Below are 72089 nucleotides of genomic sequence, written 5' to 3'. Positions count from 1 at the left end.
GCACTGGGAGTTGAGACAATTTTGGTTCTTTACAGAAGCAGGAATGTGAATGCTTGACTCTTCCTCTAGGGTGTTTTTTTGACCATTTTTCTGAGTACATCTGGGAGAAATCCAGACCTCACTGAAATCAGTGAAACTTTGCTTGTTGCCTTTAACAGGGCCAGGATTTTATCTGTGAATGTTCAAGCTTTCAGTCACTGACCAGCTCCAGTGGAGCTACATTTAAGCTTTTCTGGTTTACTACTGCAAGTTGCCTCATCCTGGACCTAGACTGCAAAATGACTCCCAAGAAATTTTCATTCTGGAAAGTACATCATTGATGATCTTAGCATGGACTCTTGTTAGCTGAAGTACACCAATATTTTGATGAAAGACTGGGGGACCAGTAATAATGTCCGAATGTTTGCTAGGTGGTGGATTATACAAGACTGAGTTGGGTCAAAGTGCTGTCTTGTAAATCCTGGCCAACCAGTGGGAAGCTTATGCTGGGATCCTAATGTTAAACAGAGGGCCTTAGTCCATATTGAAATCTCTGACAATGCTATAACTAAACTAGCAGTGATAGTGGATCTTGCAGGAAAGGAGATCTGAAATCTGTGGGTCTCTGCCAGAATGAGGGTTTGCTTTATACTACCTCTGCAGAGAGAGATACATACAGAAGTGATGCAAATTCATTCATCTTGGTCCTCTGACATGTACTTGTCTCCAAAAGAAGAAGGAAAAAATTTACAGAAGTCAACCCATAGATGTAGGAACTTAAAACATGTTTTTCAAAGTCTTGGTGGAGTTTAGACCTAACCTTATTGCAGACCAGTGGATCTTGAGGTCCTTGGTCCCTAATTTGTGTCTGAAAAAACAGAAGTGGACACCAAAGTCATCTATCTACTGATAAGCAAAGATAAAGAGGTGATTCAGTGTTCTTGTACATTATCTAAGCCTGACTTCTGGGCTCCACTTTTTGGAAGAGAAATTTTCAAATACAAGGTAGGTGCCAGAAGCTACCCCAATGAATAACGGTGCCAAAGAATTTGCAGAAGGTGGCTAATAGATTAGTTTGTCCATTTGCCTACCAGGCTGTCATTTTGTCCCTGCCTGAGACTTGGATGTGGGATTCCTAGTTTGGAGGTTTCTGATGAGGTTATGCATATGAAGCTGCTGCTGGAGATACTCAGGACACCAAGGTGACCTGAGAGCAGGTGAGTCAGGTAGCTCCCTGCCCATGTAGAATGCTCACAACACTCATGCCAGTATGTTGTCCCTGTTTAGTTTGCATTCCCTGTACTTACCATTAGGCTACCATTCAGGTCTGGTCTGGAGTTTGTGGATTACCTTCTCTGGATTGCTTTAAGGAAAACTGGGGTTGAATGAAAAATGAATTCCACAAATCCCTCCCCTGTGATGTATCTTCAGCAGAAGAGGAAGTTGTCTTCTGAGAACTCAAATATCATCATTCATCACAATGGTTATATTCAGATTTCAAGTTACCCTCCTAATACAGTTTAAATCTGTTGCGCAGTCATCTGGAGGTTGCATATTAGAGTAACGTTTCCCAGAAGTTTCTACTAGTCACAGTATGTTCCATAATTTTGGGGGGTGATGTAAAATTCTGAGATTGGTTGTGGTCTCATTTTGTTATCTTGCATAGTTACTAGAGACATAAAGAAATAGGGGGTGATATGCAGTCTTTCTGATAATATGGGAGAGTTGAAGAGGTAATTTTATGTTGTGCTGAGTGCAGAAGGAGGTAAAATACATTGGAAAGTCTTTTGTATTTTATTTTTCTTATTTTAAAGAGCCGAGCTCTAGAGTGGACACTATCTCACCTATGCTTTTCAGCCACTTTAAGGTAAGCACAGATTTAGAGTTCTGAATATTCTGTGTGTATGAAATTGTAAATTTAAAATGTAAATCTTCGAGAAGACACCTAATTTGTCCCTACTGGTTTCCTCTCAAAACTGGTCATGTGTTTTGGATTAAATATAATTAAGCAATTTATATGTATGCAGAAACTACTCCAGTCTTCACTATATGTTATCGGTTTGCCACTCTGCCCTTCAAGTCTGATGCAGTAAATAGAAATGTTATTTTTACTTTCCTTATCCTTTGTGCAGCTTACTAGCCTGCTGTGTGCTAGCCACACAAGTAACTCTGTGGCAGGTCGAAAGGAAAGTTGGCAACCTTACAGCTAGGACACCTCTCTGCAAACAACATAGGCTATTCCCATCTCTTTCCTGGATGGCACTGGAGTTTCCAGGTCCTTGTTCCTTGTGATTCCTGTGGCTTTTTTCCTCCTCTGCTGAGTCTCTGCCTGTGCCATGGGCTTCTTGATTCTTCTGTTCCTTTACCTACAAGCAGCATCTAGGGACATGTCTGCGAGAGAGGGCAAATCACTGCTTGTGAGTGGACAGTGTGTTTCAGATAAAGGACTGAAGGGCGTGAGGTGTCTTAATATATTACTCCAGAAGGGGATTGCTGGAGCCAGGAAAATCCAGCTCGTCCAGACTGGCTCTGCTTTCCTTTCACCCCCTCCTGTGACTAATGTGAGTTGTTTATTTCTTCATCCCTGCCCTTGCAGAGAACAACTAGGCGTTCATTGCTCTTCCCACCTCCTCCTCTCCTAGGCCTCTCTTTGTTACTTGAAGAAGGAGGAATGGACAGGGGAAGGGAAAAATGGCAAGGAAAAAGCACTTTCACTCCTTTTCCTTGATGAATCACAAGCCAGGGGGCAGAACCAGGTGAACTGCCTGATCAGGGAAAAGAGCAGGGCACTGTGACATGTAGAGTAAACGTCTCCTTGGCTGGGGAATTTGGCCCACCCCAGGACCTCTTCTTCCAGGCCCTGAGCAGTGACAGCCCCTTTGCTGTTGGGTTAGATTCCTTTGCTGCTGCCTGTGTATTTCCATAAAATTCCCTACTGGAGGTTTCAGCTAGGACCGATTTTAAAATTAATTAGAACCTTACCTTCCTTTTTCTTTAATAGTTCTCTCTAGTAATTTCATCCTTCTGTTTTTAAATTTCTAAGTAATTGCTGAATAGATGTTTATTTGATAATTTACAGTTTAAAGAGGAGTTTGAAAAGAAATTAATCTCATTAAATGGGAAGACACTATGTAATCTTCTCAGACATTCCAAGTTTCCTCTTAATATTTTACAGTCTTTTTACTATTTACTTTGTATCTCTTTTCTTGAAAGTGTTTATTTTGGGAAGGTCAAAACAAAATTCTCCCTATGTCTCTCATCAGCTGTAAGATGAATGCATACAGTTGGAGCAAGTTCCATTGAAGCTCTCATGCAGAATAAACAAAGTCCTGACCGAAGGCTTGACTCATGATAGGTCTTTAATGACTATTGTCATGAAAAAGTAGTTAACATATTTTCCACCAAAAAAAGGGTGTAGCTTTGCTGCAGAGTCAGCAACACATCAAAATAGGGGTAACCGAGGGAGAGATTCAAAGAGCAAGGCTGATACGGAGCTGATGGGCATTGGAAAGAACACTAGCAGCTGTGTGTTCCTTAAAGAGGGTGATGCAAGTGTGCTGGGGAGGTCAAGTATGTCACCGGGAATTTCTGCTGTTATGGGGTCAGGCTCTTCAGATGGAATCAGCCTGTAGAAATGGGTATTACAGTAGGGTGTTGTAAGTGTGTAGTCACCACTTAAAGTTTGTAGGCTGTATCATACTACCCTGTGGTAAAGCAATTTTGCCTCAAATGTTCCTGTGCTCTGTGGGTAATTTTTGAGATTATTTTGGGAAGGAAGGTTTGGTATTTCTACAGATGGAGCTAGAGAGCAGGGAGATGCCTATGAAATTACTGCACATCCTTAAACAAAGCAGATCTGTTTCCACTGCCTTTTCTACTTGTGTGACAGCATAACACTTGGCAGTCAACAAACTCTGCGTGCTGCTCTTGTCATCATGTGGTGGGGCAGGAAAACTGCTGACATGGAAAAGTGCAGACAAAATCAAGCAAAATGATTCATGGCTTGGAAGGCTCTGTGTCCTGGGGAAAGATTAATCAAAAGTGACCCAGAGAGCTCAGGGATAGTAATATACATGTATATTATAGTTACTGGGTGATAGAAAAATATCTTTGAATGAGTTGGGCCGGATTCACAGATGCTATTTTAGGAGGTGCATTTATTATTTTTTGCTGTTAAGAAAGGTCTCTCTTGTAAAAGTCTAATCTCTCTGTGAGTGAGGGGCTAGGAAACCTGCATTGTATAGCTTACAGACCTATGACATTCACAAACAGTCCTAAGGAGGACTGAGTGGAAAGTCCAAGAAAATTACACTTTCAGACCAGTGCTTAGAGAAGGAAAGATGCTATGAGAGCTGTGGGACAAGCTTATCAAAAGGAAATAAAACACTTTGGTCCTTGAAGATTTCAAGTATCTGAGAGTGGTTCAGACTGTGATCTCATTCCCTGTAGCACTGAAAAATTAAAATTCTTATTTTAATTTTAGTGATATATGATAATCGGTGCATTTTGGAAGGTGTGCACTTATCTTCCTGTAGTCCTAATTACCTCTGAGATGAAGAAGACAGTAATTGGAATGTCTCAAATATTTGGTACTAGTTAGAAGAATGAGAAAATATGCTTTTAACTAATGGGAAAATAGATGATCTAAGAGGAGAGTATGTTTTAGACTGAATTTCTAGTGGAATGTATCTAATAAAATAATTCACTGATTTTTTTTTTTTTTTTTTTTCCTAAAGAAACTTCTGAACTCGTTGGCCAATTTTAACTGAATTTAAGTGTCACCGTTTTCTCAAAATTATGAAGTTCCTGTTTATTGTGAGAAAACTAGAGCGAGGAAAGACATTAGTACACCTATGGAAGGAAAATTTCATCACGCATGTCCTGGTCAAACAACCAACACATACAGTGTTCGGAAACACCACAGTGTGTGCTGCCTCTTGCCTGACCTGAAGATGATGAATATGGGGGGCAGTGTGGGTTGCAGGGAGGGGAATTTATCAAAGGAAAATGGAAGAGGGTCTTGGATTGTTGCAGTATGGAGAGGGGAATGATGCAAACCACAAATCTGTAGGAAACCACGCTTTATTAGTTCCACTGCTTTTGGAACAACTTGTTTAAACTTCCCTTGTAGGTAATTAACTTTCTAATGGCACTGTGAGATAGGCCACCTGCAGAACCCTTGGGCAGGGGGATTCACAAGCACGTATGGTTCAAAATAAGGCCTCATGGAAAACTAGGCAAAAGTGTGTTAGAATAATATTTACATTCAGTAGCATTAAGTACATCTGTTTGTTATTAGTAGGAGGCTGAACTGGCTAAAAATCTTCCACAAGAGTGACCCAGCAGCAGAAGGCCAGGTACCTCTGACAGCTTTTCTACAGCTACCAATAGAGCTATTTTCAAAAGCATGACAAGATTTCCCTCTCAATGTCAATTTGAATACAAAGGAGATTGAGTTTTGATTACTGGAATATATAGATGTTTCAGTTCTGTTCCTTTAGGTCTCTGGTTTTGTACTTATTTTCTCTGTTACTCCTGTGTTTACATGAATGTGAGGCTTTCATACAAACGAAGGGATTGAAGCACTGGTTGAAATCATTACAAGCCAAAGATGGTCAGGCTGTTTGAAAAATCAAGGGTGATAGATGACAGTTTAAACCTAAAAAATTTAAATTTCTCATTAGTATTATTTGATGGAAAAATATTATTGCATCTTATTTAGTCAGAGAAAGACACAGAACATGAGATTTTTATTTTCTAACAAGGACTACTGATTTCAATATAGTCATGATGATTTAAGCTACTTAGAAATAATGTTTAACTTCAAGTCGAAAAGCTTTGGCATAACTAAGAACAGAGTATAGATCTTCCAGTGCTATGTCTTAGCCATATGTATGTGTGTATTAGGTAGATGACTATTATTCTTGCTTAGGGTTTAGGAATTTCACTGGCCTGGAATTCAGGCTTTTGGGTTCAATTTCCTGTTCCACTATGGATTTGTTAAATTTAAAATTTAGTAACCATCCCCCTAACTTGTAACTGTTATCTGTCTGATGTCTATATCTCTTTCTCTTTTCTGTTTAGATTTGTAAGAACCTGAAGGAAAAGGAAGAAAGTACTTTCTGTATATTTGTGTTTATATATAGCACACAGCACACAAAACCACAGAGACCCTCCACTTTTGCTAATCAACTCTTTCAAATCTTAAGTATCTACAAGTTGCAGAGAGATTTCTAACTCTGAAAGCTGTTATTGCAAGCTCTTCTTTAAACACAGGTTGTTGCCTGTCCCCTAAATTATTAAAGATCTCTCCATCCAGCCCCTCTGCAGGTTTTCCTTACCTTTACCTTTAGATTCACACTCACTATCAAGAACTGCCTTGCTCTCTGGTCTAGTGTCTGCTGTCTCAAATCACTGAATGTTTGTGTCAACTGGTATTTCCTGGCCAATCTCTACATCTTAAGTGGTCTTCAAGGTATAAATATGCTTAGACATTGTGTTACACCTTTGTCTCGCATCTATGAATTCTTGTGCTGTATACTCTTCGGAATGAAGTATACTCAGGTTATTTTGTTTGCACGGCATGTTGAAAGCATGATATAAATGAAAGACCTCAGCTCTGCTGCTCAGCCACAGGCACACACCACTAGGGTGTGTGAGACTCTGTGCAACTGGCAGGCATCATACAGGAGCTTTGTGCCCCTGGAAAGGTGTGTCCCTCCTGTTGGAGACCAGGGAATGCTCAAAGTTATCTCTGGTAGCACTCAGCACTGTTACTCGCTTACCTCAATCATACAAGCAGTCATTTATTAATTATGTAGCTTCCTTCAGTTAAAACCTGCCTCATGGAAATAATTCCTGAAGAGAGGAAAAAGCAAAAAGTCATTTTGATTTGACCAGGTCTGGAAGAAATCTATTTCAGTTACGCTCAAAGAGAAATGAGCATTGGGAAGTAAAATTTCTCTAAAGAGAGTTAACACAATAGCAACAGATGTAAAGAGCTGTGTGTCTGGAGTTTAGCAGCAGAATTAACCACCTTATCATGAGACTCAGAGTGGTGTTTTGTGGTTTAGGAAAAGCAAGTAGGTATGACCAAAACGACTATCCTTTGGGAAGATGGAGTCAAAGGGCACATGCTTGAGAGCCACAAATATGAGCTATTCAGAAAACAAACAAAGATCTCTAAACTAAAATGTACAGGTGACTGAAAAGGTCACCCTGTGAAAAGCACAAAGAATGAAGCAAATGAAGGTGATGAGGTGTGTTTGAAACAGTGGCCTCATCTCCTGTGTAAGTGCACCAGATGAGGAGTGTGGGTTAGTAGATCCTGCACTGGGGTTGGGATTGTCCAAACTCCTCCAGTCTGCACGAAGCTTTGGGACACAGCTGCTCATTTAATGACTAGTATGTGAGTGGATAATGTGTTCAAATATGTTGGTATCTAGAGCTGTACTATTTAAAGAGTGCAGAATGGCAAGACTTTGAAACAAATCTTAACATTTTACAAGCTGTGTACCTGACTGAAAAAAGGAAGCAAATATTCATTCAAAAATGGGAGACCACCTACTTAAAATGTAACCCTGCAAGTAAGACAGGCATTTCTTAAATAAACTTAAATGCAAGAGGGAGTCACCCTTTTGCTTCTATATATTTTTGTGTGGTGTGTTTGAAAGTCATTTGGTTTCAGAAACGTATGGACCTGATTCTCTGCTTTCTTGTACTAACTGCTATTAGTACAAAGTAGGTAGGTTACTCATTCAGGGATTTACTCCCCTCTGCTTCCCTGCCAGCTGAAAGTTTTCTACTCTACTCTGATATTGTGCTCTCTGATACCAGCTCTAGGCAGTGCTGCCACTTGTTTCTTATAAACCCTTTTCATGTTCATGAGAAAGCAGATGCTTTGCTGAAATCAGACATCCTTTTTCAAGCCGAGTTTTATATAAATAAGGTAAACTGGGTTCCACTGAGATCTGTCAGGCCCACTCTAGTATGCTTGTCTTTCAGTGTGCTGATTTGGCTAATTTCTTTTCTTTAATCCAACTTTTTTGTTTTGTTTTGGTTTGGTTTTTTCCCCCTCCTCAGTCCATTACAACCATTTTGATGAATCTCATTTTGTTATGTGTGGTCACTTATCTGTTGCAACCCACTTACTGGCTTCCACATGTTGCTAAAATGTGTTTGGAAGAGGGGATTAAGTTACTGTTTCTAGCTGTGAGTTTGTTTGGTCACTTGGACACGTTCACTGGGATGTGAGATCCTAGAGTCCATACAGAGCCTTCCAACTGGAGATTTTCTATTTTCTTTCTTCACTGTGGGGGACCTCACACAGGCTTCCCCTGTGAGCCCTGCTGCAAGCAAATGCACGTAGCATCACAGCCTTACTAGAGCAAAGTGAAATCTCTTCAACCCAGCTCCTTGTATTCACTGCCTTTGGGATATTGCCTCCCTCCAAAGGTAAAAGTGAGACACAGGGATCATGAAAGGTCTCTCAAAACCCTTAATGTCCATTGCAGAAAACATTTATTGAATAATTCCTGACAAAATTCGTTCAGTGAGTGAAGATCATCCTTGCTTTTGTTTGACTTAAAATTGAGAAATTGTGAATTCAGATAAGATGTTTAGCGATGAGGGACCCAAAGAACTCCCATTTCCAGAAGGTTTTTTAAATGAATGTTCCCTAGTAGAATGATTTCCTACTAATTACTGTTCTACTCTGTGAGTGTAAGTGTTGTAAGCATTGACTAGGTCATGTCTTAGTCAAATCTGTTTACTTGTGAATGTTGTGACAGATTTAGATACTACTCTTTATCAGCTTTTTGCTGATGCCTTCATATGACCATTTTCTGTACTTAGGCACATTTGGGGAAGACGACTTTTCTTGTGATTCTTAGCAGTTCCTAAAAATAAACATACAGTTAGTTTGTTTTTGTACAAACAAGAATATTTACATTATATGGTTCTGTATAATTGGCTTTGGGCATAGTTTTGGGAGTGAAGAGTTAAGGCAGAGGCAGAGATGAAGAATCTGTTTAATCTGCTTGATTATTTAAAGACAAGTAAATACACCTAAGAAGCACAGAAAAGAGTAGGCAACTCTTTGGTCCCACCTTCCAGTGGTGTTCTGCATGGATGACTCTAGTATCAGCAGTATGGCCACATGCTACAGTAGGAGAACCACCTTCATGGAAAAATGTAGCATTATGCACAACATGAAGTCATGTAGGTTGATCCTTTCTAGCCTGTTTCAAATAGACTGCTCTTCTGAGTTTTCTACAGTACTGTTCTTCCAATGTCCTTGGAAGATTTCTCTTGCATGGTATTGCATGAGATTGAACTCAGCAGTTTCCCAAGACATCTAGTAATGGAATCATGAAATTAAAAAAACCCCAAGGGAAGCTACTGTTTTCTTTACAGATGTTGTATATGATATAGCAATAGATGGATGCTAATGAAATGGAAACCAGTGAATTCAGTCTCTGCTCTTGAGCAGTAAAGAATCTGAATATTTATAGTAGTATTTTATCTGAAGAGCTGGGTATGATTTGATGGAATATGCAGTGGCTTCCTGAAACCATTGGGCACCTAAATAACTGAACAAGCATGTAATGGATTTGAAGGTAACTTTCAATCTAGGAATGTGTACATACAGGCAATTACTTGTGTGAATGCGGAGGAAAACAGAATGTAATGTCTGCTAGGCAGCCAATAAACTTGAATTATATCTTTCTGTTTCCCTCAGCCAGGAAGTCACCCGGCTATTTTTAAATCTGTATCCATGACCATAGTCAGACATAAGGCTCTTTCTTGGGGGAAAAAAGGACAGGAAAAGATTTTAAATATCTTGAAATTTCCTACCTCTGTTTATCTCTTGCTACCTCTCCCTTTCTGTCAGAAGGTTTACAAGTTTTTCCAGCCTAAAGGCAAGAGTCCAGGAGTTCTTTCCAGAAGTCCTGCATTTTAAAGGGGTCCCTATATAGCAAGAAGGCAATCAGTGAGTCTTTCACTTAAGTGTTTTTACTGCTGACATGTGGTCCATCTCTTCGAAAGTTCCTAGGAAATTTGCTAATATTTAGATACTAGAGGATGGTGATGAGTCAGATGACAGCAGTTTGTCACTAGGGTTGTCACTACTCTCTGGAGTATTAGACCATGAGGAAGCATGGGCCTATGAACTCTTCTCTGTCAGTTGCACTTTACAAACGGAAAAATGAAAATGTAAAGATTTGAGCTCTTAAAGGTTTCACATGGAATCCACTTCTGGGTTTTCCTTCTGTTATCACTGTAAAAGAAAGCTGAGCAGATTAGTTGAATCACTTGGCTTTAATTTGAGCAATAATCTAGGTTCGTTTTCTAGGTCTAGTACAGATATAAGATTGGATTTTGAAATAGTTACTCAGAACTTGATAGTAGTAACTGTGTTTAACGTGTATATTTTAAGGTAATGTCTTTAACTTGTACAGCCCATAGCATAAATGAAAGTCTATCTTCAAGAATCACCTGAAATTATAGAAAATACAATCATAAAAGGAAAATAATTGCTTATGGTATCTGATATCCTGTTACTGTATGTATGCAGTATCTTTATAGCAAATGAATAAACAGCCACGTGCTAATGAAGGGGAACTGCAAAAAGATATTGAAGGGTCATGTGAAAGCAGAAGAGGAAAATGGTAGAAAAGAAGAGACAGAAAAAAAGACAGTGGATGATAGCAAACTGGGCTAGTCACTAAGTCTTTAATGTTCCTTGTCTCTAATACTGGAGTTAAAGTTTCTTTACATTCATGTGATGGATGCCCAGGGTGGAAGGCAACTCATCCTTTGCTCTGGGTGATCAGAATGTGCCTGCTCTGTTCTGAGCATTGATTTACATTCCTATCACTGTGAAAACATTGTTTAATTTCTGCGAACAAGTAGGAAGTAATCCTTATTGGGTTCATGAGAGATTCCAATTTTCATTAAGCCACCTTATATCTAGTGATTGGTGGACACTGGGTGTAAAGACCAGAATCATGTATATGAGACTGTTAATTTCTTTTACTGTTAACTTTTTTTTTTTTTTTTTATTTAAAAAAACCAACCTCAACCCACCAGAACATAACCAAATACCAAAAGCAAAACTGAAGGACCTTCCCATGACCTGTGTAGAGGTTTACCTGTGTCTTTGTCACAGTACTACCATTCACTGGGAAGAGCTTAAACTGTACAAAGTCTTTTTAACACTCTAGAGACTCTATTTTTAGTGATAGCTTGAATCCTTTGTGCCCTTTCTCATCAGTTACTGAATGGATAGTGGCGAACAAGGATCTGGGAGTGCTAGCCAACATCAAAATATCTTGCCTGAAACTAAGAGCCCTACTCAATAGATGTTTCTGCTGTACCACATTGTCATTGCTCTCCTGTACCAGGATTTCCCCCTCTATGGTCTGGCATGGGAAACCATCCCATTAACAGCTTACTTGGGAGAGAGTTATGAAACCACTCTCTACTCAGTCTCCATATTCCAATGATTTGTTGCAAATATGTAAATCTGAATTATGCCATACAGTATTACACTATCAGGCATGACAAGGGAATATACTGGCTTCTAGAAGAATGGTCTTTTAGCATAGCAATAATCCCAGAACATCAAGAAAAAAAAAGAATAAAATCATTAATTCTTTTTAAGTGTCTTCATTAGAAATTGTTAGATAGTCTGAAACACACTAAAGTTAGAATGAGGAAGACTTAGGATTCTGGTGAAACACATTACATCAGAAAATTCCAGCTTGTGGAAACAGAAGCTGTCTGTGAGAAAAATACAGTTTATCTAAGTCTCCTAATATGAATTTTTTTAAAGAAGAGTTATGGAATTGTTGACATATCTTTCTGAACTTTCTAGAAGGAAATGAATCTCTTTTCCAGCAAGCTTTTTATTATGAAATTTTAATATATACTCTTTCTTAAAAATTCTCTTGATATGAATTTTTGTTCTGATTTGGGATGGAAAAAAATTCAAAATATTGAAAATCTTTTATGGAGTAACAAAACAGATTCATCATAACTGTTTTGAACATCCAAGCTCAGAGATCATCTGATGAGTAAAAAAAATAAGCTTTCCTTTCAAGCAGGCTGAGTTATCATGTCAGATTTCTTTATGCTTATTTTATAATTTTATTAAATATTGTAAATGAAAAATAATAGCTTCTAATAAATCTGTTCATTTAAATATTGTTAGTTTCCTACCAGAGGCATAGAGAAGTTACTTACTTCTAATTACCGTTTATTAATACTTGTGGAAGGATGAGTCTTATGTTCAGTTTACAGTTTTCTTAAGGATTAATATCTAGGCATATGCTCATCTAAAAATCTGTACTAAATGAGTGATCATAATTTAATAACAATGCATGTTTGTGCTAGAAGTAAAACTCCTTAAAATCCAACAAAGAACTTGGGCTAGTCATGGAATATGTGCTGTCACACATCTCTGCATATCATCGAGATTCTGTTTCAGTCTGGGTTTGGAATCTATCATTTATGAGTAGCTCAGTAACTGAATAAATCCAGGACATCTGAGGTGTTCTCAGTATCATGATCCCTGGCCAGATGTAACTGAAAAATATTATTTGTTAATGAAACCAAGTATTAGTTATTTTTATGAAATACACATTAATCATGTAGTTACTTAATATGCGTATTACCACTAAAGAGGAACTTTCATATATTTAATTTCTTAGTGTAGCATATATAAAAAAAAAAAAAAAAAAAGATTTCTTTTGCCTTCCCACATGATGAGGGCCGTCAAGACCAGTCCAGCATTGGAAAACTGGTTGATATTTCTGTTTAAGAAGCAAAGTAAATAAAACACAATCCCTGGAGTGTATACCTCTGCCATGTTCACTTGGAAGGTTCCTAATTGGACAGAGGTGCACTCTGTCCATGCACAGAGCCTGGCGATCAAACACACGTGGGGAATTAATTCCAGCGGACTTTATAGCCACCTCTGCACAATAACAATAAATAATGAAATAAATGCAGGGCACTTTTGCTGGTTGGTTCTCAAAGCAGTCTACAGACCACTTAAACAGTAGTGCATTGATTTTTCTCACCCTTGGAATACAGCGATCCTGTGTCAAAACATGGCTGTCGTTTAAAAGCACATAGCAAAATTACACAGAGTTTAGGACAGGAATTAATACTCAGTAAGTAAAAATTACAGGATATTTTTAAGGATGCAAGACATAAGCATTATTGAATATGGACTATGTCTTTTTTGATGTCTGTCATTGCTGTTGTACTTCAGAGCCAGGAAAGAAGTTTGCAGAAAATGGCTATGTTGTCAATCCTTAGTCATTTAGCCAAGGAACTTTTCTTGCTCTTTTGTGGTTACCTTCCTTTTTAAAATTTATTTTTAGTATTGAACTACTTACGTGGTGCATACCTACAGTGTAATCAATACCAATAGTTGAACCTGACCAAAGCTGAAGAAGTTCTTGTAATATTGTTGGCCAAATCTGTTAATTTTATCAATCTAGTTGGTCACCAGTAGCAAAGATACAGAGAATGGGAGCTCCAAATACCATAGGAAAGAGCCTGATCCCCAGCTGTGCTTGAACAGCCTGCACCGAAGTCTGTGCTTTCAGTTTAGCTGCTCTTAGTACCTAAGCTAGACTGACAGAAGTCATCTGGACATGCTTCTCTCTGCTGTGACCACGTTTGCGAGCACACCTATCCCTCCTAGGTCATTGTGAATATCTGTCACAGATAACGTTGCACTCCTTTACAGATGTTACCCCAAGCTGTCAGCCCTTCTTCAGGAGCCTGGAGCTACCACTTAAAAGATCTTATTCACTATGTCTTCTTTGATCCAAATTTATTTGTTTGCATTTGCTCAGATTAAATATAGGTGTTTTTTCCTTGATTATCTTCTGGTTTTTTACATCTCTCTTAATATTTCTTTTCAGTGAGGCCAGAGGTGCAATGATAATTTCCTTAGTTTCTATTTCTCTTTTTCATGTGTGTATGTGTGCATTTCTATCCCAATTATTCAGTTTATAGGAAGATGTCCCAGTTTGTTTTTAAAAACTCACTTGCCAATAGTAACTTACAACTTTTCCTAAGCTCTGAAATCATGCATTAGAAATCTGAATTTGAGTACTTTATGGTTTCTAGTACTGAGCTGCCTCACACCAAGTTTTCCATTGGCTTCTCCTTTATTTATAAGAAATCAATGCAAAAACATTAACAAAGTTGACCATGTTTTTATTTTTTTAAAAATTAAGGGGGTAAGCTGTCAAAGGTTGAGTAGACTTTTTTTTTTTTGTTTTGTTTCCTGCTCATATTTTCCCTGAGCCCTGGAAGAATATCCTTGATAATGAATGCTCTGTCATTGAATGTTCAGAAGTAATACATTTTAGACTCTTACCTCAGATAAAATTTTAAGATATTATTGGTTTCTATTCCCAGCAGTTTAAAGATACAGCCTTTGAGTGGTTTTTTTTTTCATGGTAAGTTCTAATGACACAGTGTTAGAGGAACTACTGTGTGTTCAGTAGTGAGGAATGAAGCTCTAAAGGTCTGGAAGTTTGGAAAAGTTCAGATGCCTCAAAATGCTTGGATTCCTCTCAAAATTTTTTCTTAGCTGTATAAATCTACCACCCAGCTGTTATCCTCTGAGGAATTAGCAAAAAAGTGTATTTATAAGACAAATCGTTTGGCTGATGGAGAGAAATATGTTAGCAATATTTTTTTGATTCACATTTGAAAGTAGAATATTTCTTCCATTGCAGTCAGAAGTCAGGGCTGCAAGTAGGTTCTTTCCAGCAAACTTACAAAAGCCTTTTTCTTTCTGCAGGCATTCAGCCACACCACCGTGGGCTGTGATCTTGTCAGTTCTCATAAGCTAGTAACACCAATGGTAACAAAATACTTTCCCTAGTTATAGGATGTACATTTCCATGAATTGGTTTGGTTCATCTCATATATGAAGTGTCAAATCTTTTTTTTTTTTAGTTTTGAAAGCATGAAGAACACTGGAAGAATTTTGAGCAGTTTTCTCACTATTAAAAGCTAGTTATGCGAGAAGAAGCCATTTCTTTAACTGATTCAGTAATGGCAAAAACTTGTTGGGCACAGATATAGCCTGAAGGGCTAGTAGCACCTTTCTCTGTGGCTGTCCTGGTGAGGCAAGCTGACCAAATGAGGCAGGATCAGGCCCAAAGCATGTAAATGAGCTGGTAATTCATGGTACAAGATTTTGCATCTTCTGCAATGAAACCCGTCATGTGGGCTGGTAACACCAGAAAAGACAAACTAAATGTGAACTCTCTCTCTGCTATATAAGCAATTATCATTCAGGTGGATTTAAAAGGGCTTTACAGCCTAGCTCGTTTATACAATGTGTTAATGTGTATTACTTCTCCCACCACTGAAAGCCAGCCACTTACGAACTGAAATGTGGCATCAGTTCAACAGCATGTAGCAGCAAACTGCAGCATGGCAGGCGCTGAGCACAGCAAACATCTCCAGCCGAAACAGCCCAAAGAGCGGCAGGAGGGAGAATTCAAATTGCACAGCGTGTATTTAGATAGGACTTGCAACTTGAGGTGACTTCTGGAAAAAATTACCTGGGTTTGTTAGTGATCAGTGATCGGGGCGAGCTTGATCCTAAGCCTCGCTTAGAAGATGGCACTGCTAATGCTGCAGCACTCCCTGGAACTGTAGTGTGGTGGTGTACCATTGTTGACTCAAAAGGAAAAGAAACTTTTGAATATGTCACCAGCACTACTGGCAAGAGCAGCTGAGTTTTTTCTCCTCTTAAATAGACCCTGCAGACATAAGTTGATCTCAATATCTGAGTTCCTCTGACAACTCTGTTTTCATTTTGTAATATTTCAATTGGTAATACTTCTTTGAATAGGTAGGTTATTAAAGAGAGATATGCATTCGCTGCTCTGCAGCAATAGGTCTCTCTTCCTGTGAAAGCAAAGCATTATGAATGCAAAAGACTTTTCTTGCTAACACCGTTGAGAGGATGGAAGTTCTGGTGGGAAAACTTCCAAGTGAAACTTTGGCTTCACTCAGCTGGAGTGGCACAGTCTCCATACTAACAGCACCTTTCCCCCCCGCCTTTTTTTAAAAAAACCACAAACTTCCCCGTGTCACAGCTCTGTGCAAATATTTCCCATATGTCAGCTGGCTGATCCAGTAATCACTTAGGGCTGGAGTGTAAATTACACAAGTGGCAGCACGCACACAAATGTCTGACTTGTATGATTCTGTAATTTGGGAGATCTAACTATGGTGAATTGAACTGATTTTAAATTAAAACCTTTCTTTTAAAGCTCTATAGATTCAGTGCTAGAAGGGCTATTATTCCGTCTCCCACTTTACTCCTAGCCAATGTAAAATGTCTCGCTTGTATTTTAATGGTGCCTCTCTTGCTGTTTGTTTTCTTCATTTGTTTTCATTTCTATCCAGTGTGCTGTCATTATGCCATGAACTAGATTCTTTGGGTAGGAACTATCTCTTTTTGAACATCTAGAATGTGTATGGCATTTTCTAAACAGATTAATTAATAGCGTATGCTATTGTTTATTTTATATCTGTAATACTTTTCTTGAGCAGTTGACTGTAATGTTTCAGACAGGTTAATAGCCAGAGAGTATTTTGATTCTAGGGAATTCTGGGAGGCTTTAAATTAATTTTTTCCTTCAAGGTGGTAGGAGTGTACTCCTCAGCACAACACTGGCAGAGTATGTGCTGGCATTCATGGGAAGCAGAAGAAATATAATGGTGTGGGGAACCTGGATTTCTGAGCCTTATTAAAAAGAAAAGCTTTTCAGAAAGAAAGCTTTGAACAGCCTTGGCTGCAGGTTTCACTCTCTGCTCATGTGTGTGTCTGTGTGCACAGGGTTCCTCTGGCCCCCAGCAGCCACTGGGCTGTCTGGGGCTGGTGAGCTGGCAGTGAGCTGGGGGGAGACAGTAGCTGACTCTGGGGGTGGTGAAGGGGGTGGAGGAGCCCCTGCTCCGAACTGCACAATTGTTTGGAGCAAGAGGTCTTGCTGATGGAGTCGCCTTCTACCAGCTGATCAGCACTTTAGTGTTACTTTCTCTGCATCTGCAAAGATTTAAATTATCCTTACAGACACTTTTACTGATCAGTCTTAACACTGGCTGTAACAGTTCCCATTAAGCACCTTTCCCTCTTGCTTTCCTTTTCTTGGTTTCCTATTTTTCTTGGGTTTCTGTACTTCAATTTCTTTTATTGTGTCTTACTTTGCCTCCTTGTTTTAGTTTCTTTTTCTCCTGTCTCCCTCTTTCATTCCCCAACATTTTTTCTTTGTAGTACAGTTGCAGTCATGGACATCGAGTGCTATGGAAAGATAGAATAAAAAATATTTCTACATTGGAGATTTATTAGACTTATTTGTCCTTTCTCCCTAATTCAAATTAATCCTCTTTTTCACAGTTGTATTTTTCATAAAAGCATATATTTTGCACTGAACAATACTGTGAATGAATGTAGCCTACAGTATGTTATGAGAAGATTCAGTCACAAGGATTGAAGCACTTGTTGGGTTACAGCTAACAATAAAAAGGTTGCAAATGTGACATTTGACTTTTATTGCTTAACTGCCATTTTTATGAGTCTTTGTTTTCTTCTTTCCTTCTTTGTTTCTGGAAGTAAAAAAGATACAAGCTCTCTTCCATGGTTTTTGACAATATTTTTACCTGATTGTGGAAAAGAATCATTGAAGGTAGGCTCTACCCTCATCCTCAAGATTTAGGAGGAAAAAAGCCCAAGCCTGAGAGGCATCTTGATAGAATTTCCACATTATAAGTCACATTTGATATGAATTGGCTGAGCACACCCCCAACAAGAACAACCACCAACACGGACCTCTACATGACATGAATTTCTGAGTAAGTATGGAGGTGCCTTCAGCCTTTCCTCCTTTGGGTGGCTGTCACAATCCAAAGAGTTAGTGGAATTGGCTTAGAAAAGGATCACCTAAGCCAACCTGTCTAGTACCAGTAGACAGGCGTGTTCTGTGCATCCTCCAGGAAGATTTCTGACTGGTCCTAGAGCTTCTCTGGGGTTGACTCTGAGTTCAGGGGAGCTTTAAAGTGTGGGAAGTGGAAAGTGCTGTGTGATTTTCCTTGGGTAGAGAGAGGAGCCCTTGCAAAGAACAGTAGTTCTTGGTCATGCATGAAGGTGCAAACTGCATCTCCCTGCACCTGCTGGAATGAAACTGGCCTTAGATGTTCTTTTTAAAAGTTTCTTTTAATGTCTCTGTAGCAAGTCTGTAGAAATCACAAAGGAAAATTAAACTCTTGTTGCCTTCAGTTGCAGGGGGAAGAAGCAGAGCAATTCTTTACCATACTTTCTATAACTGAGGATTATTTACTATAGCAATTATTTCTGGGAGTTCAGAGTAATTTTAGGATTTTTTTTTTTTTTTTTTCTGGCAAAAACCCACAGAGATAAAAATGGCCCTTGCCACACTGATACAGTGGCAACCACTGCAAAGCAAAGTGTTCCCCTGAGATGTGAAACTCAGCAGTTTCCCACTGAGTGCTGGACCAGCTGTGGAAGGAGGAGGAATAAAAGGTGATATGAGTTAGATTTATGCTGATGTATGAGGTGAGTGTAGATTTTTTGCTTAGAAGTTGCTAGAAGGTCATGGTATTTTACCAACTGAGATTTATACATTTGAAAATGAGCCTCCAAATGGGAATGGTTCCAAAGTCTAATAAAGCAGAGCTATGCTCATACACTGACCTTGGCAAGCCTGCAGGTAAGTTCCACAACTTCTACCACCTTATAAACACTAAGATGGGTTATATAGAAAAAACTATAGAGGCTCTATTTAGAGACTTATAGTAGCAAGTAGGCAGAAAAACTTCAAAACCACCAGTTTAATTTATTGAAGGTCTCAACAGGAATATATAGGAAAAAATTCTGTCTTCCACTGCAAGTATTCCCCCAGCAACCCAAGCTACCCGCCAAGAGTACCCTGAATTTAAGGCAAGGGGTGGGGGAACCATGTTAAACCTATTCAGCAATACCACTAAACAAAACTTGACGTATGAACATTCAACCTGAATCTGTATTTTACCTGATTAGCTCAGGAAGCATATGGCTGAGAGGTTTTTCAAGCTGTACTTTACCATTTTATATAATTGTATATCATGGTTGTAGACAACACAAGAGAACACCCACTGGGACTTATGCACATTTTTAAAAGTTTTCCAGCCTGTCTCTGGATTTCATAAAAGTTCTTAAAAGTTCCTTTTGTGGATCCAAGCTGGGAAAACACAGGTGAGATCAAGAATTTGTTCCTAGTTCCAGCTAAAATGCAGGTAATACCGTTTTAGGATTCAGGATCTCTGCTTCCCAGGAGGCAGAGTGTTCCAGAAAAAAACACAGGCCAGAAGTGGAGTCTGGACCACTCCAGGGCACAAATTAGAGTACTTTCAGGAAATGGACACTCCCACCAGCATCCTCCCAGCTAGCTGGTGCAGCAGGGCACCACGGCTCTGCCTGTGCTGGCTCTCTGCCACTCCTGAACTCGAGGAATTTCTAGAGGCCAGTTTATGCTGCCTTTGCTGTATTGGAGCAACATAAAGAGGCCACAGTGAGTGATGGAATTACTTGCCTGTATCATTTCAGAAAGTGACAGGAATCACAGTCCTCACACCCATTTGTAATAATTTTGTATTAAAACATCATCAGATTCTTCATTAAACCGTTTTTAGATGTGTATTTGTTCTTGCATTGCCTTTCCAGAATCAGAAGAAAGCCAAATAATATTTTATAGCAGTCAGACAAAAAGGGTGTTTTAAATTTTTGTATATCTTGTAGATATGTTGTGATTTTAGACTTTGTGAACCCACGATGTACCTATACCTATATTTCAATGTGAAAAGTACTAAAAGGGGTTCTTCTAATTAGCTAGGTACTGGTAATTGGTCTATTGTGTTGGCATGCAGCCTTCTGCTATAATAAACCTGAAGAGCTCCCTCCTTCATGGACTTTCAAGTTCTATTTGCCTGAGAGATGTATATTTTAGCATGAATAAGAGGTAGAGTGCACAATAATGATATGAATAAGCATGTGTGCTCTTTGGAGCTGCCAGCATGTTCTGCCTTAGCAGAGCTGCTGACGGAATGGGATTATGAACATTGTCCAAACTGCAGGAATTTTTTTTACATTATATAACTACTATAATTTTTTCCCAATTTTTCTAAATTTTTTTTTTGGTTATATTTTTAACTCAGTAAAGTATCCCTGAGATTGCTGTTCATCTTAGAAGGCTATCTTGTGTAGCTCTGAAAAACTGGTTCATACTTTAAGGCTGGGTTAGTTTCTAGGAGTATATTTCACTATGCAAAATTGATTTGAGTTGTGGAGTCTTGCCAGTACTACTCATAAAGTGGACTCTCACCTAACATAAACTTTTTAGGGCTTATCCTACATCTGCAGTTTGCCATTTGTGGAACACACAGCCCATGTGCTGAGGGATGTATGGAACTCCCAGCTGGTTTCATTAATGTAGGTTTCCAGTTGTGTGTTGGAGATCTACTTTTGTCCATGTTGAGCAATGTTTTTGCAATGATTTTGGCTCTTCTAGCAGCAAGTCTTTGAAATGGTAGAATTTATGCTTGATTATATTAATAGAAAAAAAAGTGCATAATTTTTTTTCCAAGAGTCATATTATTACTCTTGTAAAGGAAGCATCATTCACCAGATATTGATCCCTCTCCTCTGGTTAGAAGGACTGGTCTTCCAGTTTTATGAAACAGTTTCTGGCACAGCAAATAGGAACCTTTTACATTTCAATGTAATTGGTCTCTTATGAAAACAGAGAATAGTACCAAAGAGTTGTGCCTGGACTCCATGCCTTTTAACAGAAAGGACTGAACCCTACCTCTGTTTTGCTGTGTGTTTTTTGGTGGGTTTTTTTTGGGTTTATTTTGTTTTTATTTTAAATTTTTATTTAAGTAATATTTAAGTAACGAAGCCAACTGAGTAAGAGAGTTATTCCTACTTTATATATATAAAGACTTTAATCCAATGCTCACTTGAGTCTTGCTGACTATATTGACTTTTTATTTTGGGACTCAGACCTGCACTCAAATCCAAATTTGTCTTTTGTCCAAACTGTGTGAATGTAAGCCCATAAATTGGTGTGGCCTTAAGTAAGCCAGAGTGCATGCCAGATGGGGCACCCTGGGACTATGATGGGACTATCATAGGTATCAGTACAGATCTGAGTTTGTCCCTCTCTGGGAGAGATGACCTGCCAGGTGCATTGCAATCACAGCTCTCCTCTGGTACTCTCATGTGGTTCATGTCAGGCAGATAAGGTGAATGCAGGGTCCTTATATAAGAATACCAGGGAGATAAACAGGATATTTAGGCAACATATGCCAAGACTGACCTCATCATATAGAGGATGCAGTGCCTTGAACAACAGCTTGGCAATTTGGGTACTTAAAGCCAGATCAGGTTGTCTTTCAGGCTTTAGTATATTTTTATATACATGCCTTCTTAATCTGCAGCACAAGCAAAACCTTTATAACCGTCAGGATTGTTTTGTGAAATGCAGAGTAGAGGGAACTGAAGACTATAATGCTATGTCTGTCTCACATTTTGTGATATATTTTAATTTCTATTTCCTCTCCGTTATACTTTTTTCCTCTGGAGTTGCATGTAGAAAAGTTCAATTTTTTATCTTTCCCTATATTTTGACATTATTTTAGCTATTATTATTATCTCATTATTAATGTGTGAGAGTATTTGCACATTATTTCCTTTCACTTCTACAAAATCTGTTCAAGAACACTGGTTCGTGACCAGTACAGAATTTTGTACATCTGTTCTTATGTTATCTTTTTAAAGTATATAAAGTGGTGAGGCCTAGTGTATTGTCAGTAATTGATGTTATAGGTCAGTTTGATTTTACTTTTAGAATACACATACAAAGGGGCAGCAGCTTCAAACTGCATGGCTCACTATATCATGTGCAATACAAAACCACATATGCTAATCTCTCTGAAGATACTTCTGCTGTAGACATCCACTGTTATTATAGCTCATTGAATATACAAATCCCACATCATTAGACTGAACAATAAAAAGATAAAAAATGGCACAGATGTTATACTTCCCACCAGCTTTCTCACTTGTCTTCCTGATACAGTATAAAATCTTTGGACATTTTTGAATAAACTGTCTATAAATACTGTTTTACCTTGGGAGACAGGTACTCTAAAACTGAGAAGGCTAATTGCTCATAACTTTGGATCAGGGAAATAGTTCTACCTCATCTCTAAGGGTGCATCTATGCATCTACATTAGTAATATAGAGTCCTGGCAGATTGCTCTTGGTGCAGAGAGCCACTTTCCTGAAGGCAATGTGTATAATGGAAGTCGTGCTATGAGATGAAATTCAGTAATCTGTGATGGGGTAGCATACCATTACTTATATTCCTTGTGTTATACCTACAGAAGTCATACATGGATTGAACTTATTAAACACAAAGTTTATAAACTTTAGTGAGAGCTAATTAATTCACTATTAATGAATAATTAAAACCATGGAGAGACTGGACTGAAAAACTATTGTCAGCACTTGTGAATAAAGTATAGGATATCTTGGCCAAGCCATTAGACAATCTGCAACACTACTTTCTTGGGAGTAAAGAATTATTCCTCTCACTTTCATATATCTGAAATGTCACATCTAACTGTTCTTAATCTTTCTGAAAATTTTGTGTGTGAGAGATTAGAAGGAAGACATTTGAGGTGGATAGGGAGTTCTTTATGAAAAAATATCATGGGGCAGGTTGAAGCTGAGGATGTGTCAGAAAGTTCAGACCCCTGACTGGGAAGCTGCTACTCAAACTTTATAATGAGGATCTTTTTCCCTGTCCTGACCTCTCTCCCCAAGTCTGGCATTTGGCTTTATAGCACATTGGTCAGTTCTTCAGTCAGCATTTCCTTGAACGTTTATAGCTCCACTTTAAAGGTGGAATTCTCACCCTGAAGATGATAATCCTTCATCATGTAAAATGACCATGCTGTAATAAGATCTTCTTGCAGGGTGCAAATGTGTTATTAGGTGTCAGTCTGCAGGCTCGGGTCATCCACCAGCTGTTATACTGCACAGGTTGTATTTTTTTGCAACATTTGGTGGAGCATTTCAGGACTGTGGGATTATCTGAACCAGATGTGTAAAGCCATCTCCCTGACACAAGTGTGCAATTAGTCATAAGTGATTACCCATGACCCCTTATGTGCAAGGGGAGGGAAACTTAGGGTTAACTGCTGTCTGCACCTTAACTGAAGAGGGCTATAAAAGTCCCTCTTTTTAACTTCTCAGACTTCAGCCAGTTTTCTGCTTGTTCTTGCTTTTGAGATTTTTCAGGGACATATAACCAAGAGAAACCTAGAAATCCGAGTCCTACTCGGAGAACTGTAACAGAAAGTCATTGACAAAGAGACGCAAGTGCTAGTTTTTCTGCACCTTTCACTGTCATTTGCAGTTACAAAGTCAGCGTAGTATCACAGCCTCTTGTCAGTAAAGGGACTGGATCTATTGGCCCAAGGACAAGAAACAAATTACAGACCTCCCTCTGGCTAGATAACCCTTCTCCTTTGTATGGAGTAGAACTTCATTTTGAGTTATCTCTGCTGCCAACAATTCCAGTAACATGGCAAAGGAAGAGATATGAGACTCTCACAGGCTTTACCTATCAACATCAACACCTTAATTCCCGCTGGAAACTGATAAGCAGCCAGCAAAATTCCTAGGCCACTGCTCAGATACCATTTCTAAGAGCTAACATAGCCCAACTCAGTTTCTGAATAAATATGTAGCAGGTCTATGCCTGTGTATCCTTAGGGCTCCTGATACAGTGGGCTTCCTATATCTGCTGAGACATATGTTTGCTAACATAATTGAATAGATGACTTTATAACAACATGGAAACCTTTGTAGAAATCCAGGTACACAGTTTTGATGGCATTGGGAACTGTGTCAAGCCTTTTTATTATTTAGAGCCAAATGGAAATCTCAAATGCTTTTGCCAAGGTACATGTCAAATTATGTTCTTTGTTGATTAATGATTTCCCTTTGTAGGACTGATGTTCATCTTTACCTCTCTAGTGTGATTCTCACACCTGCTTTCCCTCAGTTATGGATGTAGGCTATAAATCGATCAAGGGTCTACATTTATTTAGGAAAGAAAGGGCCACAGCTCAGACACAGTAAAAGAAAAGAAAAAGATAGCTGGTGCTACATAGGCTTTGAGCAGCAGGTGGAGATATAAGCCCCCACAGGTTGCAAGCTGTCACAGAAGGTAGGAGTCAAAGATGACTAAATCGAATTGTCTTCTAGCTACTTTGTTCTCCTCAGCCAAAACTGCTTCAGATTTATCAACACTGAGCCTTACTTGTTAGTTCCTGACCATGTCTCTAACACAGCTAATCAACAGCTAATGCAGACTCAGAGGATGTGAGGGAATCAAGCGGTAACATTTGCTTTCTGAAGATGTTGCATGAAAGTAGAGTCCCTGACCCTGCTCCCTGACCCTTTCAGAGGACTTGTGGCCAAAGAGCCCAGGACAAAGCATGTCTCACATGATATCCTCAGCAGTTAACACAACAATTGTTCATGACTAGCTTTGGGAAAGGAACAGACATTCACATTTTTGCTGTGGTTGATAAACTACTTAACAGCACTGCAGCTCCCAGAGCAAATCGCAGCTGGAGCACTAGCCTTTCACCCACAGCCATGAGGATGGGTGCCAACAGAGCAGATCATATCTCCTACCCAATTCAGCTCAATAGCACCTGGAGATTATGCCCTGTGAGGGTTGTCTCATCGCATCTACTTTTGTGGACAGTGGAAATTTGGATGGTCTGAATGAAGTGATGGATTCTTAAGAGTTTCACCTTTACGGGAAATCAAAAGTCTGCCTTCCCTCTATGAGGTATTTAAAAGCATTACCAGCCTAGCTCTTCACCTGTCAGAGTAGGGTATAAACCACAGCTTGGCCAGTGAAGTCTTCCAGAGAGTCTTGGGTTACCGGTGCTAGCCAGTCTTAGACAAAGAATCTTTGGCATCTGTCCCCTGGAGAAATCTTCCTTTCCTCAACAGTGGTCAGTTTTTTCCAAATCTGCATGATTTTTAAGTAAGAAGAAACATCTCAGTTTTGATTTAAGCCTTTCATCATCTTTCTTGAAGGGTTTTTCCCCCTCAAGCACTTACCATCAAGACTGGGCTGCATGAAATACATTTGCTTCTGAGTTTTCAAGCACTGCCTGCACTGTAAAATTTAATGGACATCAAGGGAAGAATATTTGTTGGTCAAACACCAATTTTTCAAGATTTATAGTTTCTGTCACTCTTGCTTATGACCTTACCCTCCATCCTAGCCACCTCTCTCAGCATGCAGCTGAATTTTTCCAGTTTCATGGTACACTTGAAGTTCTTCAGAATTCAGTATTCATACCAAGTCCTGACAAAGCTCTGAGTGTTCACTCAAATGTTCAGATAAATATTAGACCCTAGCATTGCCCTCCAGATCGAGAAAAAAAAATCAAAACAACCTTTGGAGGTGAGGTCAACTATAACCAATATTTCCCTGTCAGCTGTGACAGCTCTGTCCTGACTGTGCACATGTAGGTCCTCATCATTCTCTGCAGCCAAATGGCTCCGACTGCAAACTCAGCAGAGGACATGTGAGGGTTGGTGTCATCTGTATGTAGGCCCAGTCCTTGGGCAGAAGGTGACATGCTGTTCCAGCAATAAGAGATTAGCACAAGTGAAAGAGAGCTCTGACTGTAATTTCCTTTTGGCAACTTAGATATACACTCTGAATGTGGGAGGAGGTCCATGGAAGCAAAATGGCCCGTTTGCCGCCTCGCAGTATGATATGTGCTGAAACTTTGTGGGATCAGTGCTCTTGTTTGGATTTCTGAATTCCTGCCAGATCAGGGCATTTAATTTTGACCATAAGAAAAACAGAAGCTGTTAATAAGGCTTTGGTCCAAATTTCCACACCATCTGCTGTGTTTAGAGATCAGTGTGGAGGTTTGAGCCTGCCATAAAAGTAGAGGGAAAAGAAAGCAATGTTTAATAAAGAAATTAAATGAACAGGAAAAATAGGGAATGAACCCAAACGTTGTCCATCTGTGTTCTTGGGCATCGTAAATTAGGAAGGGAGTAGCACTAAACAGAGAAAAAGGACAGACAGGACAATGGAATACTAAAACCAAAGGTAAAATGGAGCCAGTTTTCAGTAATATAGCAAAGATGAAGGTGACCAAGCCTACTTGCCTGGAGTTAAAAGTTAAGACTAATGTCTTCTTTGGCAACTTCTGGCTGCAAGTGCTGGAGAATGAGATAGGAAATGGGAGTGTGGCAGCTCTGAGACCTCAGTCCTGCACCAAGACAATGCAAGCAGCCAAATCTCTTCTGTGGGACTGCTTCTGAGGCTCCCAGTTTGAGCCCTTTGTGTGTCTGGTTGGAGAAAATCAGAATACGCCTGATCTCCTTCTATGACAGAGTGACCTGCTTATTGGATGAGGGAAAGGCTGTGGACGTTGTCTACCTTGACTTTAGTAAGGCCTTTGACACTGTTTCCCACAGCATTCTTCCGGTAAAACTGGCTGCTCGAGGCTTGGATGGGCACACACTTCGCTGGGTAAAAAACTGTCTGGATGGCCGGGCCCAAAGAGTTGTGGTGAATGGAGTTAAATCCAGTTGGTGGCCAGTTACGAGCGGTGTCCCCCAGGGCTCGGTGTTGGGGCCATTCCTGTTTCACATCTTTATTGATGATCTAGACGAGGGGATCGAGTGCACCCTCAGTCAGTTTGCAGATGACACCCAGTTGGGTGGGAGTGTTGATCTGCTCGAGGGTGGGGAGGCTCTGCAGAGAGACCTGGACAGGCTGGAGCCATGGGCTGAGGCCAACTGGAGGAGTTTCAATGAGGCCAAATGCCGGGGGCTGCCCTTGGGCCACAACAACCCCCAGCAGCGCTACAGGCTTGGGGAGGAGTGGATGGAGAGCTGCCAGTCAGAGAGGGACCTGGGGGTGTTGATTGAAAGCCGGCTGAACAGGAGCCAGCAGTGTGCCCAGGTGGCCAAGAAGGCCAATGGCATCCTGGCTTGTGTCAGCAATAGCGTGGCCAGCAGGGACAGGGAAGGGATCTTACCCCTGTACTCGGCACTGGTGAGGCTGCCCCTCGATTCCTGTGTTTAGTTTTGGGCCCCTCACTACAAAAAGGACATTGAATGATTCGAGCGTGTCCAGAGAAGGGCAACGGAGCTGGTGCAGGGTCTGGAGCACAGGTCGTACGGGGAGCGGCTGAAGGAACTGGGGGTGTTTAGTCTGGAGAAGAGGAGGCTGAGGGGAGACCTCATCGCCCTCTACAGCTCCCTGAAAGGAGGGTGCAGAGAGCTGGGGATGAGTCTCGTTAACCAAGTATCGACAGGACAAGAGGTAATGGCCTCAAGTTGTGCCAGGTAAGGTCTAGACTGGATATTAGGAAGTATTTCTTTACAGAACGTGTTGTTAGGTGTTGAAATGGGCTGACCAGGGAGGTGGTGGAGTCCCCATCCCTGGAGGGGTTTAAGAGTAGAGCTGACTTAGTGCTGAGGGATACGGTTGGAAACTGTCAATGTTAGGTTAATGGTTGGACTGGATGATCTTCAAGGTCTTTTCCAACCTAGATGATTCTGTGATTCTGTGATGTGAAGAACATTATATTTGAGTGATGGGGCTCATTTATATAATTATAAGACATTGGTAATGAATATTGTCATGAATAAGTACGATTAGAATTTGGAGAATTAGCAAGAAATGCAATATAGTGATGTTTAATTGGAGAAGGTATTATCTCTGTAACCCTTTTGAATCATTGCAGAAAATTGCCATCAGATTGAATTATCATACCCATTAATTTAACTGGAAAATAACTTTAAGAAGAAAGGTCTGGTGCTTCATAACAAAGATGGTGTAAATTTTACAGTAATTCTTGACAGCCAAAAGAAGAAAATATTAATGGAAGCGTCTATATGTCAGTGAATAAAATCCAAATCAGGCAGATTCATGGGTTTCCTCCTGAACACCACTTTCTTATTTGGGGTGATTTTCACTGTCTTTCCAAAAAAACTATGAACCTGCTTCAAAGTTTTAAGTTGCCAGTGTGGCAGCAAGAGGTTTAAATACCGTTAAAACCCTCTTAATTCAAAAGGCCAAGTAATATTATGTGCTGTCAAACCACAGAACTTAAATGATGACTGAATCACCTGGCGCTGTCTCTTTAACTCAAGACCTGCCACGTTTGAATGTGTGGGGTGGTTTTATTTTCCTATCTTGGGGCTGTTGCTTCTCCATTCCCCTCTTCTCCGTGGGAGTTTATTTTCCATTCTGTTTTCTGTTGTTTAGGTAGGTGCAGTAATGGCATTCCCAGGGCAGCGTCGGGAAGCACTGTCTTCCTTTCTAGAATAGGAAAGCAAAAGCTATTTCAAAGCTGAAATCTGATTATGCAGAGCACCCTGCATTTGGGGTAAATTTTCATGAGGTTAAACATAAAACGCTACCATGTACATTTCTTCCAATAGCCAAGGAGGGATATATATTAAACAATCTGTTCTTTAATTTGTGGTATTAGATTATTTATGTGTGTTAGGCAATGAGGGATGTTATTTGATCTTTTTCTCACTGCCATTTGTCTTACAGTCTACTCTGCAGATGCACTGGGAAAAGATTATGTTCCTTCATCTCCCAAATAAGGTTTTTGTTTGTTTGGCATGGCTTTTGTACAGCTTTCAAGCCTGAATTTCTGTGTGGGCTTAGGTAAATTTCTGATCTCCTTGAAGCTAAACAATACAGTAACCTGCTTAAAGGGATCAAGCTATGAAAACAACACCTTTTTCTTGTGCACAAGATATTTAGGAGAATGGTTTATGAATGGACACACCTTTGAAAGAATAAAAATAATTTGATAAAAGGTTAAATGTCTATAAAATACCAAAATAAGACCTTTAAAATGAAATTAGCAACTCATCAATACGTGATTTAGAAATCTTGCTAAATGAATACAATAATGCATACACGCAGATGTGTGGCTTTCTCAAAGCTATTTGACTTGAAACATAGTTACTTTTCTCTGCTGAAAGTATTTAATACTCTCCCTTATATCTCCATCCTCTTTAACTCATTAATCCTCACTTGTCTTCCCTGAGGAATGGGAATATTACTATTATTTTATATGTAGAGAGCAGAGGCAGAGATTTATTAAGACCTGGTTTCATAAGGGAATTCCAGGGTGTAAATCCTCCAATTATGCTGATATCAGTGGGACTTGGATAGCTGTATGCCTGGGAAAATCTATGATCTGTGCTGAAATTATTTTGGCCAAGAAAACACCCGGAGCCTGTGTCAGGCAGGAAATTGAAGCTGAGATTACACAGAGGTTAGGTTAGTACTGTAGCCACTGGGTAGCTTTCTTTCTGCTGCTTTCTCCTCTTTTGCTGCCCACCTCCCAGACCTCAGAGGCATTTGCTCGTATAGCGCCTACATGATGAGGCTGTATGAACAGGACGAGATATTTTAGCTTGCAGTATTTTCAAGGTAGCTGTAGCCCAGTATATTGATTTTGCAAACAAGGATCCCTAGCAGATACGTGACATCCAGTTTGTACCAAAAGTTAAGGTAGGAGAATACAATTAATCCACAGCAGAAACTGTGTTACAAATTTCAAAATCTTGACTATTTCTGCACTACTGATCCTTTCCAAACAGTTGTGTGAATACCCAGTCCTTGTGATCGCCACAATATTTAAGGTAAGTAATATGGTTAAATCCTGTTTAAAACTAAAGTTTTTCTCATTTCCCTTTCAAATTTTCCTTTATCTCCACATTTTATAGGCGAAAGCTGGCAACTGCATTAGGAGCTTTTACTCCTTTGCTCTGACAGATTGTCATCTTAAAAATTATATAAATTCCACATTTCCTTGATTCTTTGCTAGGGGAGCATAGGAAAGTTGATATTTTGGATTAGAAATCCCAACTGAAGTATCACCATTTCATTGTTTACTTAGATTAAGCTAAAAACATTTGTCATTAGGAACGCAAGAGGTAATTTCCTGCCAGAACACCCAAACCTTTGACATTTTTCCTTCAAAAATCCTTAAATGTGTGGTAGAGTATCAAAGCTTTTTCCCTACCATCATCAGCAAAGGTCAATGGTTTCTGACAGATGCATATTAGGCCTGACTTAATTATGACTGAGTGCCACAATGTTTCATAACATCTGTTATCCAGTGACTAAAAAGTGTCTATAATTCTATTTTTTTAAAGGACTAGCAGATGAAAATGACAATTTCAGTTGGGAAATCTGAACTGGCAGAAGAAAAAAAAGTCCTTTTTTCCTGGAATATTTCTAGTAATTGCTATAATTTTGAAGCAACTCAAACTTTAAAAATTCCCACACGTGGCCTTGACAAGGTCAGCAAGGCCTCAGTAACTTTTATGTTTCCTGCATGATCCCTTCAGGTTAAAGAGAGGGCCTCACTGAAAGACCAGCCTGCAGAATAAAAGCTTTCCTATAGCCCTGAGGAGCAGCTGTTCCTGGGTTGCTATAACCACTTTCTAAAAAGCCCATTTTCACAACTCGAGCAAAAATCTACCTGCTAGATCATTAAAATGTCAGATTGCTCAGGTCACACAAACTGTTTCACAAACAAAAACCCTCGCTTGGGCTCCGGCATTCTGAGTATAACTGCCCTGCCTGGGTACGCCTTGCAGCCGCTGAACGTTATACTGTGTCAACTTTATGTTGCGACTGACCTTAACGGTACTTGAGCATCTTTCGTGTAAAATAAACAGTAATCAACAAAACTGTACTGAACTTCATGGAGTCCTTGAGCCTTTTTTTGAAGAAAAACTGTTTGTGTTGAAGTAATGGTTTTTATTTTCATTTATTTATTTTTTATTGTAGATTTTATTCATTGCTCTTTCAGGAGAGCTGTGGTTTTAGATGAAGATACTGACATGTGAATGTCTTGTAGTAGGGACCCATTAGAAGCAAAGCCCAACCATTCAGCAGATTTTTCATGGTCTGTGACACTTGGACAGTTCATATTTCAAGTGCAGGGCTGCACAAATCACTCTCAAGTGTGGAAACTTCTGCTCAGCATTTGGTGCTGAGGGTTCAGTACTGCATCTACAGTCCACAGTACAGAGAATAGTGAAAATGGTCGTGTTTCTAAGGTACAGAATTGGGTCAAAATCCTGACTCTGAATCATTTACTACAAGACAGCCAGGATTTACTGGCTTGTTTCCATTTCTGGTCTTGTCCAGACAGCTTGTACCTCCCTGGGCAACTCATTTGACCTCTAAGGCCCATGTTTCACTACTCCAGCTCTATACAACTGAATAAGATGCCTAAGCAGGAGCCTGGGCATGCACAAGTTTTTCAGCTCTTAGTGTGCAGACAGCATAGACAGGACAGTCAAGGCTGTGGGAAGGTCTGAACCATGCTCCGAAAGTGTCTGTCTGCTGAATGGAGGTAACCTAGGACACTAACCTCAGACCTGATGTTAAGTGGATGAATAGACAACTCAAAGCCTTCCTTACCCGAAAAACTAGGGAAACACTTTGTTGGTGTATGTTTCTGTTGTTGAAGTCCTCACAGTCAGTAGCAGGTAGATTGGTGCTGTTGTGGCTGTCAGATATGGTGCAACTCTTTGGAGAATCCTCTCTCCCCTGTACTAGTATTCAGATATGTCCTGAATTCTCTTTTCTGGCTTGTGAATTAGGCAAATGACCTGATTTTCAACCAAAGATGCTTTCTGAAAAGCACAAGGCTTCTCAAACAGCTGAACTAGGCCATTCAGATTTGGAAATATATACATCTCAAAATGCCAAAGGTTCCTTTAGGCTGGGTCTGAATAAAACATCTGAAAACTTTAATCCCAGAACAGTGGCTCATGATTGGCTTTCTCTGAACTGGAAGCTAGGAACACTTATGAGATCAAATTTTAATTCACTAGTCTTCCAGAGAAATTTCTCTGAGCTTTCTACTGCATTTCTGAATTACCGCTAAAATTTGTGATTGTTGAGTTACATACAGAGAATCCCAGTCTAGAAGCAATAATAGGATCTGAGGCTCTGTACATGTTTCAAGATTTGGGAGATGGAAACTCTTCTGTTGAATAGAAATTCATATTTATTATTCAGCACATCACAAGTAGTTTTTCTAAGTGACAAGTTCAGGAGCTAACAACTAATGGAGTGACATGTGACGGAAATTACAGACCACTTTAGAACTGCTGGACAATTCATCAGATCTTGCTTCATTTATCATCTATGTACCAAAGCTGCTATACATTATTATGCCCGTGCTGTACTGCACTAGAGTACCCTAGGTGGGGATGGCTTTGATTATTTCATTTTCCTAATGGACAAATGTTGAGCTACTACTTAGTTTGAACAGTTTTCTATTCATACAGATCTCAGTGGCTCTAGATGAAATGAAAATGAAATACTAGTTTACTACAAAGTACAAGGGAAAAGCATTTGGTGAAATAGCTGAAGGGGATGAAGAGATTCACTACTGACTGGAGAGTTTTTTTGATTTCCTGGATAATCTTAAAGAATCCCAGAATTAGTACCTCATTAGTTTATTAATCCGTTGTACAATAATTACTATAATTTTGTAAAGCATTAATTTTTAGATGTTATTTGCATTAAGAAAAATGGTTGAAACTTAGATATACCTGTTGGATAGCATCACAAAGAGCAACGAGGATGTGTGTACTAAGGTTTTTTTTCCAAAATATCTGATGAAAAGAAACTGTCAAAGGAGGGCAGACACTAGGTACTCTTTCTGTATCTGTTAGTGTTGTTGCTTACTGCAACACCACCAGCTAAGATTGGATCTCACTGGACAGACAGGACCATTAATTCCTGCTGTTTAGACTGGGATGCACTATCTGGAAAAAAGAAAAGCACAAACGTTATGGATGATGACAGTAGCACAGGGAAAAAATATCTTAATTATTTTTATTAATTATCCAATAATTTCCATAATTTTTCACTTTGATGTTTACATTTATTTATTGTCTATATTTAAAAAAGGGTCTGTTATGTTACTGAGAGGATGAACTGGATTTTCATGTGGGGTTTTTTTCCTCCTGTTTGAGAGAAGGAAAAGGCTGAAGGTTATGCACAGTCCATAACTCCTGAATGCAGGAGCTACTGGTAAAATCATTCAGGCAGGTTGAGATGCAGATCCTAATTTGGCTTTGATTGTTGATGAATTTTGGCCCACTTGAAGACTAAGACAAAATCCTTACCCCCTTAAATGGAGTTGGAGACTTTAGATGTGGGTGGCCGTTAATGATTTCTTTCATCCTTTCTTTTCTCTTGTTTACACTTCTGTACATTTTTGTTTCTACTGGCAGTGTTGAATAGCTGATTTTCAGTCTAACCGTTTTTGTTTCAGGAAACTGGTATCTATGAGTGGGATAAGAGTGAAAGAATACATTATGCTACAGGTGGCATGGGCTATGTATGTCAGGCCTCTATTCTTAGGATCAGGGTCAAAACTGAGGTTGTAGATTAATTGTGTAACAAGGTGTCAGAAAATATTCCACAAATAAACAGAACATGGTTAACTCAACACTTTGAATTTATAGAAAGTTTAAATTAGATCCTTAAAATAACATGATTATTGCTAAATTCTAGCCTAAAGCTAAACTGGGGTTCTACTTTGAATGAAGGAGCTCCCAACTGGCAGGAACTTTAAAGGTAACTTAATATGCTGCACTACTAGAAATATAACAGACTGCTTATTGAGACATGTTTAAAAAAGAGAATGTAGAATACTTTTCTGATCTCACTGATATGTATTTCTACAAATAACTCCCGAGACAAGTGATATCTGTTTTATGGTTTGCAAGAAATCAACTGGACAAAACCCGAGTTTCAGTTTGAGCAGTTCTACATATACAGAGGACTCCCAGCAGAATCTTTAAAAATAAGCATATGTTTCCCCAATGACATCATATTTTTGTTATCTGCATTGTACCATAGTAATTTTTTCAAATAAGGGACAGAGAGCTACAGAAAAGTCAGAGACCGTGGCATTTCTGTTTAGTTCTGTTTATTCCTACTACTGCATTTAAAATATTTTGATTGAGTAATGATGTAGTTAAAAATCAGGGATGGTGAGTACTTCCAGGGCTGAAGAACGTCTAAAATAGTGCAGAAATTGGATTTAATGTTTTATTTTCCCCATAGATTATAAAGAAGACATCCATATACCTGCTCACTGAAGTATTTAAGGGGAAGTAGCAAATAGAGATTAATCTTTTAGTTTTCAATTAAATCTTTACTTTTGCTTTTAGTTCTGTCGTTGGGACATTAGGGTTGTTTCTGTTAATCCAGTATGCTTGGTGGATTGAGAAAATAGTAGCCAAGAACAAAGAAATTGTATGTGGTAACTTTAGTATATTTCATGTGAAGTAACAAGTAAGTAATTCCAGGTTTTAATGGTCATATCTGATAATTAGAGTCTATATGTCTGGTTATAAATTTCCTCAGTGAAGATTTTGCTTATGCAGTGTCTACAGGTTTATTATATATAGCCATATTAAGCACATGTGAATGTGGAAGGTTTCTTCAGTACAAGTCGAACCTAACTGTTCTATGGCTGACAGGCAGCAGCAGCTCCTTTCATTTAAGATGTGTGCTGTTTCTAATAAAAGGCTGCATGAAAATCTGTGAATGAAATTAGGTATCAATGTTTAAACCACAGATTCTCATCTGGTTTAGTTTTTCTTTCTCAATTGCCAAAAGAAATTAGAGTGTTCTGGATTATTCAATTGAAAAATTTAATTAAAATAAAGAAAAATAACCATTAGAGACATGATCATAAAAATGCCTGTACCTATTTCTTCTGGCTTGGAGCACTGAAGTCCTTTTAAAATTGCCTTTAAAAGGGCACAGTATGGACATAGTGGGGCTAAATACACCTAAGAAGAGATGCACCTATGGTGTGGAGCACACTGAAACCTTGCATTGAGGTTATATAATAAGACGTTGGTATGGAGAGTTATACAGGAATGCTGCCTAGACCCCTACAGACCTGTATGGGCCACCATTGTTTATGAAATGTTCACAAGACTAAATTTCATAGCTGATGCAGAGGCACTACATAAAACATCCATGTCCAGCTGTATATCAGCCCAGGATCCCAGCTTTTGTCTGCAACACTATCATCATTTCAACTTCTTCAGCTGAGATAACATCAGCTCATGTAAATCAGGCTAATGTCCCTGTTTTCAATGCAGTTATAGTAACCTGTGCCACCTAAGACTCTAGACTATGAATTGCAATGAACTACCGTAATTCTATCCTCTGTGTATGTTAACTATTATTACCATACTCTCCTGTGGATCAGGTTAGTTTAAATGAAATTTTTATTCTTGAGCATCTAAATCATAATTTTCTGCCATGTCCTAGGGAGAACTTATCCAAGTGTCAATATCCTTCCTTGTAAAACAGATTGAAGGCAGTGTTTAAGAGATTCATTAACCATTTCCAGAGACAGATTTGTATTTATATTCAAAGGTTTTAGAAGATACTTGCAGGTGCTGTATGGAGGAGAAATACACAGGATTTGAGAATATTTCCCTTGATTTAATAGGCTGTATCTTCACTGTTCTATCACCTTGCACAAAAGGAAAACCCAAGTAAGCTGCACTGGAACTGCAAGTGCAAAGTTATGAACATAATTTTCCTGGTATGGCCTCAGCTCCTAGTCTTATAGAGGTAATGAGGAAAAAAGAGAGATAGAGAGATGGAGTAAATCTTAAACCAGTGATTGCTGCTGTCTTCATGATTCAGTCCAGGCCATCCACCAGCATAACGCTGTATTTCCATCCTCTGCTTTCACTGGAAGTTGTGCTTGGCATGACTGCACTCTTAAGAGCATTTGGACAAATAAATAACATCCCCCTTCGTTATTTATTTGCCTTCAAATTTTAATCAGTATTTGTGTAATCAGTAGTAATTTACTACATTCCTATTCAAATTGGCACAGTGTTTATATATAATCACCTAACGTAGCTGTTTTATTTAAGTACTGGGTTCTAAATACACATAAATTCAGCAATTATCACTGGAACAAATTTTAGACTTTGAAGTGAATTATACCAGGAGGGGGTTTCTGTAGTTGAAATTGGAAAAACAAACAAAAAAAGGCTTCATTTGCCCAGCTGAGGAATCTGACTGTGACTTTTGTGCACATGCGCCGTGTGTTTGATTTTTGAGTGAAAGATATATAAATTTTCAGGAAAGCTTTTAAGTGACGAAATGCAGGACTTCCCTCAGCCACATGCAAGTGCACTGTTTGGGTTGTGAGGTTACAAAACCTGCCTTTCCCTTTGATTGGTTTTGCTTCCACATAAAACAGCTAAACAAAATCTTAAATCAAGTGCTGATAGTATTTTAGGCTTGTTTTGTACCTTGGGCTTAGCAGGTGTGGGCATCTGTGCTGGTGGTGTCTGAGGGTGATTGTTACATCTTTCTAACCCAGTTTACAAGGACAAGCCTATTCACCTGGGCTGGAACTGATGTCAACAAGTTTTCTGCTGCTCTGCACTGGAGCAGCTCAGGGATATGTCTTTATCCTGTGGTTGGTTAGAGCTGGGAACAAAGTGCCAAAGTCAGCAGTTGAAATAAGTAGAGTAAATCAAGTTAAGAGGGAACAGGACAACATTTTGGAAAAGGAGTGAATACAGGGTAAAACCATTACCTAGAAGTTCAGGGTTAAGATGATGAGATATAAATGGATTGGTATTTCCTGGGTTTCTAAGGGCAGACCCTGGCAGATGACATCATCATCTACTGGCTTTTCATGTTACCATGTACCTACTTGGGCTGTCAGGATGCTGAAGATCTTACTTCCCCATTGAAATCCACAGGAATTTTATCTCAATGATCCATGCAGGGTCAAATCCTTTACAACACTTTTTAAAAAGCTTATGATGGTCCCATGTAATCCATGCTGATAATAAATTACATTCATGTGTACATCTATGTATAAATGTTCTTTGGGCTTTGCAAGACACATGAGTTTGCAACAATTTAACTACCTGGGTTCAATGAAAATTCCTAAATGCAAATTCCTAAGTATTCCCACATATTTCTGAATGACTGGTTAGTCTACTTTGTTCCCAACTGACTCAAAGTTGCCTAGAAATAACCTAGATTTTAATCACAGCAAGTCATATGTTCTAAATCAACCCATTTAAAGTCTTATTTAGGTTTAAATGGTGCAGTCTGTAAAGCATTTAAGTGATTAATATTTACAGATCCAGGAAGAGTATTATTCTTCACAAATTTTAAACCCACATGATATAAAGATCGGACATTCAGAAAGAGGTTGATGTGGCCCCAGAATTACTCTGAGGGCTGTAGAGGTGCATCATTACAACCACATAGTGTGTTACAAGAGCTTAAATTTCAAATATGAGGCTAAGTCCTTCTCTTACCACACCAACATTATTTGTGAGCTGTCTGTTCCTCAAGATTTTATTCAGCAGTACTTTGTGGCACTGGAAGATTCCTCCCTCCCACTGTGGAGATAGAGGTGGTTGGAAGCAAGAAGCTCTCCACTACAGGAGTTCCTGCAAATGTGGTTCTTTCCTGGTCCTTAGGGAAACAGGAGATAAAAAGGTAGCTAACAAAAGACCTAGATGTTCTCCTACCCAGAACCCAACAAGAGGTCGTAGAAGGCTGCTAGGTGTAAAGACAAAGTATTTCACAGCTGCCAGGAGTGAGCAAGTCTGGTGGCTTGAAGATTCAAGACTGGAAGACAAGAGTTATGGCAATCTTTCTACACCCTTTTCCTTAGATTCATGAAGAACACTGGAAACTGAGGCCCAGAACAAATTAGTGAGTGAACAGAGTAATTCAGTGCTTTTACAGGGTTGTGCTGTTCAGTCATTTTTAAAGGGATTTCAGAACTTTTACCAGTTTCATTTCATTCTCTTTAAGAAAGGTTGTCCCTTGAACAAAGGAAATGTATTCATTTAGAAAGTTATGTTTTCTGAAGGCCATCACAAAAAAGAACAGTAATATTCCAAGCCCTGGTGCCACTGGCTGTGGGGAAGTAAGCACTGGTATCACATCATCTGCTGGCTGTGACACACACAAGATAGAGACTGGAAAGTCTAAGCATGCATCGGAAATGCTGCAAAGTCAATAGTACATATTGAAGTTATCAAAGCCTCTTCATACAATGTGTTTCATATCATCTGTCACTGGCATTATGATAACGGCTCCTAAGTGCTGCAGTAGGATGTACAATATGGTGTATGATTAAAATACGTGATTGTGCTAAGGAATTGGTGTGTATTTTCAAAATTATTAGACACTTTTGGAAACATAGCTGAAAGCAAGACTGCCTTCATATAACATATTGCCAGAACTAACTTCTTTGATTTCTTAAGACTAGATGATGATTGTTTGATCATTTTATTAAAAAAAAAAAGAAAAAGGTCTAGGTGTCAAAGAGTTTCCTTATGTCTAAACAAGTGTTATTAACTTCAATTATGGCTGCCAGGTGGAGAACTGTGCAGTTCTTTTACCATGTTTCAAAATATTTCATTTAGACATTTTGGAAAAACATACATCCCTATTCATAACCCCTGTTACTGTTCTGATTTATAGGTCCTGCTCCACTGTAAATCATTCAAAATGAAAAAATTAAATTTTATGACATCAAACTTATGTGGCATCGTGCCTGAGCAAAGGGCAGAAGGAATGTGATTCTTATACTGCCAATTACCATTGAACTTGATTTTTTTTTTTTAACAGATGGCTGAGATACACATACAGAGGAAGGTATACTTATTCTTTATTTGGACTTTGAATTAAAAATAAAACACTCTCTTCAATAATTTTTTCCAGTTGTTTATAAAGCTTTGACTTCTAAGTATTTTTTTTTTTTAATTATACAAATATTTGCATCTGAAACACAAAAAATTTTGGTTTCAGGCCATGCACTTTAATTGCTGTCGATGGTTAAATGTACCATTCATTTAGTATGACAGGCTCTTGGATAAAAAAGAGTGTCGGAAGTGACATAGGGAGAAGTGTGAAATCTTATCAATTTTAAGTGGAGAGAGAATCATGAAATATATTGAAATATATTGAAATATATTGAAATCGTGGCCTGTGTTCTCTAGTGAGGAAGACATTTTTGGATGAGGGGATACAACACTACATTTAAAAAAATTCTATATCCTATATGTATTCCCTTGTACAATTTATTGTTTCTCATTAATTTCACATTATTATTTATTTTAATTTATTATTTATTTTACAGGCCGGCAAACATCACTGGCCCAGAATGATTTCTGGCTATGAAGTAGTTCTTTACTGGCAGAAGAAATTTCTGCCCCAGTTTCTGAGTGTTTCCTGGAAGGCAATGATGGCATTATAGGTTGAGATGTAACTTTAACTCATGCAGAAACGCAGGAGCTGGTTTTAAACTCTATTTGAGGTAACTAGTAAAGTCATTCTAGGAGCATGCAGCTCAGTACTTGCCAAAGGTATTATTTTCAGATATTCAGAGATTTAAAATACCACAAGACATGATTTAAAGGTTTGAGATGATGGAGAGTCACCTTAGAAATGTGGAAATGGGTACCTGGTCATTTCTCAGATGTCTCTCCTGTCACAAAGTCTCTTGTTTTAAGGAGGTTCCCCTTGCTTTAGCTGGGAAATATGTTAATCATCTCATCCTGCACTTCTCAGCCTAGTGAAATCCCTTAAATGTATGAATGCATCCTTAGGATCTTACAGGTGCATGAAAATGTGTCAGAACCTTTGAGATAGGCTGTCTACATTTTTGTTACCTGATGGGCACAGTCTTGGTCATGTGAGGGATGGCCAGGGCCCTTGAACATTTCCTCACTGTAGCAAAGTGGTTAATAATTAGTATTTTAAGGAAACTTTGAGACATACCCAATAGCAGAAGTTCTTTGTGACTAGTATAAGGTGTGAAAGGCAGGGTCTAGTGATAGCACTGAACCTGCATGCACCAGCCATCAAATCCTACACTTTTGATATGGTCTGTGGGCAGTCTTTCAACTTTGGGTAATATTTTGGCTTTAATAAAAAATTGTATCAAATATTGTACTAAAAAATGTGGTAAAATGCATTGGCAGAAAGGAAGAATGATTGAGCCTTGTCTTCATTTGGCTCTATTAAATGAATACAGTTAAATTAATTATATATGTTTTTTAGATATGTTCAGACTATAAAACCGATTTTCTGGACATGTGCAATTCCATGTATTACTTATGTCATGTTAAGAGAGAAATTTGCAGCCTTTCTTTTTATTAATATTTATGATTTTTTCTCATTTTGATTACATGTAGGTTTCTCTGAAATTTCTGCTAAAACTTTATCTATTAAATGACATGAATATTGAAATATATTGGATCTCTATGTTGCAGGTAACAAAAATGATACAAATGTTAACAACATTCCCTTTAAATACAGAATCAACTGTTTTAAGTACCTTGGGGTTAAGATTTTAACTTCCTTAGATTTATGAAAGAATTAAAACATCCTCTCGTTACATTTATAAACATAGAGCTCATTAGATGAAGGAAATTTCCTTTATCATTAATAGGTCACATTAATGTGATAAAAATGTCTACACTCTCAATAAATTTTATTCTTATTTAAAGCAGTTACCACATATAGTGTTTATCCTTCAAAACTCTCAATAGCACTTTTATATCCTCCAATTGAAATAATAAAGAGCAAAGACTAAAAAGAAGCAAATTAATCCTCCCCTGGGAAACAAGAAGACTAGCACTGCCAGATTTTAAGTTGTAGCATTGATTTGCTAAGCTTAAACATTTTCTTCTCTCTTTACATGATTTAAATGGGGAAATGAGTGTCTGTGCTGAAAGATCTTGAAATTAAATGCAAAAATTGCCTTATAGGAAACACTTTTGTGTAAGGGACCTGATACTTCCTTCTGCTCTGCATTGCTCTGTTAACCAGGACGGGCACTTCTGGCAGCTGAAAGAAGTAAGAGTTTTTTGGCTTTTCATAGAATGGAGGAAAGACAAAACTGGATAGATCCAGTGCCCACATAGCCCTGACTTGGGTAGTGACCACTCACAGACTTTTTCCTCAAAAGCTCTATCTTTCTGAAAACTTGTCCATATTACATTATTTTGATCAATTCCAGGTCTAGTTTCCTTTGGATTAAATGCCAAGCTTCCTACTGGACATAAACAGTAGAGTCGTCAAATCCTGTGTTGTCTAGGCAGCAATTCACAAAGTCTAAATCCAGAACATTCACAAATTCAGTGATAATTTGTTGGTGGTCTGCAGAGTGGTCAATCTGTGTGGGACTATTTCTGGTTTCTAGCTGCTGTTGCATGTGTTCAGTTTATTCAGTGTGAAATGAAAATGTTCTGTGAAGTTATAAAGTTATCTGGAAACAAGGGGGAAAAGGTGTGTAAGATAAGGACTAAGAGGACAATAACCAGACCTATGGTACTCCTGTGGAAGAACAACACTGTCCAGAGTAGTGAATGAAGCAAAGAAATAAAATTGGCATGGCAGAAGACAGCTTCCAAGAACAATATGGAGGCAGGATGTGTGAGGACAAGGGGTGATGATGTCTGTGATCTATGGGAGCAAGTGAATTAATGTGTGTATCTCTATAAGAGACAGAGGAAATAACAGGTGTGGAAATGATGTAGGGCTCATTTTTTTCAAAAAGTTAAAAAAATCCCAACATTATTGAAAATTGTGAACATTCTTTACAATTAGAACTGGCTTTCTATCAAAAAGACATTGATCTGGCTGAACTGATATATTTTGGTGGAGAAATGAAACTTTCAATGACATTTTATTTTGAAAAAATGCAGATGAAGTTAATTATTTAAAATGGCTCTTCTGACTTTGAAGGTCGTTCTATAGTACAAAATTCTGTTTGAAATCTATCAGCAAATGTAACTGCAACTAAATTTGAAACAAAGGATTTGGCTTGTCAAATTGACAGGATTTCATTGATAGAAATTTTTGAAGTTTGGTTTTTTATTATGGTTGAAATTTTTTGGAAATATCAGAATTTCTCATGTAATGCAAGTTCAGATTTTTTTCATCTATATTACTGATACTATTTTGCTACTTCGGTAATGGCTGTATCAGCCACAGAATTATTGTTGATATACAAAGAAGTGATGGAATTACAATCTTTCCTTCTAGTGTTCTGGGAGTGGAAAATGCTGTAATAAGATCTGTCTGTCTCCTGAACAACAGGAATAAGTTCACGAATGAATGGAGATAAGGTGCAAGACTGATGTTTGTGCATGTTTATGTTCATTCATATATAACTATAGGAAGCTGCATTTGAATTTTACAGTGTCCCCCAAGGTACCACATTCCTATTAAAGCGTGAAAAGTTTTTAGAATTGAGAACTTGGGAAAGTACAGTGTTATCAAAGTGGAGAGAGTTTAGCACTGAGCCCTAGCCCATCCAAGGATAAAACACGTAGTTGAAATAATTGTCATTTCTTTCATAATATGCATGTTACAGTATGTCAAAGCATAGCGTCAACCTTCATTATGTAGTTTGTTCGCTCCATAAATGCCTTAATTACTATTACATTTTTGCAAAATGGAGCCTGCAGAAAATCTCTCTCTTGCACATGACTGTGATAGTAGATCATCCAACAGAAGATAAATTCTCTTTTCCTAGAAAAGGTAAAACAAGTGGCTTTTTTCCTTGGAGTGTTGTCTGAAGTATTTCTTTTCAAAAGAGGGTGACTGAGCCTGGACTTTTCCATACTATGATGGCAATAATCTTTTAAAATGCTATGAAAAGACAGTAACTTTTTTTTTTTTTTTTTAGAATTAAATCATAATATGGGAAGGAGTAGTGTCTATAATCACCATCACCTTAATTATCCAGACTTACAGAAGTCAAACCCAAGTCAAATACTGAGAGTCTTTTATCAATGCTGGGATGCTCAACTGCTAGCTCAGAAAAAGTTTCTTGGGCTGTGTCTGGCAGAATCAGTAATTTAAGGATGGTACAGTAAGTAAAACAAAAATAAATATTTTCTCAAGGGGTAGATTCCTGCTTAGTACTCTGAATCTAACAGTTAAACTGCTAATGCTGTAGACTAGCGAGTTTGAATAGATCATGATCTGACTTGGCTTCTGTAGTATTCACATGGTTTTGTCATGGCTGTCCTAGCAATGAGCAAGTCTCTGGGCAGCCAACTGCCTGCACACTGAGCCAAGAGCCACTGTGCATGTGGGGGGGAGGCCTCACGCAGAGGTGCCAACTGGCACATGATGGATGCACAGTGCACATGACTCCTGGGTGTGATATAGGATCTTGACGTGACCCTGGGGTGGCTGGGGGGGCTTCCCCCTTTGCATGAGGGTGGCGATCGAGACAGAACAAATGTCCTCAGACTGGATTTGGTGCTAGATCACTTTCTTTGAGAAGCTTTACTAAGCCACTGCATGAATCTTGAACCAGAATTCAAAATCAGATCCCTCATTTGGATGTAAGGAATAAAAAAGTGGGCACGAGAAGTGCCAGAGAGCTTGGAGAAATTCCCTCCAGCATCATTTGCTCTACTTCTGGATTTTGGACACTGTTATCTCTTTCTAAACCCTCTCCACAGCTGCTGCTGAGCAGCCACAAGAGAGGTCAGTCAATAGCTGTGTGTTTGCAGTGGTTGCAAGTGTATGGGGGGAAAGATGTCAGTAAGTTCGATTTCACTTTATGTGCTGATTTATATTGTTAATTTTATTTGAGAAGAAAGCGTGTAATAATGATCATAATAAAATTTTCATCCCAATAGTGGGAAACCAGGTTTGAAATTAGGAACAAGGTTTAATAGCAAAACTTTTCTCAAAGGGCAAAATAAACTTTTGGAAAAGAACTTGAAATACAGATGGATCAAAATTTTAGAATGGTCCTTTAATAAAGATGGAAGAATTACCTGCACAAAATAGTAACCATACTCCCAGACTGCAGCCAGGAGAATGATTAGTTATTATTGAGTTTGGAAGAATAAGAACATTTGGCACTATAGCAGTGAAAAAATACATTTTAAAATACAAAGGAATACATGGAAAACATTTTTTTTTATCTAGGGAACTAGAAATAATACACCTGCAAGTATAATGAATGGCATAATATTGGCACTGCATGGGGCATTGAGCAATTTGTACCACAGTTATAGGTTCTTTCTTGCTATTAATTTGAAATAAAATAAACATTTTTTCCAAATCTTTGTTGTATTTCTGGCTCTCATTTATTGTTCACCAACCCTTTTCCTTTGTGTTTTGTCTTTGCCAGCTCTTTCTATTTCTCTTATGTTTCTTGTCCATTCTCTTAATTGTTTCCCTGGCTATGCTCCATCTCCTTAGGTTACCTCCAAAAAAAAGAAAAAAAGAAAGAGTGCCTCATGTCCTGAACTACAAAAGCAGCTGAACATGTATCAGGATGTGGTTTGCTTTACTGATGGGTTTTCTTTAAAAACACACTAAGTAGTAAATACTGGCTTATAAGAGATTGCTAGGTGATCTGAGTAGCACAGGGGAATTCAGCAACGTATTTCATATATTAGATTATTATGATTTTACAACTATGAATTTAGAAAAATAATCAAACACAACAGAAAAAAAAGCGTCTTCTCCTTTTTGCAATCTGTATTTTGAACTCATTCACTTGTTCTGAGTCCTTACCTACTGTTGGTATTGTAGCTGCAATGGTTTGCCTTTTCAGTTTTGACACAGACTTTGCTTTCTATTTCTAAGTCCCTCCAAGAGCAAGGAAACTCATTGCCTCAGCCCCTGAGTCCCTGTTACTGATTGAACTCCATCTGGATGATTCCCTGTGTCCACTGTGTTTGCAAGGCCCCATGCCCCACTGACGAATTCTCTGCAGCATTGCTGCTATACATACTGTGTGAATGTATCATCTCCTCCGATGTTACTGCTGTGAATCAGATTATATTAAAAAAATTGTCAGTAGTCACCCAAACTGAGTCTGCTCTTACTGACCCTGGAATCAAGCTAGCAAAATGACAGCCAGCTCAGGTACAACATAGTGTGGGTTGCTAACCCATTGCTGACTCAAGGTTAATAAATGCCAGTGAAAATTGAAAAGCAATGCCTACACTAGGCAGATGTAAATGTGGGATACCACATAATTCAACTAGCTAGACCCCTTCTGAGCCTTTAAAGAAAGGAGATTCAAATTTGAATTGCTTCATTTCCAGGTGACCATGTCAGCCATTGGATACAGGAAGGCAGATCAAGCACACAGGTTTTATTTTAAAATATTTAAAAAACGAAACAAAACCAGAAAAACTGTTTTGCTTTACTGAGCATTGGAAAAAAAAAAAAAAATCTTGCAGGTTGACTTTTTAATAATTCATTGTTACTGATACTCTTCAGTTTGGTCACCAGGCCAAGAAAAAGAACTCTGGAGGTATTAAACCCTCAAGTCTGAGATTTACATATTAGAGTCCCTGTGCAGTTGACAGCTACATTTCAGGGCTGGGCACACTGAAAGTGCCCTGAGCCGTTGTGCAGCCTGGAGCTGGTAAGGCTACAGACTTTTTTTTTTTTTTTTTTTTTTTTTTCCCCTGAAAGCTGAGGCTGTGCCATTAGCGAGTATGCTGTCACAAAGCAGTGACTCCTAGGCAATTGCTTTGTAGGTACACACCCTGTGAGGACAGCCGTAAGTACTTTCTGTCTAGAGCATATGGTATTACTGAGTCAAAACATACTTCAGCTTCTAGGTCTGTGGTTGCACAGCATAGCGATTTCAGTCAATAGACAGGAAAATATGATTTTCAGAATGAGAGTCCTACTGTATTAGTCTGGTAAATCCCAGTGTTGCGATACAAAAGAAAAACAACATTCTTGTTATTTCTGGAGGTTTAAGGAGATTACCATACCCTGGGATACAATGGTACTTTTCAGTTGTTAATGCTTCTAAAACTCATTGAAAGCAGTATATTCAAATCCAAGAAAGATTACATTGTATTCTGTGCGTATTAAACAATGTTCTGGGGGTAAATTCAAGGATACAAGTTCTTTCATTCTTAATTAAAAAAAAAAAACCCAACCCCAAAAGTAAAAAGGATTAGGTTAGGAGCTGTATAATATTTACTTTAGTAAATCAAGTGAACAAGAATGAAATGCTGAACAGAAAATAAAAACATTAATCTCTGGGTTTTGACATAAAACGCAAAGTTCAGGCAGCTGCAGATTAGCAGGAGGAACACTAGACAGAGAAGTTAAACATCTAAAGAATTATATTTATGCCACCATCAGAGATTAAATTAAAAATTGCAAGTAGATTCCTTAAGGGGAAAACAGAGAAACAAGAGCTGGCATAAAACCAGAATCGTAGGGCTATCTACACGGGCTGCATTCTCAGTTGAACTGGCCTGCACAAGCATATGAGGTTCCAGTGTGTCATGTGGAGGATATGCAGAGGAAAATTAGCAAGTCATTAAGGAAATGACTGGTGAGCAGTTCATGATATACTGCCAACATCAGCTTATTTGCATTGCTGAAGGTTGAAACAGGATGCTACCTGCAGCCTACATGGAAGGAAAAGGGTCTACACTAATTATTAATCCATTTATACCTGTAGGCTGCAGTGTTGCTCTGACTATCATTGTTAATGGAAAATGGAGATAAATAGAGTAGATAAAACATATATATGCCAGCAAATGACAATAAAAAATAAATTAGATTTATGATCCATTAAAATATGGAAATATTAAAAATATCTGTAGTTATTACTCACAAGTTAGCCTTAGGAGACTGAGAAGTCAGTGTCTAGAAGGTTTACTTTAACTCCCTTGTTTGGGTATAGTTGTTTTGTGGAGGTTTCTTTGCTTTCCTTTTGAGGTCAAAGAAAAACTGTTACAAGATTGACTCAGTCAGAAAAGCATGCATGGATCACTATGTGTCACCATACAGGAAAGCTTTTGGTAGGCAACATGTGAAGGCAGGTGCTGGAACTGTAAATAGTGAAAATACCTTCAATTGTTTTTTAAAATTTAAATGCTTATCTTCTGCATTAACAACATTAAGAGCTTGATCTCTCTATTTTAAGTGCTTCTGCAAGGTATCTAGAGTGACTGCAAGACTTGAATAAGTGATGGTTTTTTTCAGTGCCTTGTGTATTGTTTAAAACTCCTGTACTTCTCATCCCAGTACAGCTGCCACACTGTTTATTTTTATATATATAAAATTATATCTTTATATACATATAAAATAAATATATACAAATATATATTTTTAATATATTTATATATATATATACAGAGCTTAACTCTCTGACTGACTTTTAAAACTCATGAAGGTGCATGAGGGGAGTGTAATGTTTACCATTTACCCTCTTCAGCAGACAGTTTATGTGTTCCTCCTCCACCTGGGAATTAATGATAGCTGTTCCTCACATAAGGATATCTGCAACGATTTGCTTGGTGAGTACACTCATGAGGACATCTGTGCTGATCAATAGTTAAGCACTTTGAAATGTTTTGGTCTGAACGACACTATATAAATAAATGTATCATATCCTTCTTCATATATCTCACAATATTTGTTCTAGGATTTGATTTGTGGAGGTGCAGTGCATTCTCTTGCAGGGTTGGATTCTTCAGTCTGTAGAATCATCTATCTGGACACAGATGAGGATTTCCTGGAAATGTTATGTACTTAGGAGGAAAATCTATGTAGTAGAAACTTTGCTCATGACAGGAAGAATTTGTCCCACTAGCTTTTATGCATAGTGCTTGTAATGATGGCATCTTTAATTAATTTTTGGTTCATACAGTCTAACAGACATAGAGGGTTTGGGTTCGAAGGGACCTTAAATATCATCTAGTCCCAACCCCCCTGCCATGGGCAGGGACACTTTCCATTAGGCCAGGTTGTCCCGTCCAACCCGGCCTTGAACGCTGCCAGGGAGGGGGCAGCCACAGCTTCTCTGGGCAACTTGTGCCAATGTCTCACCACCCTCACAGTGAAGAATTTCTTCCTTATATCTAATCTAAATCTACCATCTTTCAGTTTAAAACCATTACCCCTCACCCTATAAGTACAGTCCCTGATCAAGAGTCCCTCCCCATCTTTCCTGTAGCTCCCTTTAAGTACTGGAAGGCCACTATAAGGTTTCCTAGAGCCTTCTCTTCTCCAGGCTGAACAACCCCAACTCTCTCAGCCAGTCCTCATAAGGGAGGTGCTCCAGACTCCTGATCATCTTCATGGCCTCCTCTGGACTCGCTCCAACAAGTCCATGTTCTTCTTATGTTGGGGGCCCCAGAGCTGAACACGGCACTCACAAGAACAGAGTAGAGGGGTAAAATAACCTCCCTTGACCTGCTGGCCACACTTGATGCAGCCCAGGGTATGCTTGGCTTTCTGGGCTGTGAGCACACATTGCTGGCTCATAGTTTTCCATTCACAAATATCCTCAAGTCATTCTCCTCAGGGCTGCTCTCAATCCACTCATCGCCCAGCCTGTATTTGTGTTTGGGATTTCCCTGACCCATGTGCAGGACCTTGCACTTGGCCTTGTTGAACTTCATGAGGTTTGCACAGGCCACCTCTCCAGCCTGTCCAGGTCCCTCTGGATGGCACATCCCTTCCCTCCAGGGTGTCAGCTGCACCTCACAGCTTGGTGTCATCCGTGAACTTTCTGAGGGTGCACTCAATCCCACTGTCTGTGTCACCAACAAGGATGTTAACCAACACTGGTCCCAACACCAGCTCTCAAAGAACACCATTCATCACTGCTCTCCACTCGGACATCGAGCCATTTACTGTAACTTTTTGAGTGTGACCACCCAACCAATTTCTGATTCACCCAAGTCGTCCATCCATCACACCCATGTCTCTCCAATTTAGAGGCAAGGATGTTATGCAGGACAGTGTCAAATGCTTTGCGCAAGTCCAGGTAGATGTTGTCTGTTGCTCTTCCCTTGTCCAACAGTGCTGTAACCCTGTTGTAAAAGCCCACCAATTCATCAGGCATGATTTGCCCTTAGTGAAGCCATGTTGGCTATCACTAATTACCTTTTTATTTTCCATGTGCCCTAGCATAGTTTCCAGGAGGATCCACTCCATGATCTTGTGGGCACAGAGGTGGGACTGACTGGCCTGTAGTTCTCCAGGTCATCTTTTTTCTCCTTTTTTAAAAATGGGGGTCATGTTTCTCCTTTTCCAGTTAATGGGAACTTCACTGGACTGCTACGACTTCTCAAACATGATGGGTGGTCGCTTAGCCACTTCATTCACCAGTTCCCTCAGGACTCATGGATGCATCTCATCAGGTCCCGTGGACTTGTGCACCTTCAGGTTCCTTAGATGGTCTTAGATCTGATCTTGTCCTACAGTGGACACTTCTTTGTTCTCCCAGTCCATACCTTTGTCTTCTGCGTCTTGGGTGGTGTGGTTGGAGTGATTGCTGGTGAAAACTGAGACAAAATAGTGGTTGAGTACCTCAGCCTTCTCCATATGCTGGGTAACCAGGTCTCCTATTTAATTCCAGAGAGGACTCTTACACTTTTTAAAGAGAGACAGTGTATGGGCTCTCTCCAGGATCTAGAACATCCCAAGTTCTGCAGCAACTCCACAAATATTCTCTCACCTAAAAGATAACTGATACCCAAGAGACCTTTTGGTCCCTTATTTCAGCTTGCTACAGGCCATTCTCTGCAGAATCATTTGTTGATCTCTGCCATCAATCCCTTCAGGGCTGTGTCTTATGATTGTTTGACTGTATCAGCTGCTTTTTCTGCAACAGTCCATTGACTATAGCATTTCTTTTCCCAGAGTTAGCACAATTCTGCACCCATATAGCTGTTTCCCCTGTGTCCTATTGAGCCTTTTCTATTAACTGTGTCTTAGAATTTTAGTGTTCAAGCCTGTTTCCTGATTTAGATAAGCCTCAGTTAACCAATTATATCATATTTCTGCTTACACACACAGAGTGCAATTTCAGGTCTCCGTTTTTGTATTGCCTTTAAGTCTGCCTAGATTTCTCTTATGTGAGATATGATCATTTCTTTCCTGTTTATGCAAATTTTTCCTGACCAGTTTTGTTAGCATTACTATTGTCTTCATTATTTGAGCTCTTCTGGCCTGTGGAGACAGGATGGGGATCCTCTCAATGAATGTCCCTATAAAATGCCGTGTTCACTGGCCAAAGGGAACCATAAAAAGCACTTGAATGTTTGAATCCAGCCAGATGTCTCTGTGAGTTAGCAGCATGCACAGTCAAAAGGGTTACTGGCTAGCATGTAGCCATTTTTAACAGAAGAAAAAGAGTTTTTAAAGAGCCTATGGGAAACCAGTCCAAATTACTTACATGAGGTTCTACTTTTAGGCCACCAAGGAAACAGGAGTGTGTCTAGTTCAGCTCTGGGGTTCATGGGCACAAATATTATTCCCACAGGGCTGATAGTACAAAAAGTGCACACACTTGGTCACACCTGCTGCCACATTGCTCTGTAATCCCTGGTGTGGAGTGGGGAATGACTGCGTGGCATCAGCCTATTTGAATTTTACACCTTTACCACACGTTTTCTGCATGCCTGGTGGCCTCCTGAGAATGTCTCTGTGGCTAAAGGAAAAAATTGTACTGCCAAAGAAAACATAAATATAATTATGTCCTGAGTTGGTATGAATAGCCTGAGAAAGATATCCGAAGCCTTCTGCCCTTGCAAAGTTCTCTCATATATTTGGGGGATTTCCCCCATTGTTATGTTCACAAGTCAACACATCTATAAGTTCGATATTACTTTTCTCATTAATTCTACTAAAAATATTCACTGCAGAGGAACATTAAGTGCTTTCTTCTTTCCCTGAGAAAACGGTGCCAGTATGCCAAACAGAGCTGTGGCAGCTGTGCTTGCTCCCTGTGTCATCTCTGCGGTGCTGCCTTGGCCTGGGAGACAGGCAAAACTCCAGGCAGTTTCCCTCCAGAAAGGGCTGACACTCATGACAGCAGGATCTTTTCTCATGTATTATGCAAAATATCAGTGGAATAACCAAAACTGAACCAAACCCATCTTCAAATTCCTCTACTGCCTCTTCTGAGTTTCTGAAATCACAGAGGAACAGTTCAGTTGCTTTGGCCAAAGCTTTTCAGCTTGATGAACATCCCTGGTTGACCAGTTTGTGACACTTTGAAGCAGCTTGGTCTTATTTTCAAAAACTACATAGGGCTCATCAGAGTCCTTTGGAATATCTAATATTATGTATTTTAATTTTCTGTGATCATTGTGTATGGATAAACTTTCGATTTTTTATACTAATCAGTTGTAATTGGATTTTGGCAGGCACTTGCTGTACCAACATAGTTAAACTCACATATCTTTTTTTCAAATGTACAGTGTAATTGTGGAAACTGCAAATGCAGCTCATTGTGCTCCATTAGAGAGAGAAGAATTTCACAGCTAAGCATTTTTGCACTTGCCTAGTGAAGAAAGCTGTAGGTGTTGAAATTCTTTAGAGAAAATCCAGGTACACAATCATTATTAAAGTGCCTAACAGTATCAATTTCTCTTTTAATTACTGTTATTCAAGGTAGTTTTCATACTGCTTCTCAATGCCAAACCATTTTCCAGAGTTATTGACCAATGGAAGTAATATTATTTAAGATCATAACTGCTGTCAGAATGAATTCCATATGCCATTAGCTCAGGATTCATTTATGTCAAAGGAAGGGTCTGATTCTGCAAGTTTTGTGTACCGAGTATAGACTTATTTCAGATGAGATTTTTTGGTGACTGAGTGACGTGAAGACTGGAACTTAAAGAGTTAATAATACAGAATCACCAAATTAACACTATGCTCAGTAAGGGTTAAAGCATTTTTTCCTGGTTTCTGAACTAATGTTTTATTTCAGCCTATAGAAGCCATAGGTAACACTCAAAATAAATCACATTAACAGGTTCCCCAAAAGCGGTCAAATTACATGATTACTTAAGAAAACCCCTGGGTACATGTGTGCGCATTATGTGCTGTATCAGTGCAAAAAGACAGCAAGCAAGGCTAAAAAAGCTATACTTTTTATTTTGCCAATGAATCTGTTGCACTTTGCAATGTTTAAGTGGGCTTATACAACATAAACATTTGGGACATTTAACATATCAAGCTCAAATAAAAATGACATGCAGATCGTTCACTTCTGAAGCTGCCTTGTGTTCAGTTATTGGAACACTCCATCCCTGTGGTTTCCGAAATATTGTAAGTATATATTCCAGATTAAACTTTCTATTTTCCTCAAGGTAGTGTTGCTTTTCAGCCCTCAATGGCTTGGTTTTTGCCTAAAGAATCAGGTCCTATCAGCAAAATCAAAGGCGATTACACAGCTCAGTAGTCATTTAGGATTTCTGTGGCTCAATTAAGCATGTATAGCATGCCACAGCCACTGAGACTCTGTTTATTCAGTGAAAGTGCTCTGTAATTTATTTAAAATAATCCATCTTTAACAAATAAAGAGGCCATTGACTGGCCATCGCTGCAGGCATCCATTTAAATGCTGCTTTCTTGATGGTCTGTTTTGCTGGTTCAAGTTAAATAGCTGACAAAAGTGATTCAGTTTTTTGGAAATAAGATTTGTATGCATGATGTTTATTTTCTTTTACACCAGTAATCAGTTAGAACTTCTTTCTAACAGATTGACCATTAAAAATGATTAATGTTATTCACTCTGATAATAACAGATTGTGACTGCCAGCTCTGTGTGTGTGTGTGTGTGTGTGTGAGCACATGTGTGTGTATTTAAAGCTGCTCAGGAATTGTGTCTTTATGACACTTTGCTAATCGTGTTAGACCTATTACTGTATACATATATTGAAAATTATATTAGATGGCTATGGCCAGTGACAAAAACTCTTTTCTTTCCCAACATGCAGCTTGCTTTTTTTTTTCTTTTCCCACTTCACTCTTTCAGAAATGAGTCATTCATCTAAGCCACACCAGCAAGCTGCCATAAAAACTTGCCAGTGCTAGTGGATCTTCTTTGAGCATCAAAAGATTGCAGTATAAGTTCCTGGTAAGTGCCGTTTCTTGTTGCACTGGAACATGACCAACTCAGAAGAAGCTTTTTCTCTGTAAAGAGAAACAGCCATTAAAAACTGTCTTGGGAATAGAGCAAAGTATAGTGCTAAATTTCCAGTGGAAAGGCAATAGACAAGGTTATTGGTTAAAGGACTGCTTCTTAGGGTTAAAGATAAATAAAACTCTGGTAGCCACAATGGCACCTCCTGTCCAGCAGCCACACAGTATAACTGTGTCTTGTCCTCTTTTCAGACTTAAAAAAGAAAAACAACCCACCAAGAACAACTTCAACCTTAGAGGAGGTGAAACTAAGCTGTTTGAGTTATTGAATAATGGCTTTTTAATGGTAGTTAAACAGAATCATGGACAGCACTCAGTATTTATCTGTGTAAGCATCTAAAGAGAATATGTCACATGTTCACAGAAGAACTTCAAAGTCAGAGCAGCACATGTGCTTTGTTGCCGTAAGATTATTCTCACAGTATTTATTCTTTTTGTTTTTCTTACAGAAGCCTTACTAGTAGTTCATTTGTACCTGCTTAGATGAGAATAATTTTCAATGCATGTTGTTTGAAGAATGGCTGATTATGTTTTAAACATAAAGATTTATTCCAGAGCCCTGGAGATTTAAACACATTTATAGTCATCTAGGTTGTCACGTCTTTACATGGAGCTCTGTCGTACCTATAGACAAAGAGTGCAGCTAGCTTCATTCCCCATTTCAGCTACACAGGGCAACCTAGTTAGTACCTGCTCATATGGAAATAAGACAGTGAATTAATATCTAGTATGAAACATTAATACACAGACTAATTTGCCCTTAATTTTAGTAGTTAATTTTAGTAGGCATTAGATCAACCAGTGTGGCAACACCACAAGCTAAAGCACTTGCTCCTCAATTAGGACTCATGGTTGTACTGGTGATTGTGACTAAATTGTAGCTGTACAGATAAAACTGAGTCATCAGAATCTTCTTATCACTAGGGTTAGATGGTAAAGAAAACAATCACGTATTTGGCACTGGTAAGGCTGCACCTTGAATACTGACTTCAGTTTGAGTCCTTCACTACAGGAAAGACACTGAGGTGCTGGAGCACATCCAAAGAACAACGAAGCTGCTGAAGCATCTAGAGGACAAGTCTTATGAGGAGCAGCTGAGGGAACTGGGATTGTTTAGCCTGGAGAAAAGGAGGCTCAGGGGAGACATTATTGCTCTCTACAGCTACCTGAAAGGAGATTGTAGCGAGGTGGGTGTTGGTCTCTTTTCCCAAGTAACAAGACAAGAAGAAATGGTTGTGCCAGGGGAGGTTTAGACTAGATATTAGCAAAAATTTTTTCATCAAAAGGATTATCAAGCGTTGGAACAGGCTGCCCAGGGAAGTGATTGAGTCACCTCCCTGGAGGCTTTTAAAAGATATGTAGATGTGGTGCTTAGGGACATGGTTTAGTGGTGGATTTGTCAGTGTTAAGTTTACAGTTGGACTCAATGATCTTAAAGGTCTTTTCCAACCTAAATGATTCCATGATTCTATGAAATACCTGAGAATGAAATCTCTATCTCATCAGAAGACACAGAGGGAATGCAACAAGAAACATGGAGGGGAAAGGTAGCCTGAAATCCTGTCTTGCTGTAACATGGAGGTGTCTTACACAGGGCTGCAAATAGGTATCTGGTCCTCTTCTTAGTGTGTCCTTAAAAGAAAAAAAAAAAAAAAACAAACCAAAAAAAAGCAGAAGCAGCCTTCTTTCTTTGAAGTACAAATGTGGATGGTAATGGCTGCTAGGGCATTTGCTTAGAAAAAATGTTAGTGTGTGCCCAGTGCTCCCTTCTGTCTTGGAGGGTACCGACCCAAGTTTTCTTTCCCGCCCAGGAGGGTGTTCTGGTCAAGAAGTGTACATGGATGGGATCTGAATCCTGGTCAAGTTGAGGCGGGAAACAGCCACACAGCTCTTCAGCTTGGAGGGTGTGTAAGACAGACCTCCACTCACTTGGGGAGCTTCCAGGTCATGCAGAGGTGCAATTGGAATATTTAGAGGCATCCAGAATTAGAAGAAAACTGAGCCTGTTCACTTGCAATTTAAGATTTAGGTACTGGACTCCTGCTTTGTCATATACTACTCTTTGATCTCAAAGGCCACTGGTATGGAAATGTTTCCTCCAGTGTTTAGCACAAAGAGAAACTGAGGTACCAGATACTGAATTAATTGCCTAAGGTCACACAAGGCAATGGGGGAGACACAGGGGAAAAAAAAAAGTGACCTAACTCCAAGCCTCATGTCCAATGTGTGGGATGACGTTGCTATCCTGAATGGGATCTTTGTCTGAGTGATGAAATGTAGCACCCTGAGAAAAGGTAAAAGGATGTTAAGAACACAGATTTCTTTGCACTTATAATTCAGAATGTTGCTTTTCATTCATAGTGGCACAAATATATTACCTTGGTGAGAAACCAGGGAGAACAGGGACCATAGAGCAGGAGCAAGCCTGTGGGTATATGTGGGGAAGAGAAACAGAAATTATGCTGTATAAGGCATTGGAGGACTTCCAAGTATTTTTATTCAATATTACTATTTTTATGTGAAAGGGAACAGCCTTCCAGGCCTGGCTGGTTTGCCTCAGGGATGGATTTTGGCAAGTTCTTGTCCAAATCCATGTTTGAGTGTATGTGTGCGCATATGTGTGCAGAGTGCTTGCATGAGGTCCAGAACGTGCAGCTTTTTTATCTGCTACTGCTCACATTTACCTCTTCCACCCTCTCCTGTCAATGCAATGAGCCTTTTATTTAGTCATATGACATTCAACTTCCAAACTTACTAGTGTTTTTAGAAGGGAATTCATTGGATAGAATTTTTTATTGAAACACGTGTAAAAATACCAAGCTAAGTGATTAAAGGACATTTTAAAACTGAGTTTTTTATATGAAAATATGAAAACTTTTTTTATTACATCAGCTAGGGTAAAAGTGCTGATTTTTAAAAAATTTGTTAACATTTCATTTGGGTTTATGGTACTTAGAAAAAACCAAGAATAAATGTTTCTGTGACACATTAAATGAATTTAATTTAACAGAAAATATTACTGAGACACCATTTCAAAAATTCTGTCCAAACTGTAGTTTGATAATCATTGTGTGTAGGCACATTAGTTACCGAGATCTTTCAGGAAAAAGAAATTATGATCCTGTACATAAATTGTTTGAACGTTTATATAAGATGGATGTTACTTACTTCTTTATTTGTGACAATATATTAGTTCCATCATAGAACTTCAGAGTTTCTGGTAACAAGCCATAGTAATAGGTCTTTTATCTTGTTTTGCAGAAGGTCAGGAAATGTTTTTACAAAGAACAAGTAGATCTTTTATTTTCAGTGGCTTCTCATAAAATGAGGGAGAGAAAGGAATCTCTTTTTGTTAGTTGTGGCTTAGAAGCAAGAAACAAGTGGAGAAGGTTTTACCCAGATGTACAGTCTTGACCTTGACTTTGAGCTTTATTGTTGTTTTGATGTTAATATCAAGTGGATTTTAATGAACACATACTTTAGCTATTATATTCAAAGTAGTGTCTTAAACACTACACAGCTCTTGGGCTGGCAGTCTGCTTACAGGTGAATATCACTTCACGTCCCCAGTCTGACTCTGAAAGAAAATAATGGTAACTTTTGGTGAAATAAGCTCATAGTAACTCAGTACAAATTTCAGTTACTATTTTGTGTGTGTTGAGAACAGAAAAAATATTGCATAATTCCAGAAAGCATAATCCAAATGCAACAGTAAATGAAAAACAGAGGCTGCCTTGCTGATGGGCTAATGTGTTTTGAATGAAGGGCTCTTCAGATCTGCCCCGGGCAGGAGAGGTTGGTGGAGGATGCAGCTGACGTCAGGGTGAATTGGAAGCTCTGCTTTGGCCATGGTTTGTGGCACAAAGTCCCTCTGTGTTTAGGATCCTGGTCTTACCAAGTATAAGTTGCTCCAGTCAGGCTTCACATGTGGCAAGAAATGGCACTGGGGTGTCTGTCAGCAGAGGGATTTGCTGGTGTTAGTAACACACAGTGCTGAACTTCTGCGGTGGGTGAAGACAAATTCCTCCACCTTCCAGCTGCCTTTCAGGCAGCTTTGTGTGGTACTGTGTGGCAAAGCAGTTGAGAACCAATAGTAATGAACTTCTGGAGCTTATTTCAATAATTAAAAAAACTACAACTGAATTGCTACGATGATTTGGGAGTTCTTGTGTGGGCTCTCCATACAAAGCATAGCAATATAAGGAGTGTAGAAGTCATCTTCGTATAACGGTCTCACTTTTCTTTGTAGCAGCTCACAAATAAAGACCAGATTTAATAAGAGAAAATACATCTGGTTTTTTTGCATTGCAGAAACTCAGTGGAGATCCCTGGGATTTAGCCTTATGAATTAGCTGGGGCTTCAACAGGGTTTCTAACTGAGGCACCTGGAGTGCAATACCCAGATGGACCCCTTCAGGTACACAAGGCAAAGGAAAATGGAGTGTGATGGGTAGTAAGGCAATTTCTACTGTCTTTAATTTTTCCCAGTATTTGCAGACCAGACATGCTTTAAAAATATTAGGGGAAGGGCTGATTTGTGAAGCAAATAACTGAAGGTCTAGTGGTTTGATTAGCCACATGTTTCTTCTGAAAAAAGCATATCACATGTAAAGGGAGCCTGGAATAAATTACCTTAACTTCATCAATAACTTCAGAGGAGGATCTGTCCCACTATGTATTTCCACATCTTCTGGGGAGTCATTTAAGATGCATGGATATGGAAGCTTAAGACAGTGTTGTAAAATTGTACGTGCCTAATTACTCAACAGTGGCATTACTTTTAATAGGAGAGTAAATTACAAGAAGTTCCTGGGTTTTTCAAATGTAAATATCATCGTTATGAGAAAGGCAGGGCATACAGCGTTTGTGCTTGATCATCACAGCTAAATATGCATGGGTTAAAGTAACACAAAAAGCATGGTGAGAAAACAGATAGTTAACTTAAATCTGATTTTAACTAAAACTCACCAGCAAGTTACTTAGGGCTTCACGTAGAGGGTTGTTTTAGAAGGCAGGGCAATTTCTTTCTCTCTCTCAAAACCTTACTGCCAGCCATCTGTTGATAATTATTGTCCAGTCTCTGCTGAGAACCTGTGATATTTAATATTTCCTCACCACTTGAACAAATAAGCGATAATAACTGCAAGGTACTTGACCACAGGAGTAGAAAGGCATATAGCATGAAAGAGTCAGTGTACACCTTGGTTTTTGAAAACAAATCAATTTTCTATTTGTGATAAAGATAAAACCGAGTTCTTGAGAACCTGGAAAACAGATGAGTTGCACAGTGTCTCTGGAAAAAAAATATTAAAATGACAGTCATCAGAAAGCTTAAAAAATGTCCATTCCTATTTGTGTTTCTTATAATTTTTAATTTATGTTATCCTTTCTCATAAAAAATGTTGGGCAATCTATTTATTTGCGTATTGAATATTTAGGGCGGGTAAGATGAAGACATCTCAATTTTTATAATGATTACCTTTTTGAATTGTCAATGATTTTATACTGAGCCCTAGGTAGTAGGAGTGATGGAGAGTAGAGATGATTCCATCTAGTTTAGAAATGGACTCTGGACTTGTACAAGAGACTATCTTTAATTGCTGTTCTTCCTTTTTTCTTTCTTCAATTATATTAATAATACATACTAATAAACCATGTTTTTAATCCAGCTACTTGGAGCTTTACAAATAACTACTATTTATACTTCATGTGATAGCTTCTAAGCTTATTTTAAAGATGGTCTGACAACAATATATTTGTGTTTAAACTTTCACAGCTTAAATGATATTCCCTGTTAATGACATTGCTGAACATTTTCCAAGACACAATCCAAGATTTTCCAACGTTGTTTCAGAACTCTTCTAGTCCCAGTGCTTTGAAAAACTATTCCCTATCAAAGTGACACAGACAGATCATACAGAGCTGATAGCAAGAAAAAGTGCTTGTTGCTTTTGAATATGTGGCTTTGGATGATTTGACTGAAATCTCAACAGAACTTGTCCATTAAAATATAAATGTTTTGTTATATTTTTCTTATCTGTTTTGTTTTTCTGCAGAGAATTCAGTAGGTACAAGCCTGAGTGCCCTCACCTCAAAGCTACTGAAGTTTGTAGGAAGACTTGGTTGCAGCTGCCTCCATCTCTAAGACGGCTTCTCGAGCAGCTGCTCTGGAGCCTTTCTCTGCTCACTCACCTCCACTGCCTGCACACAGGCTAATTTCCCTGACCCCATGTACAAATGGCAGAGTGAAAAAAAATAAAAAATCACAGGAATGCTGATTTTTAGTCCTTAGTTGAGTATGCATTCCATATAGTTGCCAGGTGCTAGTACTAAACCCCTTCTCTCCAATAAACCTTCAAATTTTATGGGTGTTTCATTATCAAATTGAAAATAAAACCACCGAACAGGAAATAGTAATTCTTAAAGGTTCATGCAAAATCAATTATATTATCCCCTGATAATGAAAAGGGAACCACAGATCCCTGATACAGGGTGTATTTCTTAACAAATACAAAAAGTACAGCGCTTCTTTTAAAGAAATTTATTAGCTAATGTGATTCTTGAAAGTTGTTTGCATCACTGAACATTCATTTTCTGTTTATAATTCTTTTTCTTATTACTTTAAAAAGATGTGCAAGCACCAAAGAGCCAACAAAGCCCCGAAGCTACCTGTTGGTCATAGATTGCCTGACTTTCTGTAAGCGTTTTCCTTGATTGTTCTCGAGGAGCAAAAATGAAAGATTCCTGGGATGTCATGAAAAATATCACAACAAAATAAATAGGAGTAAGATAGGGGGATGGTTAGAACACAAGAGACTGGTTTCAGTCCATGCTACCTTTTCTTCTTGCTACTGAAATGTAACAAATATTAACTGCTACTGCTCTGCTGTACTTCATTACATAAATATTTGTGTAAATTCACACTGTGAATACATGAGGTGCTTTGATGGGCAGAAGAGAGTTTCCCCATGTGCCAGTTTCTTCTTTATGTGAAGAAACAGCACTTGTACGCACTGATCAAACTTTCACACTCATGCTGTTCAGCATCAGCTTGAGATCTCAGTTCTCTTTTTTCCTCCTTCATAACTGCTTTACTCACCAAAACCAGGTCTGTTGCAATACAGCAATTCGCAAGTAAGTGCTCCAAGCCAGTACTATGGAATTTCAACTATTTTGTTGAAATGAGCTGCTGATCTGGAGGCCTTTCTATGCCCCGCCTCCTTTATAGAATTAATTAATACACCATGCAAAATGCCAAGAAACGGTACATTTTCCGACTTGTGCCACCTCTAAGCCCTCAAAGAAGAGAGCATTTGTATCTGGGGAATTTTTAAAACTCCACTGTGCTCTGATTCTAACAATGAGTGGTTTTGGGTTTTTTCATGCTGTCAGTTTTGCAAATGTGCTAGGGGCAATATGCATTCAGAAATCACCAGGGAGTTTTGTATTAAATAAAGTATTTGATTATAATTGTACGTACTGAACCTGTCCCTCTGCCCAACAATAATGTTAGTGTATCTTAGGTATCAGTGCAATAAGCAAAGCATTTGTTGTATAAACATTATGGTAGCTATGGTAGTAAAGGATGTTAGAGAAGTATGGCACATAGCAAGAGGAAATACTGGCATAATAAAGATGTCACCTTCTCCTGCAAGCTTTGCTTCTTTATTATATACTTTGACAGAGACAAGAACTTTCATTAGATCACTTTTATATGTTGATTCCGGTTCCACTTTCAACATTAAGAAAAAATAAAAATCCATGAGTCTGGAATGTAGGTTTCCATCGCTTAAAACCCAAACCAAAAAAGCAGACCTGTATTGTCTTTATAGTGTTATCTTTCACTCGGCATTACCCCAGGTGAACTAGTCAGTATGAAAATGTGCTTAAAAGACTTGGCCTTGCTTTCTGCTAATGTATTTTCTTTCAGCAGTTCATAGTTTTTATAACTTTGTTCACTCATTGGAGTAGTTTAGGAGGCACATTAGTCATGTCATATTAGGTATATCTCAGCTTTAATTTTGAAGAAATTGGTATCTTAATTTATATTTTAAAATAGAGAGGATAAGAATAAGGGATCTTTTTCTTGAAATTGTTTTGTCCCAGGTTTGTAAAAGTCCATTACTGCAAAACAGTGTGATGTGGACTGGAACAATTGATGTCTAGATTTTAAAATAGTTTGACAATGAAAACTGTTGGGATCTTTCATGATTGTTAAGATATGAGTCAGATCTAATAGCTGCATACCAGACTAGTGGAATCAGGAGTGTATTTGAAAAATCTGTTGTGACTTTCCAAAAAACCTGAAATTACAGAAGTGGTGACTGACAAATCCTCCAGTAAGGTCTAAAGAGTAGGAAAAAATTAAGTTTTTCTCAACCAGCATTTTATCCTTTCAGTTAAAATAAAAAGTTTGGATGTGAATTAGTCATATGAAATACCTTGCTGTACATCTCTAATGGTCCATGTCTTTGTGCTACATAGTCGTCAGTATTGCCAGGTTTGGTGGTTGTTATGGACCTAGAATACAGTCTTTAGTGGAACGACATAGCTACATCTGGATTAAGAGAGCTCACAAGCATTAAGGGATTCAGCTCATAGGATTCACTCTTCAAGTTAAAGCTAATTATATTTTGTTCCCAAGAAATTTTTTTTGGTTTTATGAATTTAAATATTTGGTTAAATTGAAAGAGGCAGCTCCTCTGTCAAAATGGTATTATTTTTGAAGGTACTCATAGCACTTCCTATTCACTTTCCTGGATTTCTAATTACAATATCTTGGTTTCAGTTTATAAAGGAAAACTCAGACTATTTCAGACAATTTGACTGGCTGATGTCTATACTCTGAAACCTGGAGTGCTTTCACCTCTTGGTGAGTGAATTCTGTCCTGTTCCCTCATGACTTAGAGGAACTGAGTCCTTGACTTCATGGAAAGGAAAGTCCAGTAGGGTGGTCAACAGGGTGTCACTGATGTCTCCAAGGGTCCCTGATAGGGTCAAGCAGGGAATAGGAAAGTGGGACATGTTGTGGGGGAAATATTTTATAGATTAACATTGTGATAGTTCATATGGCCAGGTGTGGAAAAGTCATGTGATAGTTCTCTCACATTTTGCTGTGATAGCTCTCTCCAATGTGTTTATGTGGTGGGTTAACCCTGGTCAACAGCCAAGTACCCACACAGCCTCTCAATCCCTAACTCCCAGCAGGATGAGTGGGAGAATAGGTAGAGAAAATGTGAGAAAAATTGTGAGTCAAGATAAATACAGGTTAATAAGTGAAGGAAAGATAAAAACCCCACAAATGACACAAAGGCAATCATTCATTATTTCCCACAAACAGACCAGTGCCCAAATATTCTCTGAATGATGGCTAACTTGGGAGACAAATCCTCCACCTTCTTCTGCTATCCTAGTTTTATTGCTGAGCATGACATTACACAGCCTGGCCTACCCCATTTGTTCAGTTTGGTTCAGGGTATCTGGCTGTGTCTACTCTCAGTCTCTTGTGCATTCCCAGTGCACTCGTTGGATAGGGCATGGGAAGGGTGGGAAGAAGGGAAAGCCTTGGTGTTGTGCAAGCACTGTTCATCAACAGGCAAAACGCTGGCATGTTATCAACACTGTTTTAGACGAGGGTCCAAAACACAGCACCATACAGGCTGCTGTGAAGAAAGTTAACTCCATCCCAGCCAGACCTAGTACAGGTCACCTGGAATTCAGACACCAGCTGAGGCAGATACGTCAGATTTCCCAGTTCTGAGTTACTCCTGTGTAAAATACTGAAGACACTGTGAAGGTAGATTGAGGTTTGCAAAATACATTACAGTGAAATAAAAATTGTACATGTTTCCTTGAGGAAAGTGGTATTCTGTGCTTTGAGCTAGGATTAAAAAGTGAGTAGCAAATAAGAGAAAGATTAAATACACTTTTGAATAGTTGCACATTCAGTCTGTACCATCTAAATGTGCACTTAATGAGTTCAGGTTCTCTGAAAGAGGAGTCTTCATTTAAATAAGTAGGGAGCAATACAATATTTATATAATCAACTTAATTCTGCATTTTCTAACTTCAGGGTGTTCAGTTTTGCAGCTTTTTCAATATTATTTCCAGTCTTTTTTTTTTTTTTTTTTTCTTTTTTTTTTTCTGTAATGCTTATCCTTACAAGGACAACAGGCAGCTTGATATAAATTACACTTCTAAATCATTGTGATAGTCCTGGGTGAAATTAGAGGTTTTAGAATGAAACTTTTTTCCATAGAAGGAGATAGACATGCAGACATACATTTACATATCAAAAGAAATCCAATTAAATAGTGCAACTTTGGTGTTTTAAGTGAAATATTAATGCTTAGTATTCTGATAGAAAGACTACTAGTGTTTTCAGCAGGAAAAATATTAGAGAATAATTCCAAAAATTTATTCCACTTGTGAATTTGTTTATTCCTTTGTCTTGATCATTTTGGATGATGGTAAGTGTCAGCTTCTAATACAACTGATAATCTTTTTGAGACTGAGGATCATTATCTTCCTAAATCAAATTATGAGCAAACACCTCTGAGATGGCCTACTAGTCTCTAAAATTCCCAGACAAGAAGGATCATTCTAACATACATTCTAAATAATTTTGCATTTTATTTAGAAGGGAAGTTTAAAAACCACAAATGACTCAGGAATCAATCTAGTATGGAGAGTAATCAAACAGTGGGGTGGCCTCAGAGGCATCCATCAACAGAAACAACCAACTATCACCACTACATTCATTTTAGGATCCAATCCACAGGTCTATGTGTTACTGCTGGAAAATATATAATGCAACTTCACATCAGGATCTTAGAGCTGCCAAGCATATCTCCAGAGTAACTTTAACAGTGATTACACTTGATGAAGGAGGTAGGGGAAGTATAATCATGTGCCAGCAGCACCAGGAGGATAAGGCCAATATTGAAGTTAAAGTACGTTTATGTGAATTCTTATTCAGCCATTAAACAACAGTTTTTCATAGGATATGCTTTGCCTATAAAAGTCTCAGGTGTTTCCGCTTAGTGCTGGTTTCTTTTTGTAAATATATAGACTTTTAATTACAAGTAGGCTAACTAGCAAGGAAATGTTTGAAAACACTGAAGACAGTAAATCCCACAATCATTAGTTGCCTCTTTGATACCATGCTAGTCTCTGAAATTCCGAAACAAGAAGGGCTATTTTAACATGGGTAAGTAGTTTCATATTTGTTTCAAACTTGTGACAAAGTCACAACTTACCTGAGGATGGAGGAGGATTGTTGTAGGCTGCAGTCCTAAAGATTGTGGTATTGTTAACGGTCAATATTGACCAAAGAAATGTGTTTTATTCCTGTATTTTATTTATCTAGCGCTTGAAGTGAACACCCAGTCCATTGCACCACAGCCAGCAAACAGATGTCTAGCCCAGAAGAGTCTACAAAGCACTTCCATATGTTCCCACTCTTCAGAATTCACGTTAAAAGAACAAGCTGGAGTTTGTTAAATAATTTCTGTCCAATTTTACCTTTGTATCACAATATATGAAATGCATACCTGTGTGGGCAGCCAAACCAAACCTGTTCTCTTATTCAGTCCTACTTCTGTGCATAAGTAGCCTTCCTGATGGTGTTCTGCAGAGAAAAGCCTCTCTCTATAGACTGCATGCTAAGCATGGGAGCTTTTGTCAAAGTGCCTCTTTTTAACCTCTTCTGAGTTGACATTGAAAGACTCCTTAGTAGGAATGTAGCCCTGAACTGGGAGAACACTGTCCTGGAAAGAAAATGAGGGGGAAGCCTTCTGGGAAATGAAGCTGTGCTACTTTTAATGCTGGTTACATAAACAAACCCATCTAAATCTGAACAAATGAGCCTGCTTTACAGGCAGGGTTTCTCAGAGGGAAACCGTTTGTTCTTCATTTAAAACGATAGCTCAGTGATCACAGCTAAATATTGCAGCCAAAGAATTAAGCTTTCTTCATGTCTGAAGTTAACTGCGGATGGAGACATGATTACTTTCTTCTTTCTTTCTTTCTTTCTTTCTTTCTTTCTTTCTTTCTTTCTTTCTTTCTTTCTTTCTTTCTCTCTTTCTTTCTTTCTTTCTTTCTTGTTTATTTTGTGGTAGGGATGGTCTTTTTCTTTGGAGCTGGAACAAACCCTAATACAATGGGGGTGTTGAATTATGACCATGCCTACTGTAATACCAATAGTCTACAACAATTTTTCTGGCAAAAGAGTACAAAAATAAATCTGTAAAAATCCCATTTATGAAAAAACATTTCAGTCTGTGTATGAGAAAGGCAGAAATTAAATCATTCATAATAAAAGATTCTACATAGAATCAGCAGAGAAAGATGAGATTCCTCTGTCTACTGGAGGGGAAAAACACTGTTTCAAAGAGAGAGAGAGAGAGAAACCCTTTGCTGCAACTGGCATGCTTACTGGGAATGCATATCCACCATTTTAGATGTTCAGATAGAGGAACAGCTTTGAATAAATGCAGTATGTCTTAATGAATTTGCTCAGTTAAAGAATAATACAGAAAAGAGTTGTTTGACCCTACATCACCTTGCTGTCCTCCTTGGTCTGAGTGATTCTGTGGTCAGAAAAAGAAAATTTGAGAAACTGCTTTAAAAGGAAAGAATAAAGAGGTTTTCAGGCTTTGAGAAGCTTGGAAACCTCTGAGTTAAACAACAGGATCCGGACACAGCTATACTGTTTAATCAGTCTTAGAGCATTTTCCCAAAACACAAGACAACTGTTCACCTCCAGTGAAGTGCTGTTATGGAGCTAATGTTTATTTCTTCACAGATATAAGTTTTTCATGTTCTTTTGACTTGGTCTTGCATTTTCCTAGTTCATCAGTGAAACTGCAGTATATATACCAGGATGCAAATTGAAAGGCATTAAGCTTACAGGGCAGGTTGCAGTCTCATCCATTGGAGAACTCATTTTGCAAGTAGAGACACACACATGCAGTCTAGTTTTAATGAGGGTAATAAATGGATACCCTCTGATCTCAACTAGGGTAAATATTTTTCACACTACTGAAACATCTGCTGATTGCAGAAGAATATGATGTCATAACCACTCTCTTTCCAAAATAGTTTTTACAGGTTGCATAATGCTACCATCTGCTTCTTTTACTCAATGTATGATGTTTTCATCCCACTGAAGGAAATGTTAACATTAGCAAGTTAATAGGAAACATAAGCAATCAAGAATTCATCAGTCTGCCTTGCATATCTGCTTAGCTCCTAATGAAGTTGGGATGATAGATTACACGTATATATGACAAAAAAAAAAAAAAAGTAATTGCTTCTTTGATCATTTTTCCAACTACTGCATATTGTACCTGAAATTAGCTAAATACTGTGTCTGGATTTGTTCTGCAGAGGTAACTTCAGTGTATGGATAGTGCATTGTAGACAGTCTGCACCTATAGCTAGTGTAATTTATTCATGGGTGAACTGGTTATGTATGTTTAAGTAGCCTATTATGATACAGAATTAACCCTTACCCTCTACTTTTGTTAAAGCTGAGAAAATGGTTAGTTTGGTGTACTAGATCCATCAGCAAAGGAAACAGTTTCTCTGAAACTCAGTTTTCTGGTTCAGTGCTTTGACAGCAAATATGGAAGTAAGAAGCAAATCTTCCCTGGCTCAAACACACATGGCATGTTATTGATACAGAAGAGAAATGTATCTCCAAGTAGACACGACAGAAATCAAGGTTGTAGCCAGCATTCATGGGAACTGAGACATGATGTAATCTCAGACAAGGTCACCAGTGTAAAAATTCTCTCTGTATTTATTTTTAAGATCTTTCTACAGCTGCTGATTGTACAAGGAAGCTGCTTCTCAGAATGTTACACATCTGAACGAGGTTTCTGGTATGCTGTTTGAAATTTACTGGTTTTCTCGAGTCCCTGTTTAAACCTCTGTTCAGGAAAATATTTTATACACCCCAAAAATATTCTTGAAGGATCCAAAACTGATTTGACTTCCTAATTTTTATATTTAAGTGTTGGATCTACAGAGCACAGAGAATCTATCTTCTAATATGCCTTATGCAATCTGAGTGGTTTAGTCATTCATACTAGTGCAGATCCATGATGTTTTCTAATAATCTACTTACCTAATGTGTTATTCATTTTCATTAATACAGCATCTAAAGTACCTCTGCACACAAAATTTCCACTATTTGTTCCATTGTTTCCAAAGAATTCAGTTTACATCTTACTGTCAATAAAAGTGACTATGAGATGTGATTCACAACAGCTGCTGAAATGAGTAACTGAGATGCTTCAGGTGATGTCAAGTTTTGACTTTCTTTTTTTTTTCTTTCTTTTGCAGAGAGCTACAGAGCTTCCTATTTATGTTTTTTGTATAGGTATCTTTTTTATCATTAAGGAATAGTTTGAAGATGAGGAAAAGCAGTAAAGGTTTTTCTCAGGCCTTGCCTCTTGCAGCTTTGATATGTTTAGTCCTTATGTCCTCAGAGAGTGATATAGGAGGAAGACAGCAAAGAAAATATCTCCTTTCTTCCAATCTGTCCTCTTGAGAAACAAATGGGTCTATCACAGACTGCCAGTGGGGATGGACAGTTGGGAGAAAGAAGTGAGAGTGGGTGGAGGAATTCCTTGACTGAGCAAATCTGAAATTGGGAGGGAGCAAGATGTGCTGTTGTTCTCAGGGATAGTTTGGGAGAGAAAATGTAGGGTTTGAATGCAGTCATGGTGATCACTGCCCATTTTCTTAGTCTGAGGTGAAGCCAATCTGAGGTAACTCCATAAATGAGTTCATACCTGAGTGTTGGACCTTAAGGTAGAAAATGTCATTGGATTGGTCTCTGATGGAAATAGGGAAGCGAAGGATTTTTCCTTTGAGGGCACATTTAACAGCAGATGCATAGCACACAGCTCTTATTTGGGAACCTTGGATGTAAGAAATAAATGTGTGTGGCAAGACCATTAAGACTCTCTTCTGTGGCAGTTCAAGGTAGGAAGGAGAAAACTCAGAGTGACTGGCAGCCAGAGAGGAGAAAGGGGTTAAGAGGTGAGAGGAAGCAGAATCTTCAGGGAGCAATTGATTTTCTTGCATCAATTTTGTTTGTGTTTTTCCATCAGTGGGGAATGGCCATAAGTCCACCTGCAGTTTTGGTTGACTCTGCATGATTTTTCAGTCTGCATACCACAGAGGTGGGTGTTTCTGATTTTCAGGAACAGAGCAGAGGGAAATTCCCCGTAGCCCACACAGTATCTGAAAGTGTACATGGTGGGAAATGGGACAAAGCTTTTGTATCCTGTTCACTTGCAAATGTCATATATGCATTGGTAGAGAGTGCTTTGGGGGGAGAGCTGAGAGACTGAGGGTCATAAAGATGAACACCAAATAATTTCTTAAAAATTAAATTTTTACTCCTTTATGGCTTGGTTTATGACACATGCAAAGCTCTCATATTTGGAGAGATTCTACCTTAAGTCTTGAATATAAACCATAAATTAAACTATCCACAAAATAAAGATATTTAAACACTAACGTGTCTGCTTGACTACCTGTTCCCACACTGAAAACAATCCTCTGTATTATTCATTGTTATCATCACTGTTTAGGCCTCCATTCCTTTATTTACTTAACCTCTGAAATACAACCATGGAAATCATATTTTGTTATCTGTAATATATAGGCCAAGTTACTTCATCTACTCTTTTCCATATGACCCTAGTTCTTCCTATCATGTAGGCAAGATTTTGAAAAGATACAGAAAAATTAATATAATTGTAAGAGTATAGAATTACAGATGATGTACATTTTGAATGGGAAATGAAATCTTTTGAGTTGCTTAATCTCTGTTGCAGAACAGAATGAAATATGAAGTAGAATGATAGTAAAAATGATCCACTATCTGCTTATTTTTAAAGTTTTTATTATTTCCTCCTAATACTGACTGTGGTTGAAACCAGATCATATATTCCTTACATTTGGCCCAAGCTGAACTCTCCATTTTCCAGTGGTTGCATCCTGTCCCTTCATAGACTTATCTTTTTACTAATCCTGGCATATTCCATTAGGATCCTCCCTTTTTATTTAATGAACTCCCTCAGAAGCACAGCTCAACGTTGATCTTACTAGTGACTGTTAATTCCAGGAATAACTTGCAAATGTTTCTTGAGTGTTGTAAAAGAAAGTAAAATAACAAAACCTGTCTCAAATGGGTGTCCCAAATGCATTTGGTACAAAGTGCCTTTGAGGTAGCTTATCAGACAGGACCATTCACCTGAGGTTGTATACTACCCAAAGGAGTCTACCAGGCTGCAGAGTCAATTTTAAAGGAAGTAGGGTAGGACTATCAATATGCAGCTGTTATCAGTCTCTTTCTCTGTGTACGTCTTCATTCTCTGTGCCCCAGACAATTTTGTGCATGAGACTTAATCATAGTGAGGTGTAGTTACAGAATTAATGTCACTCCCATTCTATATTCTTTGTCTCATTGATACCCTAATTTTGGAAAGTTATCACAATTTTTCATGTGGAAAACAAACACAGGTGAGATAAGGAAAGGTAAGGTCTTAAACTAACCATAGGCATTTAGGCTAATTATTTCATGAAAGAAAAAGATTGGCCTAGATTCTAGACCATTTATGGTTCTGAGGCAAGTTATTTGCTTACTGTGAATGGAAGAGAATAACTGATAATGTTAACCTGCCCGCCAAACAAAGCAGTTAGCTATAACATGCTATACATGGCCAATACATCTTTTCGACTGAATTCTGATACCAAGCACAATGACCATCATACAGGGCTATGGTCTTCACAGAGGTGGAAAGCTTCTGAGAGCATCCATCCAGATCTGAGGACACTCTTGGAACTAGAGAAGGTGCATGAATGAGGGACTGTTCTCAACATGAGAGCTGGCCCATCAGAACATGCCACTTCAGAAGGCTGTCAGGGAGTTATCAAAGGAAATGCTTGGAAGAAATACTCCAGCAAATCACAAAGGCAATTAGTATGCAAACGTCAGTGAGAACAGAGTTAAGGACACTAGAGTGGGGTAAAAAATATTTTAAAAATAGTCCTGAATTACTCAAACTTGTCTGTATATTTTCAGACCTTGAAAATAAGTTTGTCTGAATGACAAATGTCATCCAGTGAGACTAATTCATGTAAAACTAATGGTTACTTTTGAAAGTATACTTGACTTGAATGTTTTCATCAGTTATAAATACATCATTTCTACACAATCCTATCCCCACAATTATGGTATCATGATTGAATTACTATAACTCTTAGCACAGACAAATATTTATATTGTCAAGACTTCTAAGACTTTTCTGGTCATCAGTAGGTAGCAGTTCCCGGTTAGGTCTACAGTAGGTTTTATTGTGCTGTTTAACTGCCCATTCCATGGTGGTCTATGCTTTTCAATGACAAATGACTGCATGTAATTTGGGTGCTATATCATTAAGACAAGGAGGGACATTTATGTTTTCCTCTATGTAATGTAACTGTGAGTGTGCATTCACTTTGGGGGAATTATGTGCTTATTATGACAAATAGTGCATTTTCAAGTATTTAAAGATCTTTTTTTGGAAAGAGTCCCTCCTCTATGTATATATTGAAGGTATTGCTGTGACACAGCATGAAAATTTACGGTGTAGTTATCTAAAAAAACTTATCCACTCCCTATAACATGTTTAGATTGCTTTTTTAGACTCTATAAAATTTTAGCTAGCACTAAACATAGAACTTCATTCATCATCACGCAAGCAAAGGCTGCCAAAGGAAGCCTACTCTTCCTGAGCTAAAAATGGCAACACTCCAGTATTGGCAGAAATCAAATGAATCATTTCCTGCTTTTAGTTTTAGATAAATAATCAAAAAAGATTGTCTAGATTCCGATCCAAAAGTAATTTTTCATAGCAAGGAATAAGACTACAGCTACAAAGACTTTAAGTGAGGAATGTTCTCCTGCTAATTACTTGACTGGAAAAGCCCTAAGGAACCTATAGTCAGATCAAAATATCAAAATCCAATTTAAAATAAAATGTTAAATAGTCATCTTGGCTTTTTAGTAGACTAACTTGAAATGCATTGAAACAGAGAAGCTTGAAGATTTAATTTGCTCTTGATGCACTGACTGCAGGGGGAGAGAGGAGGCAGAGCAGGCAGACCAGGGGCAGGAGCTGATGCTGCTGGGAGTGGGTGGTGATTGTGGTGAGGTATACGTTGAGGAATTGTTATGTGTGAACTCTCTCTTGTTCTTTCAGTTCTTCCCTCTGTAGTATCCATCATGGAGGGGGTGTCCAGATTTCTGGCAGGGTGATGCCAGGCTACATTTGGGTATGTGTCGTAAGGGGACACCTAGTTAAGGGGTTGGAGGAGAGAAAAATGGGATGAAGCAGCCCTGGAGCCACAAATGGAGAGGGAAACGGCAGGCCAGGGTATGAGATCAGAGGTCAAGGGAAGAGACTAGTATGGTAATGGCCAGAAGATGAGAGTTGAGAAGGCTTGAGTTGAAGGAACTATTAGAACCATGATGGGAACAAGAGCAAGTGGGAGAGTGAGGAAGGGCATAGTCATGTAAGGATATAAAGGATGAGACCAGTTAGGGAGAACACAGGACCCACTGTCTGTGAGAAGCCTTGTGAGTCTCATGCCTCACAGAGACTCAAAACTCACAGATAAACCATGCATCTTACCCATTTGTCATACCTGGCTGGCCTAAAGGCTGATGACTTCATAAGAAGAGTTTTTTTAATTAACTGAAAGGTCAGAAATTTGTGCAGAGGGAAGAGGGAGAGCACTGAACTGTAATAGGAGAGCTGGTGACTAGGTCTGTAAATCTGGAAATGAGGCTGGAAGCATGAGCTAAAATGATGGCTGGAACCAGT

The sequence above is a fragment of the Athene noctua genome, chromosome 4 (genome assembly GCF_965140245.1).
Source record: "Athene noctua chromosome 4, bAthNoc1.hap1.1, whole genome shotgun sequence".
Lineage (NCBI taxonomy): Eukaryota > Metazoa > Chordata > Aves > Strigiformes > Strigidae > Athene > Athene noctua.
The sequence above is the reverse complement of the archived record's forward strand: the minus strand, read 5'-3'. Positions refer to the sequence as shown.